The sequence below is a fragment of the Opisthocomus hoazin genome, chromosome 3, assembly GCF_030867145.1.
Source record: "Opisthocomus hoazin isolate bOpiHoa1 chromosome 3, bOpiHoa1.hap1, whole genome shotgun sequence".
In the NCBI taxonomy this organism is placed as follows: domain Eukaryota; kingdom Metazoa; phylum Chordata; class Aves; order Opisthocomiformes; family Opisthocomidae; genus Opisthocomus; species Opisthocomus hoazin.
Genome location: NC_134416.1, coordinates 28,100,421 through 28,171,396, shown reverse-complemented (window position 1 = coordinate 28,171,396; position 70,976 = coordinate 28,100,421). Strand labels below are relative to the sequence as shown.

The 70,976-nt window shown below is 42.7% G+C and overlaps 2 protein-coding genes across 6 annotated transcripts; both read left to right on the top strand.

Moving 5' to 3' along the window:
• Positions 1-13,608: 13,608 nt before the first annotated feature.
• NDUFAF6 (NADH:ubiquinone oxidoreductase complex assembly factor 6) lies at positions 13,609-34,953 on the top strand. Of its 4 annotated transcripts, none has more exons than XM_075415826.1 (9): positions 13,609-13,787; positions 17,103-17,202; positions 18,145-18,267; positions 22,870-22,926; positions 24,452-24,554; positions 27,787-27,920; positions 29,712-29,813; positions 33,047-33,103; positions 33,609-34,953. In XM_075415826.1, exons 1-9 carry the CDS (start codon positions 13,609-13,611, stop codon positions 33,735-33,737), a joined length of 984 nt encoding a protein of 327 aa, XP_075271941.1. In that variant the 3' UTR covers positions 33,738-34,953. The 4 variants fall into 4 exon arrangements, with proteins under 4 accessions (XP_075271941.1, XP_075271943.1, XP_009941833.1 ...); XM_075415828.1 differs by lacking the exon at positions 13,609-13,787 and adding an exon at positions 14,647-14,721; XM_009943531.2 differs by lacking the exon at positions 13,609-13,787 and having other exon boundaries at positions 17,106-17,206.
• Positions 34,954-45,071: 10,118 nt separating this feature from the next.
• PLEKHF2 (pleckstrin homology and FYVE domain containing 2) lies at positions 45,072-65,515 on the top strand. 2 transcript variants are annotated; one of them, XM_075415829.1, is made up of 2 exons: positions 45,072-45,167; positions 62,480-65,515. In XM_075415829.1, the coding sequence occupies exon 2, from the start codon at positions 62,494-62,496 to the stop codon at positions 63,241-63,243; it is 750 nt and encodes a 249-aa protein (XP_075271944.1). In that variant the 5' UTR covers positions 45,072-45,167; positions 62,480-62,493; the 3' UTR covers positions 63,244-65,515. The 2 variants fall into 2 exon arrangements, with proteins under 2 accessions (XP_075271944.1, XP_075271945.1); XM_075415830.1 differs by lacking the exon at positions 45,072-45,167 and adding an exon at positions 45,687-45,768.
• The last annotated feature ends 5,461 nt before the right edge of the window (positions 65,516-70,976 follow it).

Here is a 70,976-nt window from a genome sequence, read left to right as displayed (position 1 = left end):
AGTGAGAGGATAAGAAGGTTTGTCTGCAGCATATCTGTGTTTTAAATCATCTGGGAATGACAGACAGTGTGCAGAGAGCTTCCTCCTTAAATTGTCAGCTCGAAGCATGTTTTGTTGTGTGGCTAGCCATGCTTAAAAACCTTCCTCGAATTTTTGTGCACAACCGCAGAGTCAGCAGACACACACTGGCCACATCTCCGAGGCATTTTTAGTCTCACCAGCGATCCGTTTGTTTCCTTTTGGCTCTCCCACTGATTCATATGCTTCCTAAAATAGCAAGCACTATCTTTGTTTTGTTGTGACGAGTTACAAAAGAATCAGAAACATCAGTTTAAGATCAAGTAATATGAATCACATTGTATGCTTCGATGTGCTTGGATTTCAGCTATAAGACTCCATCCAATTGCAAATTACCATTATTTTTGAAAGATCTCTTGGTCTTTGCAGGTTACAAAGCCATGCACCATGATTCTGCATTGTGATTCTTTTCAGCCATGAATATTTCTCACAAATACTGAGCCCAGCATTTCTCGACGTAGCTTAGACTGGCCCCAGAAGATAAAAAAAAGGCCAAGTGCTTCTGAGAGAAGATCAAATAATGTCTATTGCAATGGAGCCTGAGGTGATCATGGTGGATAAAAAAGATGTGACCTTTCCTGCTCCCAGGTCTCAGGCACTGCATCGGTGACACAGCCAATCAATACTTCACAATGTCCTCAGCTCGCGTGTTCAAACTTCATTTTAGCATGGCATATATACAAATATCTATGTGTGTCTCTGTATTTCATAAATCATTTATACAGTGTATTACAGCATATATGTATGTATATGTAGCTTACACACGGAGGGATTGACTTAGGATCCTAAGCACCTATTGACAGGTTGCCTTTCTTGCTTAGGTCAGACAAAATGAACGCCAGCGCCCTGTGCCAGCTGAGCTCTGCGGAATGAATAAACAGCGTGGGAGGTCTTGCCCGTTGGGCTAAGCATTTCATAGAGGCCAGGTGCAAGAGGCATCGTTGCATACAGTGTCGCTGCAACCGAGAATCTGGTTTTACAGTCAACTGAAGCGCTCTTTTCAGATAGCATTTCTCAACTGGCTCTGCGCAATAACAAATTAATGAGGTCTTAGTCTCTGCAAGATTTGTGCTAATGAAGCCTCCAGGCAAGAGACAGCTCCTGCCACATGCCCTTCCAGTCCTGAAAAGTTAGTGTTCACAGCAAGGTATAGCTTCCCTGCATAACAATGTAACTCCCCAGGGGACAGCAAAGATTTCAGTAAAACTTGCCAGCAGGATCGTCTTGTCCTGCCGTTACAGCAAGAGACCTGTAGTTCCAGATTTAGTTGTTAACCTGTTGGGTGGCTTTGGGCAGACTATGTAACTCTGCCTAAGTTCCTCATACGTAGGATGTGGTCAGGCAGTCAGGCACTCCACCGGGATGATGCAAGAGGGTTGTTTGCACTTAACTCTTTTTACTACCTGCTGTCCAAGAATTTCTCAAATAGCTGCAAGTTGTTGGAAAGGTTCTTGAAAAGGTGAAGTAGAGCTGCTCCTGGGGTATTACTCCAGCTGACAGTTCAGCTGGTGTGAGGACAAAAACCTAGAGAAAGTAAATTTTTTCTCTCATGGTTCACTTCTTAAACATACACACTAAAATGGCACTTTCTTGGCTATGAGTGACAGTGTGACAGAATGTGACAACTTGACAGCGATGCCCTCAGTCTCCAAGCACCTGGTATCCCCCATGGCTCAACCCCAACAGCTAAAGTGCCAAGAGCCATTTGTCTCACCTGTGCCAGTGCTTCAAAACATGCTACCTGATGTATTTTCAAGCTACATCTTTCATCCCTCTGTGGTGAAAGTGCTTAAGCATTAGAAATGTTTTTTGTAAAAAATTCCTGGCAGGAGCAGGACCTTAGAGTGTCTTCCAGGGTTTTTGGAAAAACATCATGACTGGTTGTGACAGTGAGGAATGTGTTGTGAGAAAACAGTTCAAGAGCAGAGCTAAACAAAAGACACTTTAGTTGAAAGAACTCTTTTTCTCTGTGCCTGAATTTTAGACATATTATCACTCAAATGTCAGTGCTTGAATAATTACGGTGGTGTAATGAGATGTAATTGCCAGAGCTGCAAGGACAGTAAACATAACTGCGCTATTATCAGGACAAGCTGAGCTTCCAGTGGTGCAACAGGTCAAACAGCTATAATCATACCACCCTACCTGGCACAGGATAAGTGAAGCGGCCACTTGCAGGCTGGACATGAACATATTGTACCTGGGCTCTGGAACTGTAATTAGAGCAAAGCTGAAGGTTTATAGATCCCGGGCACAAAACAGCATGACATAGCTTAAGAAGTTTTGAAAGTATGTTGGAAGAAATATAAGTTTACTATTCAACAGAGCAATGTCACATTAATTAACTACATAGCTGGAATTGTTAGTGAAAAAAAAATACGATGCTCTTTAAGAATAGGAATCCAAGATTTTATGTCTGGTCAAGAATAACCCACTGCAAAAACACAGACTGAGAACAAATGAGTAGGGAGCAGCCCTACAGAATTATTCTGGAGGTTGCATACTCTTTCAAAAAAAGCAAACTACATACTGAGAGGTACAAACATAAATAAAGACTACAAAATCTGTGAAGTAATTCTCCGACTTTTCTCATTATTGGCAAAGCTCAGCTGCAGCTCAGCGAGCCTGGCTTGGGGCACCATGGTTGGGAGAGATAGAATGCTTATCAGGCTACAGAGGAGAGCAATGTGTATGATCTGAGCTCTAGAAAAACGCAACTGACAAGGGAATATTGGAAAAATAGGGGGTGCTGGCTCTAGCGAAGAGAAACTTGCCAGAAATACGAGAATAGTCTTCAAAAATAAAGATATTGCAGATTAATAAGACATTCTGTTGCAGCAGAAATAGACTTTGGTTAGACATCAGTAAAAACTTTCTAAAAATAAGGCTAGTGCTGCACTAAGCTAGATTCCCTGGGGACTGTAAATTTTGTTACAAAAAGATCAGATAAAACCTAAGTCAGGAATGACAGAGAAAAAATTCATCCATCTGTAGAGAGTGGGATGGTATAGATGACTTCTTGAGATCCCTTTTCATCTGTGTTTTCCATGATCATCCAAAAGATGAGTGTCTGTTTTCTTTCAGACTTGCTTGTTTATTCATGCTATTCACTTGCTGCTTCATCTTGGAAATGGAAATCCGATTATTCAGTACCAGCACTGACTTCAGGTTTTTCTTGTACGCCGTAGCAACACAACGTGACTGTTAAGTTGCAAAGACATCAAGACAAAGTTTAAAATGGTGTTAGTTACAATAACAACTTTGAAGCGACAATCACACTAGTCAAAACACTTGTCACTGGCTTCAAATCAAAAGATTTCATGAAAAAAAGTCTTAAGTCATGTGTCTCAGGTTATTCGTGTGGTCCCTTCAGCATTTCAAAGAGACCATGCTGTTTGCATGAAATGTGCAAGTTTACTGGGACAGGCAAGATGGAATCAGGAATAAATCCACTTGGATCCGCTCTGCAAAGCAGCTGCTCCTGCTCCAGTGTGCCGCAGGGGAAGCAGGAGACCTGTTACCATTTCACCATGCTGTCAGCAGCCATTGTCGCTTGCATACATATCCATATCCGCTGCCAACAACACGGGAGAACTTGGAGTCCCTCTAACACAAAAGAGGTGGCAGGTGGACTTAAAGCCTGCCCACAGCGCTCTCACTGGACAGCTAGGCCCTTCGGTAGGACAAACCTGACACCAGCTCAGCAATTCAGGGCTCCTCCTGCTTCCATGGATGCTTTTGATGTTTTTCTTCCCCCAGTGTTCCTAGGGCAGCAGGATCAAAGACTTGAACAGCTAATCCTCCTGCATATATCCTGGGAGACCTGGGCAACATTTGACTATGTTTCTGTCTCCATGCAATCTTGGTTATTACGGAGAGAATTTTAGCTCGCCTTCAAATTACTTCAACTCCATTACAGCGACCCTTGTTGCAACACGCTAAGGCACTTGGCTCCCGAGCAAGTGCCTTATAAAAAGGATAAAGTGCTTCTACCTATTATGAATAATATTATTTTGCTAAATATGGAGGATGCTTTGGCTGCCTTGTCCCCCGGTTGCTACAGCAACACACATCTGTAAGGAGTCATTCTTCTAATTGTGTCAATTAGGCTTATACAAGAGTACTTCAGGGATCCAACTGCCGTGGAAAGCATGGCTTGAGGCCTGGCTGAAGATGAACTTCATGCTCCAAACGCTAACGAAATCACTTTAAACTTCCTTCTGGTGTAATTGTGTTAGTCATGGCGAGCAGGAAGCAGTGCAGTGGCTTGCTGAGCTGGGCAGGTTTGTTTGCTTCTCTGATGGAAAGGAGCACAACAGGCAGCTTCTGAAATGCATCTCTGGAACAAAGGAAATGAAAAGTAAGCTTGAATTTTGTTTGCAATACATTGTTTTATGAGCAAGCAAAGGAAATTAGAATGCAAACCCAGCATGTTATGATGCCAGATTAACAATTAATACTTTACAGCTAAGTGGTGCCAGATTAATGACTAATACTTTACAGCTATACGTTGCTTTTCAAATAGAGCCAATCTGTGAAACACACAGAGACATACAAGTCAACCACAGTGCAAGTGCAGCAAATGTCCAATTGACACCTTTGACTGGAGCAATTTGAAAGCTGCAGGGCCATATGGATACTTTCCAGACAACAGCAGTGCCTCTCATGCAAGAAAACTATGCTTCTTTCCACACAATAAAATTAAATTAAGAAGTTTGTACTAGCTAGGTGCTTATTTTATTAGCTCTATCCTCCAAGGGTGTTTTTGCAACCCAGATCATTATGCATGAATAACAAACCCTTTCTGAAAACTTGGTCTACTTGAGATGGTTGTTGTTAAAATTTTAGCAGAAGACACTGACTTGCTGTTACATGACATTACACCACCACACTTGCCATGTTTTGCCAATGATGTGACTCACCATAGGAGTTTGCTAGAGACTGGCTATTGAAATGCCATCCAATTGCAATAATTGCTGGCTGAAACCTCCTGAAACAAATAAAATGGTATCTTTCAAGTGAGACAACTATGTCTAATTACAGCCTATGATGGTCATATAATAATATAACTGTCCAAACATAACAGCATGATTGTTCAAATATGTAACTCCATTCATCCAAAAGAAATTTAACAGTTTCAAAAGTCAGAATGCTAACTCTTCCCAGATTCTCATCCTGTGTTCCAACAGGATTACAGATCAGGCTGGAATATTACTTACTGCGTAGAATATGGAGTGGCAGTCTTTTCACACAATGTTTTCAGATTACAGGAAAGTGTGAAAATGGTACTTTGAATAAAAGCTCCTCCTCGCTTTATTTTTAATGCAGCTACTGGTGGGCCACAAAGTACCTCACAGTCGTATATGAGTAACTCACAGTTGTGTGTGTGTATGAGATGATTGATCTTGAAATGTTTTTATGTTAAAAGACGATAGTGGCCTACATAGGATACAAGGTGAGAAAAGGACCCTTTACACTCTACGGATGCCAAAACCTGACACCGGCCACATTTAATAACTTGCTAACTCTAGGCTAAAATAAGAATCACCATACTTGGAGTAACTCATTTTATCTTTGCATCAGGCTGCCTAGCACTGAAGTCTTTGGTTAGGAATTAGACCGTGGAGTTGAATGCTCAGTATGTGAAACTGCAGCACCGAAATGCGCTGGCTTCCCTTTGTCAAAGAGGGGGTGGGGAGGAGGCGACCAGAGAAGTTCCCCAGCTTAGCATTTCCAGTGCAAGCATTGACCTACGCTGACCTGCCTCTCAGAACTGAAGCTTTGCCATACTGATGCAGAAAGGATTACTTCCCCGTGGTTTTTAGTCGTCAATCTTCCAACCAAAAGCTCCTTTCTCCTTAAGGTTCTCAATAATTCTTCTGTTTCAGCAACCAGAGAATCACCATAAATCACCTTTCTACATCAGCACTTTTTCCCCTTCTGTGCTCTCTAAGGGTGTTTTGTCATTGATCTCATCTTCCCTGCAACTCTTTTCACTATTTTAGCTGCATTTAATTAGCATGACCATTTATAATGCTCAGAACTGAACTCTGGACTGCTTGTGGATTTGAAAACAGTTGGGTTTTAAAGGTGTTTTAGAAATGCTTTAAGATCCCGCATCACCAGAAAAACGTGGGGAAGTGAAAGCAGGGCACTAGCTAGGCATCCCATTTTTCTAGCAACTGCTATATTTGCTGGTTGGCTGATAAGGGGCACCTTTATGACAGAACGTTTCTACCTACCACCGCAGATCACAGTATCAAAATTCCTACGTATGTTTGTGGCCTGAAGTTCTCTGCAGAAGATCCTCCCAGTTCCTGCCCAAGTCTGTCCCCTCTCCTAGGCCCCCTAGGTCTGACAAATCACTTTGGCCAAGCAGAGTTGGGAGGGATTATCTTCGAGGAGTCAGAACGCCATCTGTAAACCAAAAAGGATGGTAACTTCTAAGCAATGTGAAGTTTCCCTACCTGTGATGGCTTTGCTTTGCAGGTTCCTCAAGTGCTCATGGCCAGAGGATGGAAAAAAAACCCTTGAAAATAAATGTGGCATTATTCCCTGGCTACATGGATATTTTACTATCTTTCGACTTCCCTGAAGTACTTCATAAGTTACTTCAGTTTGGTGTCCACAATCAAAATGGCAGCTTCCTTGTCTCCTCTGCAAGTGTCTTCAGTACTTTCCATTTCTACTACATTTTACGTACTCTTCCCAAGGATATTCAAGTGCCTTCTGTCGACCCAGTGAGGACTGGTGCTATCATTTACATTTTTCACAGTCACAGAATGACAGAATCAGTGGATTCTGTCAGAGTCTGGGAGATGCCTCTGGAGATCATCTAGTCTACCCCCCTGCTCAAAGCAGAGCCAACAAGAGCTATTCTCTACCTTATGCTTGGGCTTCCTTTTCATAGAATCATAGAATCATTAAGGTTGGAAGGGGAAAATGTGCAAATATGAATGCTCATGTGGACAGCTGAAAGAGTGGGATCCTGATGTGAGATGGAGCAGCCAATGTGACAGGGTGGAAGCACTCCATGTGACCTCTGAGAAACTGGGCTGAGTTTCAGAAGGGGACACGATCGCCTAAAGACTAGGCAGAAAGCAGTTTGACTGGACATTCAGGCCTTGCTTGCTGACCTGAGGAGCTGTAAGCACCCAAGATTTTGTCAGGAAAAATACTTAAGACATCGAAGATCCTGTTTCTGCACATGGCTGTAGGTGCCATTATCTTGGTAGAGCTGGCTGTCGTAGCATCTCTTCCACATCAGCATCCCTTACTCACCTCAGGGACCAACCCCAGGAAACCCTGCATCCTCTCAACAATCATTTAAAAATGAGTATAAATAGAACAAGTACTGCAGTGTCTCAGGAGCCTATGCAGGTGTCTCTACACTGTATTCTGCTGTCCTGTTCCCTATGGTCTACGCTGTATAAAATTGTCAAACCATTTAAGGATATTTCAGTTGGGTTGGCAGCCCTGCAGCCTTGCACAATAGGTTTCAAAAAGAAACTTTTTTTCAGAGAGAAGCTTGCAGGGTTTGGGGCACTCTCCTGTGAAGCATCTGACTGCAGGGCCTGCTCTCACTGGGACTGCCTGGCACCTGCCATGAGGGGCTGGGATGAAGGAATGAGAGAGAAGAGGCTAGCTGCATACCATGAGCAGGGAAGGAGGATGCCACTGGGAGGCAGAGAGCAAAAGTCAAGGTGGAACGAACCTGTGTCGGCATCCTTGCAGCTCTTTAACTTTTGGACATGTTGCTGCCAGCTGATGGTTACAGGTGAGCTTCCCAAAGCATTGTCTCATCCCTGGAGACTGGCAGACTGCCTGGCCTATAACACCCCAGGAGCGCCTGTTCTGCACAGAAAGTTTTCCCTGGGCCCTTTTACAAGCTTTTACAAGGGCCTCGGAGGCAGCAAGGGTGCCTGGGATGCTGTAGCACTGCCAGCAAATCTGTAATGTTTTGCTCAGCTGCCTGGCAGCACACTCAACCCTGCAAGAGTTTGGAGCCTGGTTAAAGTTCCTGGACAGGTCAGGGGTCAGGCTGAATTGACCGCAATGAAGAGGGATCCCCTCAGGCCACCAGTTATTTAAACACCAGAAGACAGCAGAAGTTCCTGGCTTGCGTCTGGTGGAATGTATCCAAGTGCCAAAACACACCGTCATCTTGGACTCTGCCGGGGTAACCAGTTATGAATTATCCTCATTGACTGACAAGGCTCGGGCAGATCAGGGTGCGCTATCCTTCCTAGTTCTTGCCAATATAGACCCCACGTGGCAGGCAGCAAAAGGAATGTGGGTCCTACTTCCGTCTCTTGTTTTGGTGAAATGGCATTGGGCAAGCTCCCTTACAGCTCAAGGTCTAGGACAGGGCACTCGCGATGACAAGTTCTACCTTGCTCTGACACACAAGAGCAGCAAGCACCAGCATGCCTGCGCAGGGAGCACAAGGCAGAGGATGAATGGTGGGAGAGGGAGCGGTCCCTACCCAGCCACAGTGAGAGCTGCTGGCCTCATCCCTCCCTTTCAGGCAGCAAAGGTGGAAACAGGCCTGTGGATGTTTCCCTGGTGGGACAGCTCTGATACTACCCTGTGTCCCCACTAATACGCAGTAATGATGTGGCTTGTGCACGAAAAAGGCCTTGAGATGTGAACACTAAAGATGCAAGTCAGTTAAAATGACTTGGGCCAGGGACCATGAAGTGTCAACCGTGCTCAGATGTAACCATCGCAGACAGTACCTGTGTTGCCACAGGAGCTTGGTGACAGGACTTCAGCAGCCAACCTGCCAGCCTTGTGCTTTAATTACTCAACAGTGCTCCCTCTTGCAAGTTCCTAAAAAAAGAAAACATAGGAAAATGTAGAGATCTCAGCAGAACACGATAAGGTTCTGGAACAAGTTGTTCTCCCCTACTGTTGCCTCTTTGCTGAAATGCCTGAGGGCTCTCTCACCTTGCTATATCTGCTGTCATTTCTTTCCAGACTTGCCAGGGACAAGTCCTAGTGATGAGGTTTCCCACTATTCCCCTTCCCGCCTTCTGAGTGCTAGTCTGGTTTGCAAAGGTCCAAGTAAAAAGATATAAACAAGAGCAGCATTCACAACAAACACCTCTGCCTCCAACAAGGCAGACACATCACTTAGTTCTATTCTGGCTCCGGTAAAAAAACATTGACTTGGTGGATTCCATTGAAATCCTTGTTATATTTGCAGTTGACTTCACCCGCACGCCAGAAATGAGTTTGCGCACCCCCACCTTCCTCTCTCTCATCTCACTCCCAACAACTTCACAAGAATTTCAAACAAGAAAAGGTTGGCAACTTGTCGAAAGAACACAAAGACCTTGTCCTGGCTAGCCAGAGAAACAGCGCTGGTACCTGTCAGTCAAGAACTTGCGGCTTTTCCATTTGCATGTTTCTTGCTAACGCTGTTCATCCAGGTAGCACAGATGGGGCGTATCGTTTGGCAAGCTTACCCCTAAGCTTTTTACAACAAAGATGATAACAGGTGCAAGATAAGGCTTACGTACAAAACCAGGAGTTCATTACAAACACATTTGCATCCAAAGCAGCAGCAGCAGGACTTGGTTCTACCTTATTTTAAAAGCATACACGTTGTGAATTCCATTCAAATACTCACCATATTTGCATCTGATACTGTATGTGTGTCACCCCAGGCAACAACAGTCAACTAAACTGTGTCTGCGTGGGCCTGCGCGTCTGTGCAAGGGCAGCCAGATAAGCCATCTCTTCTCACGGCAGCATGGAGGTTTTAGGATGGCTCTCGAAAAACCAGAGACAAAATTCTGCAGAGAGTGCATTGTCCCCACAGAAAGCAGGACTTTCAAAGGAACTGGTTACACTAATAGCAAAGGCTTCTTAATTCTGAAGGTCTTACTTTGATGTCAAAGTGGAAGCTGGGCAGTTAGGATGAGGTAAGCCCTTGAAAATTTGTCCCCAAGTTCTGCTTCTGCCTGTTTGTGTGTTCAGAGAATGTGGCACACCTGTAGAGAGGTTCCTGGTCAGAGAGGGTCAGTACCCTACAACCAGTAGAGAGACTAAGGTTAATTAGCATGATCTGAGTGCTGAAGCTATGCCCTTTTTCTGAACTACTCTCTGTAGAAGTCCTGTTTTACTCCACTGGCTAAAAAGATATAAGCAAGTATCCCAGCAAAAGATAGGTATCAAAAGGTATCATGCAATAAAAGCTGCATGACCTGAATACCCACTGTTTCACTCACAAATCTGCAGTCTGAATCAGGAGTGATTGAAAGTTGGTAATATCTGGCCTTGACTTGATGGTGTATGTAAAGTACCTTCACAGATTCGTCCGCTTCATGGAGTAAAACTGAATCTTACGTAAAACCACAGGAGGCTTGAGAATATCAGATGAGCAGCAATTGCTGCTGGGTGCAGTGGAGTATGCCCACGGCTGGCAAAGGTTTCAGTGGATAAGGAAAAAGAGCTTATTCCTTTCATTCTGAAGGACAGTCACTCCAGCTCTGTCCCACAGCACACAGCCAAGGAAGCACGCAGTCGTCCTCATCCTCCACAAATCACTGAGACCTTTGTTTCCCACTGCCATTAGCACAGCACCTTTTACAACCTTTATTTGTGCTTGAATCTGGGGAATGAAAGAGCACAACAGTAACAAGAAACAAATTAAAGTTTAGCAGCACATTCATCTACAGAAAAAACTCCAAAAAATAAAAAAATGCAACAGCAACAAAGATGAAACACCTTCACTGCAACATCCTTTTGGAACTTTCCATCTACTTTCTAATTAAAGACTTGTACATATAAACCACAGAAAAAGGGTAAACTGTGTTTTAAAGTGGCCCAGTGCTTGTTACCACATGCATTAATGTATTATTCTGTGGCCAGGAGTGCCATGACTGCAGTTAGACATGTTTTCTTAGTGTACTCCTTTAAACAAAGATTTTTGGTTGAATATTTTTAGAAGTCCAGGTAAAAATAACTGCATATGCTTGTTCGCTGTGGCATCGAACCGGACAGGAAACCCTATTGTTACCACACACAGATATTTCCTTAACTCTGATACTGGAATGAGTCCAGGATTAATCAGAAGAGGAAAATGAGAGAGAGGGAGAATACATCGTTGCCCATGTGAGCGTAGAGAACAGACCTGTCAGATCACTGTTCATATTTCTGCTCTCGTCGCTACAGATGCGGCATCTCGGCTGCAGTCTCCCACATCCCAGTGAACACCTCAGCCTCTGGCCATTGGATATTCTGAGGCGGGTCTTTCTCTCCCCCATTCTCCTGTGCTTGAAGACTTTTTTGGTGCAAGCACACAAATATAAGTAGACCTCTTAAACTTCAGCCTCTGTTTGGCCATCATGGGACAGCTGTAGGTCTCTTTCTCATTTCTATGTTGACAAATAATGTCTGGATGTTCTTTTAGCAAGAGCTGGCTATAACTGATCAGTATTTCCTGACACAAAAGCCTTTTTTTTCCAGAAATTCCAGGTTCTAGCAATAACTGCATTATCTCTGCCTAAACCAGCCATTGCTGTCGCTAGCATTGCAGCCCAAGGATTTCAGAGTTTTATCTGAGGAGTCAGCAGGACAAAATACTTCAGTAAGCATTACGCATCAGAGAGGCAGGCAATCATCTTCCGGCTTCTGAGAGAAATATTGAAACAGGTGATGAAATGTGCTCTTTAACACAACAAAATCATTAAAAAAAAAGTTTGTAGACTCCCCTCACTAAGCTTAAGTTTTTATCTACAGTGTTAAAAACTCATGGAAACATTAAGCCAAATCATCACTACCACTGCACTGGCAATACAAAAATCTAACTTACTAGAATCAATACAGACTTGAAGAAACATTTCAATAACTATACATGACGTGAAATATTTATTTAAAGGAAAAAAATATAAATTAACGAGAACAGTAAAGGTACAAAACTACAAGAAACAAATGTCAGCACACAGAGAAAGAGGTTGGGATTTTTGTTTTTAGATGACACCTGGTTTATTCTTTTTTTACTAAGGGTTTAAATCAGTTTAGCACCATTTCAGTTCATTCAGAGATTAACAGAAGTTAATATTTTATAAGATTTATTTATAATACTCTTGAGGTTTAGAGTATGTTTATGTAACCCTTCTGCCAGGAATTGGCAGCAGCTGAAAGAGCTGGATTCATTTATCTAGGGGTTCTCTCTGAAAACTTAAACAACAGCAGTTTCAGCCTCCACCCAAAGCTAAATCACCTCCTTTCGGTGCCCTGACAAACAGTAAATCCTGCTCAAGGCATAGCAATGGTTTAAAAAAAGGTCCAGACAAAGAGAACTTTAAAGATGAAGGAAAGGGAACAAGAAAGGCTCAGGGTAAACCCGCAAGAGCCACTAATCAATAAAATAAATAACGCTTAAGTGAGATCCCTAACCTCCCTCTCCTCCTCGTCTCTGTGACGCAAAACAAAGGCTTGCTCTCATTTCTGAACAGATGCCTGGTCACCTGAACGCCGCTGCCCGCTCAAAACTCTCCCCATATTTGCTGCATGTCTTCCCATTATGGCTAAGCTAGTGAGCATATGCGTTACTGTCCACACACCTGGAGATCCTACCCCATCTCCAGCCCACAGCCCCTCGCCCGTGCTAATGCCCCGCGCCGGTGCTGATGCTCGGCTGACCACACAGCGAACCGATTCCAGGCACCAAACGGGCAGAAAACGAACTGGGGGAAAACCAAAAGTGAGCAATGGATGGGCTTCTCCTTGAATTAACTCTCTGTAGTATAAAATGAAGGTCAAAGCTGGCACCAAGGAAGAGCACGGCAAGGCTGGGGGTAGAAAGAGAAGCCGGGCTGCTGTTGTTTCTAGCAATAACTAGCCAGTAGGCCGGGCTGGCCTAGCTTGAAGATGAAACTGCTCTTCAGCATGGCGGCGCTTCTGTGTGGGTTTGCTGGCTTATCTCCACGTAGGCCAAACTTTGAGGGAGCACGGCTGCTCCGCCCGTGACCACAGGACTGACAGGACCCTTCTGTCTCTGGATAAACTCCAGCCAGTCCCTCTCCTAGCAGAGAGGAGGAAACAGGGCCTCCGCTGCACAACTCAAACAGAGCATTTCGCTGAGGACCAAGCCCCGGGGCCGGCTCTGCTGCCCCGGCAGCACCGCGCTGCTCCGCTCCCTCACGCAGCGAGCCGGCCCCGAGGCTCTCCCCTGGCCCTGCCGCCGCTCCGGCAGCCTCCCACGCCACGCTGCCCGCAGCTGGGAGACCATCGCAACCCGGATGCCTCCGGCTCCGCGGGCTCCCGGCTTACAAAACCCCCGGGGAGTGGGGGAATGCACCTCGCACCACCGCCGGCAGCGCCCGCCTCGGGAGCCGGGAGAAGCTGAGGCACCGGGCGGCGCGGCGGGCGCCATTTGCAGGACAACAAAAGGCCGCACCGCTCCCACGGAGCCCCCGGGCCGAAGCTGCGCGTGGGCGGGTGCCATCTACCGGCGCTTTCTCCGTTACGCGGCCCGAGGGTGACTGGCGGGAGGGGCGGGGCGGGGCGGCGGGCAGCATGGCGGCCGCTGCCATGGCGCGGGGAGGGCTGCGGCGGGGGCCCTGCCGCCGCGTGCCGAGGGCGGCGGGCGGCCGCGGCGGGCTCCCGTGGCCGGGGCTTGGCGGCGGGCGGGCGGCGGCGGGCTGGGGCCGCCCGGCGCCCGGAGGAGAGGTGCAGTACTGCGCCGAGCTGGTGCGGTGAGTGCCCGGGCTGGGGGGGAAAGGCCTGCGGGCGCCGGGGCTTCCCTCTCCGCAGGGGCCGGCGGGTCTGTGCGAGGCCTCCCCGGGTGGCTGCCGAGCTCCCCGCCGCCTCCGGTGGGGCTGCTGCCGGACCTCGCCTGCTGGGAGCTCGGGGAGGGGAGCGACGGAAACGAGAGAGGTATCTAAGCATCGTGGATGGTTTTAAGCTGTAAACGGCGGTTTCTCTCCCACCGCTTCTGTCACGGGGGCTTTTCTGCCGAAATACTGACCGCTTCCATTTCGTTGGCTCGGCGCTTCGGAGAGAAGGGTCGCCGACGTGGGTGTTCCAAAATATCGGGTGTTTCCAGATCTGCTTGGCCCCTGGGAAACAGCCGAGCTTCCCGAGTGCTCCTTGGGAAATAAACGAAAGCAGAGGAAATCCGACAGCTGGACAGACAGCGCAGGCAGCTTCTCTGACCCGAGTGCAGGAGGGGGACGAAGTCTCGTTTTCAAAAGTATCCATTTTTAGTCAAATCCAGAGTGCTCCCAGAGGAGCGGGAGTGCAGCTCGGACACCTCTGGGCCGGGCAATGTTTCCCGCTTGGCTTCTGGGCCGTAAGCAGCATGCAAGGCCCGTTAGCTGCTTTCTAGTCTGCAAAAGTTCAGAGGCACAAAGTAAAAAGTTAGACAAATATCTCTGTAAAGACTTAACTAGTTTCTCTTTGGATACGGTTGTCCTGTGTACCTGGCAAAAGCAGGGAGAAGGCTTCCAAGTGTGTGTAGAAAGAGTGGAACAGGATCATCTCCAGACTGAAGCTTGTAAAAGATACAGCGGTGCACGTGGTCAGCAGTAATGTCTGAAGTGGGAAAAGCAATAGAAATGTGACCGTCTTAAATTTTGTGTGCAGCACCGAGCAGCAGACCTTTACAGATGCGTCAGAAGGCATAGCCAGGTTGCGTTTTCCTTGCTGAAACTTCAGATTACAGCTTTATTTTCCTGGCTGCTCTGCCCAGGATTTGTTTACCTGTTTCTCAGGAGATCAGAGGCTGTGTGTACAGTTAATATACAGATAACATTAACATATACAGGTAAAATGGTTTCGCTATCAAACAACTGTGAACGGAGTAGTTAGGTTCCAAGGTGCAGAAGTTGACATGGCTGAATTTAAACTTTCTTTTTGATTTTTTTTGTTAAACCATAAAAAAAACTACTTAAAAAAATACGTAAGCTGCGGTTCACAGTAGCTTGTACATTGCATGGAAATCATAAATTATAAAGAATAAGAGGAAGGAGTTACAATCCAGACAGAAATAAAACACTTGAGGCTATGCAAGCATCAGCAGCTCCCCGGTCCTGGATTTGAGTCTCCCACACATTAGGAAGAACAGCAACTCAGTTATGCTTTAATGATGTAGATTTGTGCAACTTTTTGCAATACGCAAGATGTTCTTTCTCTTGCGTTTTCCTTTTTATGGTAACTTAACAGCCACTTGTAAAAGAGTTATTTATTTGATTAAAAATATCCTTTTCTTGTAGGTATGTTTTTTGTCTCTTGCTGTTTATGATGCCTGCTCTGGAAAACAAGCTTGTGACTTGATGGTATTTTGGAGTTTTGTAACGTGGAAGAAATTCTTTTTAAGACTTTGAATTTTTCATTATACTGAAAGTACAGTAATGGTCATAACCAACTTTTCTTCCATCTGTGGGTTCATGTGTAAACTTATACTTATTTGAGAGGGAAACTATGAAAAACACTCAGTACCAGATTTAAGGTCATTCCCTCCTTTCTTCTAATACGTGAAGGGAGTTGGGGCGGAACATGGTCTATAACAATATCAATTTTATTTTACAGGCTGAGGCTTAATGGATTTACTTCTCTACTGTTATGTCCAAGGGCACACAGTTAGCATAAAATTCACGTTTCTTTCTGATTTTTTTCTTAGCTATATTTTGCTATGCTTAATTTTTAAGCTTAGCGTAATTGAAAAAAAACCTAACATGCCAACACCATTACTAGAGGGAAGACAAATTTCTCTGTTGTGCTGCTGTTTACTTTGTGTAATGTGTTTCTTTGTTTCCTTTCTGGAAGTAGAGGTGGTTCTGTGTTGTGTGAACCACCCAGGCAAAGTGCGTAACTGGAGCTGGGAAAATGTGGCTGTAAACCTTGCGGGTCTGCCCAAGGTGGGCAATACTGGCTATTACTACAGTCAGCCTTGAAGAAATTACTAGGTTTTGAGCTGATAATAATTCTCAGAAAGTGTCTTAATTGAGGGAGGTTTGATACATCTGTTCTGTAATACGAAGGTGACCTTTAAAGCCTGCTAAAATTCACAAATGTCACTTTTTGTTGTTGTTGATGCTTCTGGATTTGCATCGATCTCTAAAACAAGTTTCACAACTGTTGAGAAAACTCTAAGCATTTGCTAGTTATCAGCTGCTGTGTATACGCAGGAGTAAGAACCTCTGTTAAATCTCGCTTCCGTTTTGTTTGATGCTAAAAGTAGCAACCCTAATAACCCTTGGTTTTAGTTTGGCTTCGCTATTTTAAGCTCACATTCTATAGAAATATGAGTATATGTAAGAACAGCAGGCTTCATGAGAATAAGTAAATGTGTTTTGCTTGACACCTGCTTCTCCACTCTCAAGGCTAAACTTGGAGTTGTTGGTCTCCTTCTAGTGAAGAATCAGGTCACAGGTTTATCAGAAAGTAGACAAAAATGTTGTTCAAAACAACCAATTTAGCTTTTCAGAGGTGACCAAGTGTTTTTGTTAGCTACAGTTATGTATGATTTTGCAATTTATGATTCTGTGCGGTGTGATTGTTTTCAATTTAATGGCACACCCAAGTGGCCAAACAAAGGCATATCACTCTAGATTGGCAACAAGTTGCCTGCTGCGAAACTGCCAGGACCCAGAGTTTTTATGCTTTGAATATAGTTGCCAATAAACAAAAACTTAACTGGTTAAACAGCCGCTCTTCTGCCAAACTCCAAAGCACAGTCTTTTGAAGAAATATTGTTTCATGTTTGGAACAGAAGTCTGGAAGTCACACAATCTGGATTCTATTTGCAGTTCTGCCACAGCCTTGTTCCATGCCTTTAGCCAAGTATCTTGATACCTGGATTTGAGAGGTGCGCTGAGAGTTCAGACAGCATCCTCTTTCTCTTGGAGTTTGTCTTATTTTACAGTAAGCTTAAAAGCTGTTACTTTTTCAAAGTCAGGGTTTTTAACTATTACTTATTGCTACTGTTGTAGGAGTTCAGTGCTAAGCAATAGCGTACCCAGTTTACACAGAGCTATACATAATAAATGTATTTTTTCATCCTTTTATAGAAAGCGTGACTATGAAGGGTTTCTGTGTTCCCTGCTGTTGCCTGCGGAATCTCGAACCTCTGCTTTTGCCTTGAGAGCCTTCAATGTGGAACTGGCTCAGGCAGGTATTAAAATATGCTTTTTTGAGCTCTGGAAATGTAAAATAACAGTTTCAATATTCTAAATTACACTAGTAGGTGGTGTTTTGCTGAGATTAATTTTTTGTACTATAAGGGACAATGAGTAAATAGTGCAATACAAACCTGTAGTTTTGAATGGCCCTTGGAAAGCAGCCAGCCTCCCCCAGTTTATTTTATTTATGTATATAGTTTTTATGACTTTCATCTTTGTTGTGCATTTTAAAATTAAATTATAACAAACACGCTGTGGTCCTCGATACTGTTAGGTGATTGCAACTATGTCCTGGCTTCAAATGCAGCGACCAAATCATTAAAGTGCGGCTAAATCCTATCTGTGGAATGTCTGTCAAAAACTTGGATGATATAATCAGTCCCAGGTCTTTGTTGGCAGAAGCTGGGTGATGGAAAGGCTGCCGGGAGGGATGTTTGCAATTAGAGAGTTGTGGGAGGGGAGTGGCTGCAGCCTCTCCCCTTTGCTCGGTGGCCAGAAACTGCCCGTGCCACCAGGAAAGTTGGTAGCGCTTGCCAGAAAGGAGCGATACAGGAAATGTGCTGACCAAGCAAAATCCCAGATCAGGTTCTGCGGGCTGGGCTGCTGGCAGCCTGTGGCACTGCCCTCCCTTGCTGCTGTTGCCACTGCTGCTTTTCCTTCTGGGAAGAAAGCTAGGGTGAGGGTCGCCCAGGACTTAATCTCTGTGGGTTTCAAAGTCAGGTTGTGGTGAAGTGTGGTTTTTCTTATTGGTTTTTTTTTTCTTTTTTTTACTTTCTGTAGTGGTTGTATGTTTTATGAGGAATAAGCGTAAATTCAGAACTGAGAGCCTTCCCTGCTGAGTTTGGCTATGTCCTGTGTCTGTCTTCTCAGTGTAGATAGATGAAGTGCCGTAAAGACACTGTGGATTTCACCCTAGATGTATCCTTTCCAGATTAAAGACTCCATAACTCAGAAGACTACGGGTTTGATGCGAATGCAGTTCTGGAGGGAGGCTGTGGAAGATATATACTGTGATAATCCACCACATCAGCCAGTTGCTACAGAACTGTGGAGGGTAAAATATACCTTTATTGTCCTAAAATTAACTTAACTAAAATATGACTGTGTTTTGTGTGCTGTGTTGCATAGTTAACAACATTATCTTATATAAAACAGATAATGTAAGTTGTGTTTGTGTCTCTGTGTGACGTTTTAAATTGCCTACAACCAAAGACCAGAGTTGGAGAAGGAGGCGATTTAAGTAGGACCTACTTGGAGGGTCAGACTTCTGTGAACCATCTGCTTTCTTCTCTTCTGTTTAGGTGAAGGACAGAGTAAATTGTGGTAAGCCATAAGCTGATAGCAAGTGAAGTGCATAAGTATACTTTCCTGAGCAAGTGCTAGTCCTGCCTGAAGAGATGAAGCTGTGCTAAGCACAGAGGTTGAACTAGCAAACAGGGTATGAAAAACAGCCCAAGATCTTCCTACCTAGTTCCTGGATAATAGCAGGAATCTTAATATAGTCGCCTTCTCGCATCAAGAGTTGCTTGATGACTTCTATCTGTGTACTGTGTTTTGCACTGATCCTTTTGTGCGCATCGAGTAACAGGGAGTGTACTTGTGAACTTAACAGTTTATTTTTACCAAGATGCCCGAGTTCTACAGGCACTTGAACATCACACATAAAGTACACCTCTAGATCTGTTCCTCTGCTGGTCATGGCCAGAGAAACAGAGGCTTTCTTGCAAAATTTTTTCTGTTTCTAGTTAGGACTGTCATTGATATGTTGGGTGGGTGATTGAAGGTCTGAAGGCAGTGTAAATAGAGTTCCCCTTGATGCTGTTATAGAACCACAGAATAATTTAGTTGGAAGGGATCTCTGGTTGTTGTGTAGTACAACTTGCCACTCGAAGGTCTAACATCAAAGTTAAATTAGGTTGTCAGGGTCACATTGAGTTGAATTTTTAATTTCTTTGGGGATGGAAATTCCGTACAATTGCTAACTTGTCATCTTAGGGCCACAGGCCACAGCAAGTCTTAAAACCTTCCAAAAGAGCAGCTACTGTAAGGCCTCTATTATATAAGATCAGAACTTGTGTTTAAGGTAAAGGTCTCTGAGCTGCTGGGCAGGAAAAGCTGCAGTTTGTCTAGATCTCAGTAGCTGAATACAGTTAACGTGGATCCCGCAGGTAGTTAGGTTTGTGGACCTGCTGAAAAACAGGCAGTGAAATGTGGAGTCCTCATCCAAGTATTGATCGGCATCGTTCCTGTTAAAATCCTGGGAAAAGCAGGATACTCACTGTAATGCTGGGTTAGAACAATGGAGTTCCTGCAGGATTAGAGCGTTTCACTTGTTACCATCTTGGCTTCACATCCACTCTGCTACACCTTTGAAACCAGAAAAATGAGTCGTTTACAAATTCTCTTTCAATGATTTTTGGCAGTGCTGAAACTGGCCTCTCCCTGACTCTTCCTCCTTCAAATGTGAAACAAAGCATCTGTCAGCATTTGTTCCTGTCTATCAACACTCATGTTTAGATTAAAATTGGGATTTAAACAAGAAACAGTTTGTTTAACTAAGAGAAAACATAGGTAAAGCCAATAAGTAAAACACTACACCTGTTGCAGTCGCTTTTAGGAGGACCAGAGCTATTCATAGGTGTCTCCAGCTCAGATAAAGTGTGTGCCTTAGCCACAGCAAAGCGTTCCTACAGTTAGAATGAAGTCTGGCGAATGTTGTGAGCATTTTTTTATGGGGTTACAGGAGTTGAAGATGCACCTAGGGTGATATTTTAATGCTGGCAAACGTTGTGAGCTTTTTTACAGGGTTACAGGGGTTGAAGATGCACCTAGGGTGATATTTTAATACAGACATTAAAATGCAGAATTGGTCATTTTGCATGTCAATCTGTCTGTGCCTTTGCTTTTGATTTCCTGCTTTCTGTCTCTCTTCCAGCATATGGCAAACTTCCCAGGAACAAGAATGTTTTCTCACAAATTGCTTTTGTTTCCTTTCCAAGGAGGAACTTGCTTTAGTGTAGCTTAACTTATTTTTTTTTCAGAAGGTATCCCCTCATTTAGTTCTCTGGTGGAGTGTGTTAGGTACAAGTTAGTTTTGGGTATGATTGTAACTATTCTTTCAGCCACTTTTAATTTCAGGCTACTTGTGTGTGTGTCAATGTGTATTTAATGTTTGTTAGCAGAAGAGTAACTTATAAAAAGCACAAAATGTTGTTGTGGTTTAACCCCAGCTGGACTGACCACCACACAGCTGCTCGCTCACTCCTCCACTGGTGGGATGGGGGAGAGAATTGGAAGGGTAAAAAACTGGTGGGTTCAGATAGAAACAGTTTAATAACTAAAAAGAAATAATAACAATAAAAAATTGTAAGGAAAAGAGGGGAAAAATAAAACCCAAGAAAGACAAGCGAGGTGAGTGAAAAGAATTGCTCACCACCAACCGACCAATGTCCAACCAGTCCCTGAGCAGCAGGCCCCCCCTGCCAACTTCCCCCTTAGTGTTATTGCTGAGCATGACATCGTGTGGCATGGAATATCCCTTTGGTCAGCTGGGGTCAGTGTCCCGGCTGTGTCCCCTCCCAACTTTCTGTGCACCGCCACCCTGCTTGCTGGTGGGGCAGTGTGAGGAGCAGAAAAGGCCTTGATGCTGTGTAAGTGCTGCTCTGCAGTAACTAAAACATCGGTGTGTTATCAACACTGTTTTCAGCACAAAGCCAAAACATAGGCCCATGCAAGCTGCTGTGAAGGAATTTGACTCTGTCCCAGTACAACATTCAGATGTGAATCATTCAGATACTGAGATATCAATTGCAACCCCTTCCAACAGCTGAGACTGCCAGTCATACTCCTTTCTCACAAAACAGAAAGTCGATTTTGAAGTGGAGGAAGGAACTGGCCTATCTCAGTGGTGAGATTTCACCTTAGCTATGATTTCTTGAAAGGAAGACCAATATAAGACAATCCAAACAGAACTGATCGTGAAATAGTATGTCGAAAAATAATTCGGAACATATTTCTAGGAGCTCTGAGAGCTCCGAACACTGCAGAGCGTGGGAGCGAACTAACAGTCCAGCCTGACCTGGTGACCTTTGTCCTCAGGATGTAATTTTATTTCTACATTTCAGCAAATACTCCAAGAATGTCCTATTTGAAGAGCACAGCTTCACTAATGTTCAAGAATGTCATTGCAATTCTTAAAAAGAAGGATTTGGAAAGACGCTTGAACTCACAAGTATTGCAGAGCTGTTAATAGAATTAGCATGTCTTTTGCACAGCATATTTTGTGCATACTCTTTTCTTGCTGTGGAATTTGCATGAGGACAATTCTGATTTTGCAGAAAAAACACTAATTTATCATGTTAAATGTGTTCCTGAAGGTTTCTATATCAAAGAATACTCACATTTGGATTCCAAGAGTTTTATGCACTAGTATAGCATACAAAGAACCTTTAATAGTATTTCTAGAATTATTAATTGCTCAAGTCTTGGTGACTTTAATATAAACTTATACAGTAACTGTATGATACCTGTTCTTGCTTATCTGTTCATTTTGAACATATAAAAAGTGAGGCTTCATTCTCCATTCATTTCTGTGGAAGAAGACAATTTTCAAAACTTCTGAAAAGTGAGGACCTGTGTGTTTGAATGAAGGTAGTTCAAAATAGATACAAAGTACAAATTGGGTAATTTAGCAGAACTCGGTTTGGTGCTTTAAGTCCTGACCTGTGAATATTTCAAGGATTTAGTTTACAAAATGATACTCAAGATGAACAAGTGAGAAGCAAAACTGGTATTTGTAGTTGTAACTTAAAATTTGCCTTTTCATGTACCAAGTACTTCCTCAAGCAGATTTTGTTGAATCAACGAGAAGTTCTAGTCTTGTCAAGCCTTGAAAAAATATTTACAAATATAATGGATGAAAAGAAGTTGAAAGTGAGTTATAAAGGCTGAGATCGTGAGAAGTGTGCTCCATAAGTTTTGTTTATAAATACTTACATGTGTGATCATAGCCTTCCTGACAGTGTGGTCTGCAAAATTCGGTGCATGTAAGAGGGTTGAAGATAGGTTGATAGAATGAAGTGGTACTGGAAGGAAGTCAAATACAAGCTAAAAGCCAAAAGAAGTGTGCATGAATATGAGATGCTGTGGGATACTTTTTTAAACAAAACCATGATACTCATTATATAATTTTGTTAGGATGCTGTCTTTACATTACGTGTTGGTATGTTGTAGTAACGTTTTCTTGAAAATTTGCAGGAGAAGTCTTTTTATTGTTTGGCTCTGGCAGAAGCTCTGTTCTCTTTGGAGAGTGAACATAGTTATCTACACATATTTTGTGGGAACGTGTGACTCCATGCAAGAATAAATTGCTTTCAAAAATATTTTTAAAGAAATGCTTTTACTTAACTGGCTTAATGTCCAAGATTTAATTTTTTTGTGTGCAACAACTTGTAACAAATGCCAGTTGAGAATTTTTGTATTTGAAGAAGCTAATCATATGGTTCTATGATTCTCCACTGACATGCCACTGATTTAACCCAAGTGAATACAATCCTTGTAAGAAAGGGATTATCTAAAATGTATTTCAGCCTTCAGAATGCAGTGCTACCATCACTTTGTGTACATTAACATGGATGCTTTATTTGATAATTTTCAGGCTGTCAGGAGGCATAACTTGACTAAAATGTGGTTCATGAAGATCATTGATGAAAGAGTAAGTATTTACCATTCAAGGTCCAATTCTGGTTTTAGTTGTATGTGGGTTTTTCCCCTTAATTTTATGTATTTCTGTGTAAAACAAAAGCTTAAGTAATTCATCTTTTCCAGACAGTAGTGGTATTTCTCTTTAACATTGGTACTGTTATATTTCATTTAATTCTCACTTGATGCCCCTACTCATAATATCTGCTCTTTCTGGCTAAAACAGCTAATAGCATCCTTTGTTTTGTTTTGCTTTAAAATATATGTAGTGTGTGAGTCAATGTCTTGTTCTCTGCTCTGATAAGCAGTGTATACGTGCTTGTGTTTTCTGTTGCTGGTCTCTATTCCTGATTTGAAGTGGTTACCCCTAGAGGTAGTTCACTAGCAGTTGGTCTCCATATGGAACTGTTAAGAACAGTGGAAAAATGTATTTTAGTAGAAATGGAGGTGAAGATGTGCAAGAAGGGAAACCCATGTGTGGTCTCTTTTTGTACCATTCCAATCCTGCCTCGAGAGAAAGGACATCTTGCATATTGCAAAAAGTTGCACAAATCTACATCACTGGCATCATCTTACTCCTCCTCACTTCTTTTCTTATTGTGCCAATTTTGTTCCTAAATAGCCTTCTCTTGTGATGAGTCACGGATATAAAATCTCAAAAATTAAATGACCTGTCTGAACCTTTCTGCCACACTTTGCTGCTTCTCCTTATTGTGGCTGTGGGGTTTTTTCTAAGCAGTGTTGTAAATTGGAGCATTCAAATCACATGAATTTTAAAATAAGCACCCTTTTTTTTTTTTTTTGAGAAATGAGGAAGAATTTCACTGGTACAGTGATGCTACTGCCAACTCTGACACAAGGGCAGGAATTAGTAACTGAGGGCAGGAATTTCTTAAGCTAGCTTTGCTGCTAAAGTTAGTGTCTCCTGAAGTTATACCCTGAGAAAGTTGATGGTCAGTTACTTGTGGAATGTCATTGCTATGAAAGGCTTCAGAGCTTTTAATCTTAAGACTGATTTTTAATCTTAAGACTGGTATGTTTTAACCACAAAGCCACTAGGACAGGAGGAATTCTGGAGGATGTTATGTTTTGGGGGTATTTGCATATGACTTTGAAATTCATGTGTATATTTGATGGATTGATTTTTGTGCATTTTTTTAAAAATACATCCCTATTTATCTAAATTTCCTTGTGGTTCAGATGCAAATTAAGTAATAAAATTTGCAACCCTATAGTGTAAGAATGCCATTTGATGTTTAGTTTTGTCCACATCTTTTTTTATGAAGAATTCTGATTTCTTATTATTGTAAAAGGTTGTATTTGCTCCAGTAACCAGACTTGGCCGCAATTGCATGTGGTTATTTGGTTAGGTTAGACTTGCTGTAAGCTTTAATGACTACTTCTATCTGAGTCTATACTCTCTTTATATTTCTCAATTTTTTTTAAATAGTTGATTAGGCTGACCTGAGTGTAGTAATAAACTTGCACAAATAGCAGTTATATTTATAGTTTAATGAAGTTCTGTGTTCATATTACAGGAGAAGAATTTGGATGATAGAGTGTACCGTAACATCCAGGAGCTTGAAGCATATGCTGAGAACACTCAGAGTGCTCTCTTGTACCTCACCTTGGAAATGTTGGGTAGGCATTTTCCCCTTTCTTGATTTTGTTGACAACTCAGTAGTGCAGGTACAATATTTATTGATGTTTCAGAAAGCCCACGCTTTTTCCAATGGAGTTTAATTCAGTAGAAGTTGTCTTGGGTATTACTTCAGATATTTTTTTAATGCTCAACCCTAAATCTGGAATCCGACTGCACCTGTCCTAGAACTACGTACTTTCCTTAGAAGCTGCTTAGTGGAAAGCTCATGGAAGTGCAGCTTTCTGCTGCTCTATTCTTTGTTGCTTGACACTGTTCTCTCTTTTCTTGCTCCTGTTACAGAGTGTGGTAAATTCAGCTCTTCACTGTATTTTATGATTGTCCCACTTCTTAGAACACAAAGTGCTGTAGTGATTCTGCAGCTGTTGTGCTATATTGCAGTGATGTGCACTGGCTATCTTGAAGCAGCTGACTTCCCAACCTATAAACTTCACTTGGTGATGTTTTAAATTTGGGTCCGAATCCTCTCCTCTTCCTAAAAGTAGGTTAACTGTCAATAACTGAATAGCTGGACAAAACGCAACAAATATGCTATGATCCTTGTGACTAAGAGCTACTATCTGTGTCATGTCTAATATAAGTGTCACAGATTGGGAAGGAACTGTTGATTTTCAGTGAAGACAAGGGTGACTTTCTTTTATGTGTCTGTTGCATTATGTAAGTATTCCCTCTATCAGCTCAGATGTAAAAGTATGATTATTGAATGAACTATTATTATTTAATGGCATTTGGTGCTGTAAGGCAATATTTTCCTTTTGTTTATCAGACTAGTCTGAAGGAAAGCCAATGCTGAGTTTAAAAGAATTCTAAAAGTAGAAAGAGAGATATGATGAGCACATTCTTCCTAGGAAGAAATGAGGAACCTGTCTCTGAAAATCTGATGTTTGCTTCGTCAGTGAAATGTTGCAAGTGTCTTTCTCAACTTCTTATTGAAGATATATAGAAATATCAGTGTCTTCCATTCTGAGAAATGTCTTTGATCTTGAAGAAGTTCAGTTGTGCTTGGGTCACTCCTAATACAAGTCAGATGACCCTCCTCTTGAAAATCTGTTATGGAGGCTCTGGATTTCCTAGGTGCCCTGTTGTCATATTTAACTTCTCTTATATATACCAGTGTAACAAAATATCTAAGCGGAAGTCACCTTCACTGCATATTAAACAGTTAAATTCTGTGGGTTTTTTCCACAAATGAATCAACTAATTGAACGCAGCCTTTTTCTTAATGTTTCCCGTCAGCATTTTTTTCTAGACTAGGGGGACCTGGTTTCATTACAGGCCACATTTGCTAAATTTCTTGCGCTTTCTAGCTTCTTTATTCCTGACCTGTCTCCAGTTTGTGTGTATCTCTCCTAGTAGTAGTGCTGCTTTATTCTTACTGATTACTGGTTACTTCTTTTGTCAAGCTCATTTTGACTGGTAGTCTTGTTATCCAAAGTCCTGGTACTTCCTAGCAGCTTCTGTCATTTCAAAATACTAATATTTTGCTCTCTGATCCATTGCCTAGGTAGTCAGGAGTCTAAAACTACCAATAGCTTTGTTAAACTTTGTCAGAACATCACTTTTGGGCTATATTCCCAGGTTGAGCATGAATCACTGCTCACTCTTACTCTTTGAGCTTATTTTTTTTAATTCCTAGTTATATGCAAAACCTGAGCTGCCCAGTCAGTATCAGAAAGTTATATCCATTGATTCCTCCAAGCCATGCTCTGCTTTCTGCTGCCATTGCCAGAATAAGTCCATGTAGTCTTCTGATAGCCACTGTTTCGCAAAGGCTGCTGAGACCCATGCAAGCAGGCAGGCTTGGGCAGCGAATCTGTTACACCCGTGTTGTGGTTTAACTCCAGCCAGCCACTAAGCACCATGCAGCCACTCGCTCGCCACCCACCCCTGCCATGGGGTGGGGAGGAGAATGGGAAAAAAGTAAAAACTTATGGGTTGAGATGAAGACAGTTTAATAGGAAGGCAAAAGAAGAGATAATAATAATAATAGTAAATATATATAAAAAACAAGTGATGCACAATGCAATTGCTCACCACTCAATGAATGATACCCAGCCTGTTCCCGAGCAGCGATTGCTGCCCCCGGGCCAACTTTCCCAGTTATATACTGGGCATGATGTCACATGGTGTGGAATATAACCTTTGGCCAGTTTGGGTCAGCTGTCCCGGCTGTGTCCCCACCCAACTTCCCGTGCACCTGGCAGCATGAGAAGCTGAAATGTGCTTGACTGCCTAACACCAACTAAAAACATCAGTATGCTATCAATGTTATTTTCATCCCAAATCCAAAACATAGCACTACACCAACTACCAGAAAGAAAACTAACTTTCCCAGCTGAAACCAGGACAGCCCAGTATCGTTTTCAGATGTCACTTAGGCTCATTAGTCTGTAATTCCTGTATCCTCATTTCTTTCTTTGTAGGATGCTACTTCTGTTAGAGCTCTTGTGAACTTTAGTTTCAGTTTTTCTATAAATTTTCCTTTTATCCCAGGTCAGTCCTGTGAAAACATTGCGGCTTTGTGATCAGTCTGAGCCAATCTTGTATGGTCGTGCCGTGAAAAACGATGGTGCTGCTCTGCCCCGCTCATCTCCCTCTTTCAGTTCTCACAGTTGTGTGACCATGCAGTAACTAAAGTCAGTTTTCCATTGCCTTGTTGATCTGATTCCATTTGCCATGCTGTTGCCTCATTGCCCAGGACAGCACAAGGGAGGTGGCAGAAATACGGGTTCGGGGGGCGAAGCGTAGGACCCTTCTCTTTGGCTTCAGTACAATGCTGAATCAGCTACAGTTAATCATGAAACCGTGCTGTAAGCATGAATGCTTGTCAGGAATCTCACACCTGAATGATTTTTCTGGCAGAAAAAGTAGTTCTTGGAATACTGTTGCTCTGGGAGAGGACATGCCAATGAAAATGAGTTTGTGTACTGATGTATTTTATCTGAATAGGTGCCACACTGCTAGGTATACCCTTTGCAGAAACTGCAACAAGCTAAGAGGCATCTTGCTGCTAAACATGGATATTGATGAATCTGCCTGCTGCATTCCACCTCCGAGATGAGATCTCAAGGCAATTCATGAACACAGACTGTTCTATCATGGACCAACACACTTAGCTTTCCTTAAATATGTCTGTGATACGCATTGGGGAAGACTGTATGCCTCAGAAGGCCTGACAGTATGTCTCTAAACATACTATTTCTGCAATTTTAGGTGTGAGGGACATCCATGCCGACCATGCAGCCAGTCACATTGGGAAAGCACAAGGCATAGTTACCTGTTTGAGAGCAACTCCATATCACAGTACAAGACAAAAGGTGTTTCTTCCCATGGACATTTGTATGTTGGTAAGAGAAGCAAGTTGTCTGGAATTGAGCAGTATGGTGTTTCTGACTGTGTCTCTCAGCGCTAGATATGAGATCATAATTTATTAGGACAGAACAGAACACCTTTTTTCTTTATTTTAACTCTTGCTGCTGTGGCCTAGTGATATGCAGTTGTCATGGTTTTGTATCTTTTGGGAGGTGAGAGGTGTGACCTTCATGAAACACTAGGGTTTCTGTGTGGTTCTTTTTTTACTTTTTTTTATTAAATGTAGTAATATTTTAGCTTTCAGGAATTTTTCCATTAATGTTTAGAAATACACATATGGAATGGGGCCTAGGTGTTTTGGTTTGTGTTTTTTGTGTTTTTCCTTTTTTCTTTTCCTGTCCCTATAAAGGAAGCTCTGTGAGAAATTTTACTTCTCAACAACCTTCTTGGGTTTCTCTTCATTACCTTTTTGTAAATGTGCTGCTGGTTTTGTTTTCTTGTTTTTTTGGGGTTGTTTGTTTTTTTGTTACATGTTTGGTAGCTACAAGCATACATTCCATACTTTGCTGTTTGAGATGGTGTCGTCCTCCAATTTAAACTGTACACCGAATTTGCACTGGAATTTAGCAGATCTTGCAATTTGGGTAAAATGGGAGTAAAGCTCAAATTTTTTTGTTAATGTTCTCTGGCTAGGTCTGTAGGCATCGCAGCTGTTATTCCTTCATCTCCTTCATCTCCAGTCTTTTTTTTTTTTAAATGATAATCCTGTTCTTTTTATACTTAACCAAAATTTATGTAATTATGGTGATGCTTAAGGCAGTTCTGTTACTATTTTCTGAATATCATTTCAATACAATTGAAAGTTTTTATTTGAAGTTTAGTAATTTAAGTAGTTGCAAAAAACATGGATACTAATATAGGTCAGGGTTATAAGACTGCAGAAAGGAGCTGCACCCTGCTTTCCGCCCCTCTGGGACTTGATGGTATGGGAGGCCTGCCAAATTTTTAACTTTTCAAACATAGCCTGAAAATTCACAGTCATTCCTTGCCATGGAAGGTGTTTTACAGTGAAACTGTAAAAACAGCTTGCATCCCTTCTGTGCAGACTGAGCATCTTGTAAGCATTTCAGCTGCTGGCAAGTATCACAGAGTTCTGCTGGAGTCTCTCCTGTGAAGCCTGCCTGCCTACCTTTATACAGCTTTCACGAGTCTAAGTGTTGCTGAGAAGAATGGGCAAGTTGTGCTATTCTGGATATACTATATTATGTATTACATTGGTTACTATAGTCAAAGAGTAAGTTTAGGGGGGCGAGGGTTGATGTTTTTTTGGTTTGGTTTTAGTTTGGGCTTTTTTTTGGTTGGGTGGTTTGTTGGTTTTTTTTTGCAAGTCTGGTAGTGCACACCAATCACAAGATAATGACTTACTTCATAAGCCAGCATGGCTTCTGTGTTAGCTGTTACTGGCTTTCTTCTGCTAAATACCAATTCTTGGATTATGATTTTAAAAATTTAGCATCTAAATTCCCAAAACGTTAAAATCTGACTTCGTTATCTGACTGACCACAAAGTCCTTAGGGAAAAAATTCATGCAGAGAGAGTCTGTACAAGCTGTTCTCTTTGTTCTCTTGATTTTTTTTTTTTTTCCCAAGTGACTGACAAAAAAAAATGGAGAAATAAAAAAAGGAGGGGGGCAGTGGTAAAACATTTAGGCAGTTTCAGTCCTGTGTCATTAGTTTGGTTGCTGGGACAGGTGTTTGAGAAGCTATAATGGAAACTTGATATCTACTGAGGGTTTTTCTCTTTTTGATTTTCCTTCCTATGTCTAGCATGGAGTTTCACAAGAGGATTTCATAAGAGGCAAACAAGAGAAAAATGTGAGAGATGTAATTTATGACATTGCCAGCCAGGCCCATATTCATCTAGAACATGTGAGATTCCTTCCCTTTTATTTATTTAAATAAGCATAATTGATGCTAATCTTCACAAAGCATTATACGTATGTGTTGTTAGAAGACTTACAGCTGCATACTTAATTTCAAATATTTTAACCTTAAATACTTTGAGGGTTTAAATTAAAAAAAAATAACACCACACAACACCTTTAAATATTACTACTATTTCTGTATGACTGTTGTATTTATCTGTATGTACAGAAGGCAGTTTACTCACAGCCATGTCCAATTGCATGTGTATAAATACTGCCTAAAAGCCTTATTACTGGGACAGAAACTTCAAGCAGATTTTTATAAATGCAACTGTATGCCAGGATGGGATCAGCACCACAGAAAGCACTTCTGCATATGGTATTTCACAGTGCAGTGGAACGGGTGCCAGGAAAGCAGAGCATGGTGCCTTTGACTGCTGGTTAGTGTGTGTGGGAGGGGGGATTCATTCCCTGACATGACCAGCCATGCCCAAAGCTATGTGGGGAAAGGTGCTTTCTGTTTATTTCTTTTCTGGCTCACAGCCAAGTGATTTAAAGACTTCATGTGCTTGGAACAGTGGATAATGAATCCTGAACAACTGCAGAATCCTACTCTGTTTTGTTTTTATGCTCTTATTTTAGCTACACTTGGAATTGCTTGTTGGTACATAATACAAAAGCAAAAGAAAGTTTCCTCAGCAATGCTGTGTCTGCTTTTATCTGGAAAACAAAACTTGCAAGAAGCACTGTAAGGAGTTTCTCATGTGTACAAGTACTTGTACACATACACTTTGAGTATTGCACCCAATACTTCCAGTTAAGGTAGTCTGGAAAGATACCACTTCAAACTGAATAAATGCCAGATTTATCTCTGCATTTACACTGTTGATATAATCCTCAGTTACAGTGTTACCTGTGGTCACAGTATTTTATGCAGTAGAGATAGGAGAGCACTTGTTCATTTTTCTGAAGGTAAAATGAGGCATCCCTGGTTTGTTCAGTCACTGGTTAGTTAGTTGATTAATGTTTGTATTTTTTATTTTTTCATTTTCCCAACATGCCAACCAGCTTCTAAAGAGAACAGGCAGAACCTTACCCTCCCCTCCCATTTCTTCCCACTCCATTCCTAGAGCCCTGCCCATGTTATGCACTGGGAGGGTCTTACGGAAAATATGCAATGTGATCATGTAACTCGAGACTATACAGAAAAGTATAAACACAAGGAAACCAGATTAGAGCAGCAATGGCATTTTATTCAATCAAATGTTGATCTTGGCACCCTCCCCCACTCTTTATTTTTTTTTTTTAATGAGTGGGTTGTATCATCTTAATTAAAATAAAAAAAAAATCCTCTCTGAATATTTACTTCCAGCTTCCATCACCATCAGTGAAGAATAATTGACAGTGCAGGATCTCTGGAGTGTTCAGATCACTTGAACTGGCAATAACTGGCAGCAATAACAGGGCATTAGCCTCCTTGATAATCAGATGGCCTTTGTTAATGCAAGGATAAAGATACTTTCTCCCCTAATGGATGAAATAGGCTTTTGCTGGCAACATTTGCTGGGTATTTCAAGACTTTACATGAATGTAATGGGCTGGTGACTTTAAATGCATCTGTTCTTCTGTACAGAAACACCATCTTGTTTTGCCCGAGGGTCTTTTCAGCCACTTACCCTCTGTCTTAGTTGGAATTACAGGGTAGGGTAAAGTTTAAACCTGCAGAGAGATTTCAACAATCTCAGCATTTGTTACACAAACCACGTTTTGGAGGATGAGGGTAACAGTTACCAGCCCCATTTCATAGTCGGAAGAAACATAATCCTCAAATGCTAAATTAAGTCTCAGCGATTTTATATGGAGCACATTGTAGTAATGTGGCACTTAGTCTTTGGAGAAAAGTTTCTGAAGCGTGGTCAGCTCTTCTTGATACTGTGACCAGCAGAGGGCAAAATAAGGTAGTGAAGATTGTGGTTTTCTTTAGGAATTGTGTGTTTTATTAGAATAAAAGCATAGAATAGAAGTGCTCTGTCAGTCCCACAGTGATCCCTTTGAAAGCATGTGATATATTTACATGTTCCCCCTCTTTCTCTTAAGTGCCCCCTCCCTCATTCCTCTTTTTAAAAGAGGGCCTTCTTTTGGCTTTTTGTGTTTATCTCAATTATGCTAGCTCATTATGGACTCAATTTACCGAGGAAGATAACATGCTTCTGAATGACATGCAACGCATTCTGGGTTAAGAAGGTCAAGAAAGATTACTTTCTTTTTTCAATCCACAATTAATGATAGTAAGGCAGAGCATTACATCACGAAAGTCCATTTTCCTTTTTCATATGTATATATACACACACAATGTTATTACACTTCAAAGTTTTAAAATAATTTGCCTTCTTGAAAAGATTCAGTATTTTTCGCTCATGAAGTTTCAGCCTGATTTTCTCTGTTGTCTGGAAAGATCCATGGAAAACTGGATCATACATTCTCATCAGTATTCATACAGGGTGGATTGGTTGGTTCGTGTGTTTTGACCTGTAAGAAAAGGCATAAAAGGAGGGATTCTGTATTTATAAATAACCATTACAGGAAGATTTGCTTCAGCCCTGTTAGAGGTCCCTGAGTTGTACATGGTTTTAAACTGTAGATTTGATTCAGCTGTGGTTTAGACTCTGCTTGTACGTAGCTGAGGACCTGAGGCACTGAGATCCTTCTGAAGTCCCATAAATGCAAATGGATCAGAACTGGACTTATGGGACTGATGGCAACACTGGATCAAAAAGATGCACTCAGAGAAATGTGTTTCGGGTCTTCCATCATTTCTGTCTCTTGGGATGCAAAGAATTACTTGGTGGGGGAAAAAGTCTTGAAACTTATTTATTAAATCAGATGCAACTTGGAACTTTGTCGGAACAAGGGATGCTAATTTACATTGGTTTATTGTATGTAAAGTTTAAGGTTGTCACAACATGTTAAGAATTTTAGCAGGCCTCTCCTAGTATTACGTACTTTCTGTGTAATTACTTTTGTATACAGTGAGGGATGGTGCTGGTTTGCACATAATGGAAAATTACAGTTTCAGGGTGTCAAAATAAAAAGGGACGAAGCTTGTAATGCAGTCTGTTAGCTCTAACCATTGTGTATAGTACTTGAGATTTAATCTGAAAAGTTAAATTCTTCTGATAAGTACGTTTGATTTTTTGTTTTGTTTTCTGTCTCCCACCTTACCCCATTTACTTTCAGGCTAGATCTTTCAGTAAGAAAGTTCCTGTGAAGGCATATCCTGCTTTTTTCTGTACGGTGGGTGTGATATCATGCACTCTTTCAGTGATGGACTCATTTCTGTGCTAATATGTTTGTGAATAGCAGAGTATCAAATTAAGCATGGTTAACTAATGCTTCATGTGTCTGTTTGGGAGGATTTAATACCTAAAAATTCTGAATATCATAATGTGTGTTTGACTGTGGAACCTCATAGTTTTGATCAACACTTGTAATCCTTCTTTAACTATGTCATTTCACCCAAGATGTCTGTATATTCATAGACTGTCGTTCTGGTGCAAGGGCACAAAATCTTGTCGATTTTTATAATCTTTCTTTGGTCTAGTAAAAGATAATGCTTCTCTTCACAAAACGTGCCTTTTTTTAATCCTTTGAACGTGATGGTTACGCTACCACGTAATAAGACAGGCAAACTGTCAAGCCTTCTTGTAGTTCCTCATTCGGTTTCATGTATTGCTTTTTAAACTTAATGCCCGATTATTTGCATGCACCATATGGACTAAGCTTTTTTCTTCTTTTCTAGGTTGCTTTAGATGATTATTTATATAATATACGAAAAGTGGACTTCAATATATTTCATCCAAGCTTACAAAAGAAGAGTACATTGTTACCATTGCATTTATATATTAGATCTTGGAAAAAAACGTATTAAATTTTTTTTTAATAGGAGTTCAGAGTGCTGAGATTTTTCTCTAATGTCTTAACTTGATAGAATTGTTAAGTGTCTAACTTCACACTTCTGCAAACTGTAGTGCATGGGAAGCAGCAGATGCGCATGAACTGTAGCTGTCAGCTTGCTGGCAGTAGTTAAGTTTCTTCTTGGAATATTAGGCTGATATCTCTGCTCCGCAAGTCTGCCAAGTCATATGTCCTTGTCTGAGAGTACTTTTCTTGTCTTTCCTGTAATAACAATATGATAGAAAGCTTCTTGGATGAATTCTGTGCTAATGGATACTTCTGACAGTTCTGACATTTTGCTGGAAAAAAGAGGAAAATATCTGCTTTGTTTGTGCCCCAAAGCAGTTACAGTGAATGCCTTATAAAATCAGCTAAGCAATTCTATTTAGTGCAAGAAGCAGACCTTTTGCAAGTACTAACCATGCTTCATAGCTGGGAGAATGAAGATGTATATTTGAATGGAAAAAAACTGACAGGAAAAGCTTTAGCTGTTTTAATTATGTAGTGTTTACACAGAATTTCAGAATGGTGAAATAGAGCTGTAGTACAGAAACTGTTTAACTGTTGAGATCAAGCCTTGAAGTGACTATACGTAGTGGGAGGATAGCTTTACAACATACAAAGAGAACCCATATACAGTTTTTTATCTCCAATTTGCCCCAAGGCACTTTCAGCCTGCTCTTAGCTCGGCCAGACCTTCCTCCTGGCCCCTGGTCTCACTCTTCTTGCTCACAGCTGTCATTGCAAGGTGGGTTTGGCTGCCCCTTTGTTCTTATTCACTGCATCTCGGGACACCCTCCTGCAAGGCTTCCCTGAATTCCTGTTCTTCAGTACTGTGAAGAAATGTATTCCTGAATGTTCCAGGTAATTTTAGCCCTTCCTCTCTGTAAAGATACTGCTCTGTTTTTTTGGTGGGAAATTACTGGGAGCTTTGTACTCAGCATCTCTTTGGATCAAGGTAAATGTTTCTGTTTGATTTGTTGTTTCGTAAAATAATACTTCCTAGCATCCGACTTGATTCAGTTGCACAAATCCGGTAGATTATTCTGCCGTCATCCGTGTTCTGTTAAATAGCTGCTTTTCCCAGAGATTTTTTTTTTTAATCGGGGTTAATCTCCCCAGATGTTTGGTTGTATAACAGCATCCTGTATTTTAATGTACAATGCTACATAATGAATTTCTGAGAACAAGATTCGTGGCTTTATTAATCGCAGAAACTGTCAGCGTGGTAGAAATCTTAGGAACTCAAAATGAAAGCCAAACTCTTTTCAGTGCTGCCCAGTGACAGGACAAGGGGCAATGGGCACAAACTGAAGCACAGGAAGTTCTGTCTGAACATGAGGAAGAACTTCTTCCCTCTGAGGGTGACGGAGCACTGGAACAGGCTGCCCAGGGAGGTTGTGGAGTCTCCTTCTCTGGCAATATTCAAGACCCGCCTGGACGCGGTCCTGTGCAGCCTGCTGTAGGTGACCCTGCTTCGGCAGGGGGGTTGGACTAGATGACCCACAGAGGTCCCTTCCAACCCCTACCATTCTGTGATTCTGTGATTTTAATTTGCATGTTTGAAGTCAGTTTGTGATACACGTCTTGGTTAATTCTGTAGTTTTCTACTCCTGAGTAACACATTTCTCTTTGAATTTGTTCAGCTCAGCCTCTTGGTTCTTGTATTACTAGAGGTGTAATCAAGGTTGATAGGGACCTAGAAAAATCCATGTATACTGGATCGGCAGTATACTGGCTATTTTCCAAAAGTGAAATCTCAACAGGCTCTGTCCACTTCTCGAGTCAGCTGCTGTATCTTATCATTGGTGTTCTTGAATGTGGCAGGGAGATCTGGTGAAAAGAAAAGATTTCCTTTCTATGCAGGCACTGCAGCTCTTCCTGCCAAATGAAGAGCAAAGGCTCAGGCTCTGTTGCTGCTACCAGGCCAGCTGCGCATTCACTCTGTTTATTTTGTATTCTGGAGAAAGAGTCACAAATGTCTCTTTCTGCAGTTGCCCCTGGTTTTGCTCTGAGCATGCTGAGTCAGGACAATAGAGGCAGCCCCCTCTGTCCTCTCAGAAGGGATCCTTCTCCTGTAAAGTTTAGTTCTGGCAGGAGCGCAGCGCAGTAAGGAGGAAGAGAAGGGAAGCCACGCAGTATCACCAGTGCATCAAGTCGCTACCGAGATATCTTGCTTCCTGGCCATAAGGCCGGCGCTGTGCTTCGGTGTTGAAGTGGAACGAATCTTGACAATGTGCTTACAAAGGCAGCAATGGAAGGGCTGATTTGTTCTAGTTTAGAAAAGAAGCCATGTGATGCAGTGAGTGGTTAGCATGGGGAGAGGAACTCATCGGTGAATTAGTAAACAGGATATGGAATAAACAAATTCAGGTTATGACTTCAGTCACAGTAGAGTTTTGAGTGACCTCAGAAGGTAAAGCAGCACTTGGAATTGCAAATGACAGCAGGCTGCTTGAATAAGCAATCTGTGTCTCCTTCTGTGTCATCCAGGGAACAGCTTGCTCTTTTGGGTGGTCACGCCTCATTGTGCCCTTAGGGACCATGTTGTGAATGGAGGCATTAAATACCTGTCAAATAAGGTAGTTTGTTTGCTTTCACTAGTATTATCTCTTTTTATTTCTTGATAGTGATTGGTGCCATGTAAGAAGTTCCATTGATCAGTTCTGATAATTCATAATTCCACATCCTACAAAAAATCATCCTATTTCTGCTTTTTTGTTTTTTTATCTGACAAAATATTTTCTCGTGTTGGTGCTAACCTAGTGGTCATTTTTATCAGAAAAGCAACTAGCACAACGAACAAGTCTGTTCCTAGCTGCTAATTACACTTCAGAAAATAATTTCCATGCCTAGTTGCATTACGCCTATTTAGCCTGGTCCGCATAAAGCGGCAGTGTAGGGGGTTTCCTCCTCAGTGACCTTACCAGTTTGGTGTATCTTTATGGTCTTGCTTTCTTTTGGGTTAAGCACAGGATTGTATCTGCATATTTCTCATCAGAGCAGTTCACTGAAGTCTGTTCCAGAGTCTCCTTCCACTTAGACTTTCAGGTTTAGGCTAGCAAAACATAAGAGCTGTATTACTGCTGTAACAGCTCCTGTTTTGTCCATGGTTAGTCACAGCAGTAAGGTCAAAAGCACTGGCCAAATTGCAACCCATCAGACATCACTTGCCCTGTGATCTTGCAGTTTAATTGGTTTCCCACTTGACCATATAACAGACTTAGTAAATGCAAACTGAAGAGAAGGTTAATTTTCAAGGAAGAATGCAAAAATCTCAGTCATCGCGTTTGAGAAATACATCCACCAGATTGTCCTCGCTTCCATCAGAACGTAGCATCTGAAAGTCTGCATCTTATTTTGGACCTCTCTAGTGTCAAAATGTTCAACAGTACCAGAAAATGCTTTCCAACCGTAAACATAGGAACTGCTTTACTGCAGAAGGGGAGGGCCGTGCACTCTTCTCTTACATTTGTGTCTGTGTTTTTCAAAGGAAGACACCAGAGGAACCATTTAGGTCACTATGACCAGTCTGCCAAAATAGTGAGGATCGTTGTTTTTGTTACTGCTCTGATGCCAGGTTAAGAACTACAAAGGTTTAGTTATAAAGGGGTTCAGAAGAGGGTACATCATTGTGCTGAATGTTCTCAGAACCTATTTCCATTGCCTTTGCAAATGGCAGCTGTGTGTTCTCAGAACTTGTCCTTCTGCCTCAGAACATCTCCATCTTTTTTGCAGCTTTCATGAATCTCTATCTACAGAACATTTTTTTAGATGTGGCTGTTTCCAACCACTTTGAATCCATTGAAGTCAATCCAGTAAAAATTGGCATAAATAACATCCATAGATACATAAAACAGGATAAAGTATACAAGCAATCCATTATGCCTCATGCTATACATTGGTTGGTATTTGCTTTTACAGGCAGGCAACCATTTGCGGATAATCATTCACTGATTGATGTTCTCAGCTGAAGCGAGTGGTGTTTAGCTCCTACTCCAGTGGGGGCAAGTTACATATTCCGTGGGTTACTCTATGGACATTTTAGATTCCGTGTTCTGGAATGGGCCTCTCTGCCTTTCTGACTGCAGATACAGGATAGATGTTCATGTCTGTTTTGTGGACAAAAAAGCTGGGAGTCTTTAAAGGAGGATGCTGGTTTTCTTTCTTCTTACTAGAGGGGTGCCTTCTGAAGCCTGTAGCTGTGCAGTAGTGGTGGAGGGAGGGTTTTTTGGCAAGTCAGCTGTGGAAGGCAACCTGTACGTGGTAGCTACTCCTGTATGAGCTGCCGTAAGGTCTAGGAGCAGCTACCCATGCCCTTCTGCCTGAAGCTGAGGATTATTTTGCCCTGTGCATCTTACGCTGACCATACTCCCTTCTCACTCAGACTGTTCATACTTTGTATTTTATTAGTCTCAAGCCTCCAAAAGAATAATAATAATAATAAAAATTAAAACTCTATCAGTCGCTATGTAGAAGGTTGGGATTTGCCTAAGAACAGAAATCTTTTTTTTTTTTCTTCCCTGTTGTACATAACGCACAAAATCCACAGCTTATTTCAAGTTGCAGGTAGGCAGTGTGTGACGAGACAGGGTATTTTTGTTAGTTCAGCTCTAATTGATTTGTCCTTTCATTGTATTAGCTCGGTTGTAGTTCATCAATCTAAACATTTTTTTCTTTAAGCACCTAATGAATAGGTGTGCCCACTTAACCTTCATGTTCCCAGACATCTTGCCCTGGTAAGCTGAATGATCTCCTTGTAGCAAATAGCCACAAATGCGTGTCTTCTGTTTGCTTTTCCCTATGGGCAGTATCATAGCAGGGACAAACCAGGTCAATTGGGCGTACAGATCTGTTATGCAAACATCTTGATGATTTCACTCAGTACAGCATCATAAAAATAGGGCTGAAAGGGACCCTGGGAAGTAATTAAAGTACCAGTCCATCTATTAGCAGAATCAACTATAGCTGTGGCATCCAGTTACTTATTTTATGGATAAGACGTTATGCATAAATAGATTATGTTATGCATGAAGTAACAGGATTTCTTTTTTTATTGTCAGAGATTTGGAATTTATAATTTATGATAGTTTAGGAAGATGGCAGAAAGCACTCAAAATAACATTTGTTTTCAGTATTTCAGGATTTACAGCTATTCCTCAGGATTATTTTAAAACAACATAAAGGATGTTTTAAATCACACTGGGTTGTCAGTGGAGCAAGGATGGCAATACATCCACGGGTGACTCTCAGTCATAAAGCGGCTGCCATCACGTTTGCTGCCTGCTACTACTCGTCCTTTAAATCTGTGCCAACAGGAGAGGCACTGTAAGAGGGAGGGGAAATTTTGTGCACTGATCGCTCTCGTGTGGTTTTCTACATTGGATTCAAAGCCAGAATGTTGGGGCTAGGATGGGGAGGTTGTTCAGAATTCTCTCAGTCTGTAGTTTAAAAGAAACCCCTAGCTTCAAATGCTTAAAAATTCAGAGTGCGTGTCTAGTTTTGCCACAGTGTATCTAGATGCTGTTCCTTGACACACTATTGCGTATAATCAGTTAAGACTGAAGCGTGAAAGCTTGGATTTTGTAATTTCACACTTTCTTTATTTACCCCAGGCAGAGCAAAACATTGTGGTCTAGGACATCCATGCCTATTAAGATTGCCATGCTTAAATAAGCATAAAATTAAATGAAGGGGAAAGAAAAATAGTTAAGATGTAACTCTTGGGCTTCTTCAGTGTCAGAAAAAACATGTTCCTTCAACGAAGTCTTTCCATGTGGCATTCTGCTTTAGAAGTCTGGTCCCTGTTCTAACCAAAAAGCCCAAGCAAAGGTTGGCTGCTGTTTTCATCCTGTACAAATCTAGAGATTCCCAGATTCAGTCAGACTTCCCCAGATATTTTCACTCTAACAAAAAAAAAAAACAAACCCAACCCAATGACACAGCTTCTTCTGACCTTCCCCCTCCCCCCCCCAACCTCCATAGGAACACTGGGCCAACAGTGGACATGTGTAAGGGCTTCGAAATGGATGCAGTTTCTGGAAATGAGAGGTATGAACTGTAGTTGCAGAAGCTGCATGAAATCTGTCTGCCTGCAAGTACTGCTTTTTATGTAGCATAAGTGAAGGACACAAGCAGCTAACGTGAGGCAGAGGAGAAATTCACCCCATACATCTAAAATCGCAATGTGGATAACTCTGCTGCCCAGCAGCCGCCACTGATCTTTACAGACCCCTATCTTTCAACTTCTTGAGGTGCCTCCAGCTGTGTCTCTGGGCAGGCTCAGAGCAGTCCCAGCATGGGTGGTTTGATGTTTCTCTTGCACAGACTCTGGATAGATGGTGTCCTTCTACCACGGCCTCCTGAGCCTCTCGGCATGCAGGAGGATGCCTTACCCACCAGGAGATAGCTTCAGGTTAGCTGTCAGAAAGGTAGACAGGCTGTGTGACTCAGCTTTTTCCACTAGAGTTTATTCCATGATGCAGCAGAGTATTCACGGTGCCTTTGGGAAGAGATGAGAGGGACTGTGGCCATACAGGCATAGTGGTCGTGTTTGTCACCTCCGAGAGGAGAGCGCTGGCTCTGGTGTCTGCTTCTGAGGCTGGGAACTAGGCATTTATGTGCCTTTAAGATGTGGACCTGGGCCTCAGTCCGTTGTGAAGCTTCACTGCAAACCGTTCCTGGAGGGTGGAGGTCTGGAAGTCCTCCCCTGCCAGCCCACAGCCAGACACGGTTACCATCGCTTAAAAATCCTCAGAGATTCAAATGCAGCATAACATCTGTTTGTCATCTTCTAGCGTCAGGAGGTGTAAGCGCACCCTAAAGAGTTGTCCATCCACGTTTTCTTAATTGAGCTCTTGCTCATTTCTGCCGCAGCTGAAGACAGGAGTTCATCCTCTTAAACCAGAGCTCTGACCAGGGCAGTTTAAGGATGGACTTCTAAATTTCAGCAAATGGTTTATTCAGAAACAAACACATGGGACTGAACTCCTTCAGTGTTATGTAGAATGCTCCAGAAAGTCAGATTAATATGGTTTGTATACTTAGCAAATCCTATACTCTAAACTTTTAGTAAGGTGATACACTTTAGACTGCAAAAATGCTATGCCTTTATGGCACCTGGAAAGACCAAAAGTGTAAAACTTAGGAGCTATTGAAGCTTTCCCCTTACAAAAATCTATCTTCGCAAACTAATTTCTAATAAGGAGTAGAGAATCATCTTTTGCTTTCAACAGTGCAAGTTTAGAATTCAGCATTATGGATTATTTAATGAAAGCTAAAGTTAAAAATGACAGGAATATTTGCAGGGAAAGAACGAGACACATTGATCCCTCAGAAACAAAGAGGTATTTCTGGTTCAGCTTCTGAGCCCTTTCTTCTCTGGCTGTTGGCTAGCAGCTTGGCTGTGGAAACTGAGGAAAAAGAATGCTATTTGGAAGAGAACTGAGTTTCTGCAATGAAAATGGGATGAACACCAAATGAGTGAAAGGTTGTTCTATGTTTACATGAATGTCTATTATAAACATTATTTTTAGGGACAGGCCTCGCTGCTTGTGGCTGCTTCTTTGCCAAATCCTTTCCTACCTTAGGTATACAATGAGTGCTGCCTCTTGGTTATGATGAGTTCTCATCATACGAAAACTCAGATCACAAATGATAGATTTTGTTAGTTTTCCCTTGGCTGATCGGAAGTTGCCCTCAAGTTCCAAAGAGATTTTGAATACACAGATGGTGAGCAGAAATCCTTACTGTGTCAAAACCAGTGATCCCATTCTGTCAGTGTCAGAGAAGCGATCCATCAGAAAATGAGCTTGGCTTCAGCTTTTCTGGCTCTGTTATTTGTTAAGATGCAGTGTTAAATGGTTATTGCCGAGTCTCATCTGTACAGTACGTACAGCAGAGAGGAAGCAAAACGCACTGCGTCGAAGTCTATCTTGATGTCACTTCAAAATTAACCTATCAATTTGCAATTTAGCTTTTAAGGGAGGTTAAAATGCTAAACTCTGGTAATAGTTGCACATGGACGGACCTCAACCAAAAACTGCGGCAAAAGCTACAGATGACCATCTGGATTCAAGTTCACAGCTGGAGGATAAATTTAAAGAACACACTTAAGCAATTTTAACCCAGATTGGTCGGGAACCAATTTGCGGTCTTGAATTTGGGTCCCGAGGTTTAGTTTCTATTGTACGTGTACTGGTACTGGCTCTCATCATAATACGTTGGTGCAAGCTCTTCGTTATGCAACAGTAGATGTAATTTTAATGCAACTCTCGAAACCTTTGCAACAAATTTTTGTGGAAGATATCTAACAGCCAGAAATTCATGTTACTAACATAAGCTTGACAAAATATTTTAAAATGATATAAAATTACAGATGGTCCTGTTTTACAGGACAGGTTGTTTGTAATACATGAGAGACAAATGTTGTGCTTTTGCACAGAAAAAAAAAAAAGTCCATACATTTACATGTTTTTACTTTAAAAAGGAAATGCTTAAAGCCAATTATTCTGTTCTTTTGACTGCCTCTCCTCACTAATGTTACATGGAAAATAAGAACCATAATACATGAATTTTACAAGTGTTAAATGCAATTCCATAAAAACATTGTGAGAATCTTTAGTTGTCTCTCGGCTATCCCCATTGCAACTGGACTGTGTGCTACTAACAATTTTATTTTTCCTGTGCTGAGAGTAAAATTCTAACGCCACATTGACCCAGCTGAAGGTAAAATGCTTGTTGACCTGAGTTCTGCTTAGAGACCCAAATGTTCAGAAATGATTGACAGCAAGTTTCTGCGGTTCATCTTTGGCCTCTACTCAGCTGCTTAGTTGGCTGTGGTGGGTTTGCCAAGAGCTAACTGCTCAAAGGTTAGCAGGCAGGTGTAACAATTTTCTGAATACAAACTATGCTCTTAGGTGTGCCGGATCCTGTGGAATGAATATGAACAGATGGTGGCAAAATTTTAGTAATGTATGTTTATAGATAATGCTTAATTTAATTTGTTTTGAATTAAATGAATCATTCAATCATTGAATAATGAATTTTCATTGAATACATAAATTGACACATGATGTTATGAAGGTGAAAAAATAAATTAGATAAGTTTAGGGATTCATTATCAGCTGGTGTCTATTAAGGAGCATATTAACTGCACCCTCTATCACGTGAAGCCCACATTCCTCCCTCCCTCCCCAAAAGAAGACTTATTAGAAGCTCTGTTAATGAGATAAGTACATAATTGCTTTATTTTTACTTTGTTTTCTTAAGCCTCCACTAGTGGTCACTGTTGGGGACAGGGCACAAAGTTAAACGGATGTCAAACACCATTGCTGTGGAGTTTAAAGAACAGAGTGGTCTCCTGAGCATTATGGAGCTTTTATTTGTTGGGTTTTTTTTTTCCTCTCTATTTTTGTCTGCAACAAAATGAACAGATCCCAAAAAGGAGTGAGGAAGTGATAAGAGTGATAAAGAAAACACATATTTTGCAGAAATGCTCTAAAGAAATAAAATTGTTGTTGACAGGCAACATATATGAGCCTACATCAGGGCTTAAAAAGTTACCACAATATTAATTAGAGAGAGAAAAAGCATTAATAAAAAATGTTTTTCATGCACGCTTGGTTTTCTAGCTATTGCTTGCTTTCTGTGTAGAATCCAAGCGGCTTGCCTTGCGTTTTCTGTCTTGGTGGGAGGTTTGGTCTCCTTCACCAGGCACTTTCTCCTTAGCACCGTTCGTTGGCTCTTTATCAGGGTCCGTTGGAAGGAAGTTCACTCACGGAGCTGGAGCATCTCTGAACATATCTTAGTGATCTTTTACAGCTGTCCATGTCACTTGTCACACCCCCGTGCAGAAGCTTTTGAATGTGCCCCACATCCAGTCTCAACAATGAGAGAGCACTGTTGCTTCATTTCTGTACTTTAGTAAACCCTTAGGGCAGCGTTTGGGTGGGTTTGAGGGGAGAAGCAGATGGCCAGGCCGTCGTGCTATAGGGTGGGAGGACACACGTGCTCAGTGCTCCACATCCTGCTCCCTTCCCTGGGTCCCTCTCCCACAGTGGGACACACCCAGCTTGGTGATGCGGCTCTCACCCATCCGTGCCCCTGTCTGAGCTGGGGTAAAAAATTCAGATGAAATTTGGAAACTTCAGTGGGTTTGTTATTACCACTGGAGAGCCCCACTGCCTAGCTACTCTTTTTTTTCCCCAGAAAGCTAGACACATTATTGCCCAATAATGTGAAATTTGGAAAATGAAACCCTGCTGTATTGCATGCAAGTTAAACTTTCTTTAAAAAAAACCCCTCGGGCCGTTTTCCAGAGCGCAGACTTTGGCATTGTAGCAGTGCGTGGTGCTACCGCTGAAATGGGGGGGGCTGTGCCCCCTCCCCACCCACTCCACGGCTCCCTAAAACACCCCGGCCACCTTCCCGCTCTGGTACCACCCATCAACGTTTGGCTTGTGAGAAAGATGGGGATAAATTTCCTAGCAGGGCCTGTTGCGATAGGACAAGGGGTAATGCTTTTAAAGAGGGCAGATTTAGACTCGGCATGAGGAAGACATATTTTGCAGTGAGGGTGGTGAAACACTGGAGCAGATTGCCCAGCGAGGTGGTCGATGCCCCATCCCTGGAAACATTCAAGGCCAGGTTGGACGAGGAAGCTGGTCTAGTTGAAGATGTCCCTGGTCACTGCAGTGTGGTTGGACTAGATGGCCTCTAAAGGTCCCTTCCAAGCGAAGGTATTCTGTGAAATCTTGGAAGGACCAGATTAGGTGTTGATCATTAGGCTAGACGTGGAAAACACTGCTCTGGATGGCTTGCTGGGTAGATGCTAAACATACAGAGGAGGGCAGGGGCTCCTTGTGCTTACGACTCTGGCCGTGTTCCTGGTGGGAGTCGTACCAGCAGACCTGCCATGGTTTGTCCAAGCTGACCAGCAGCCGTTCATACTAAAACATGTTAATAACTCCCTTCCGCACGCTATAAAACGCTTCCGTAGAGAGAGGTCGTGGAAAATGCGACCATCCTTATTTACTTCTGGGAGAGCCTGCCTAGAGCCACGGACATAAAACACGGACGTGGGATGAGGCACAAAGAACAGAAATATGGGGGGTTTAAAAAACACAAAAGATGAGGTAATCTGAGAATCCCTCTTCCACGAGGTGCTACTGGCGGGTTGAGAAGCGCCGTGCCCTGCTCCCCGGCTCTCCCAGCCCTGCCGCCTCAGCCCTTCCCGCCGCCCGGCTCCTCCCAAGATGGCGGCGGCCCCGCCCCGCGCGGGCGGTGTCCCGCAGCCCGTCCCCCGGCGGCGGGGTGTATGACCGCGGCCGCGCGGGGAGAGGGTCGGCGGGGCTGGCGGCGGCCGGGCGCTGGGCGGCAGCTGGAGCGGGGCGCGCCGGGCTGGGTGAGCTGCGCGGTGCCCTGGGTGCGGGCGTTCGGTTGCCGGGGCCGGTCGGGGAGGGAGAGGGGAAACTTTCCTGACGGAGCTCTTCTCCGCCGGGGCTCCGGCCGCCTTCCCGCGGCCATGTTGGGAGCCGGGGGCTGCCTGACGGGCAAGGAGCTCCCCCGGCGGGAGGCGGGGGCCCGCGGGGCTGTCCCGCCGCGGGGCCGGGGCGCTGCGGGCCGTCCGCCGGGAGAGAGGCGAGGGCCTGGGGAGGCAAGGGGCGGCGGCGGGCGCCGGCTCGTCCCGAGGGAGTTGCGGGGCCTCGGCAACCAGTTCGCCTTGGGGGGGGGAGGAAACCAGCGGCGGCCCCACGGCGTTGCATAAGTGACCGAAACTCCCCGACCCGTGACTGGCGCCGAGGCGCGGGCGGCGGGACGGGACGGGGCGGGACGGGACGGGACGGAGGGCCCCGCGGGACAGGCCCCCCCCCCTCTTCCGCCGCCGCGGCCCCCGCCCTCAGGCTTCGCCCTGCCCGCGGTCTTCGGCTCCTCGTCGCTCTCGGAACGCCTCGCCGGGAAAGTCTCGGCGCTGCGGTGAAAAATAGAAGCAGCGGAACCAGGAGGTGCCGGGTTTTTTCTTTTTTCCTGTGAAATTCTCCCGTTTTTGGAGAGGAACTTGGCTGCTCCGCTGAGGACTGATGCGGCGCGCAGAACCCGCGGTCCGGGGAAGCGTTTCGGGAGAAGGCAGCCGCGGGGTTTTCCTCTCGCCTCACGTGAAGCGCTCCGTAGGCGGGCACCTCCGTGTTCGTACGCGGCCACACCGCTCCTCACGGCGAGGGAGCCTGCCGCGCTTCGTCCCGTCCCCGCCGTGCCGAGGGGGTTCGGCCCGGGTCGGTGCCGATGTGACAGACGCTGCCTCCGAGGCCAGTGCCGCAGGCAGAGTGAGTCTGAACTCAAATGCAGTTTTGGAGGCGAGGTTGCCGATTCCTCTTTCTCTCCCGAAATAAAGAGGAGAACTTAAATGCTCAGCCCTCAAGTTGTAAGGCTTGTGTACTGAGTGGTTTTTAGGGGTGGCTGTTTGAAAGAAGGGGAGTCTTTAGAGATGGCGATGTAACCGGTGCTGGGATGCTGCAGGTGATTTGCCTCACATGTGCTGATCGACATGTGGGAAGGAATCGGTTCTTTAGCTTGGAAGGCAAGGTTTTCTTGCTTTTAACCTATGTAATCTACCGTTGACTAATCAAGTGACAAATAAGAATCCTTATGTAGTTAAACATCGTGTATATCAGATCGTTTATTGAATAACATTTTCCCAGGTGTATTAAGGCTGTGTGACTTCTGTTGAAAACAGCAGTGACAGCAAAGTGTTGTGTACCTGCGTCCCAGTTCCTTGCTTCTGAACGCGTGTTGGCCATGAGCCTTTCGGAGTGTCTGTGAGTTTTGTCCTGCGTGGAAACCCACACAGAGGAAGTCCCTTAAATGCGAAATGAAGACTGGCGAGTAGAAATTTGGAGCTGGGGAAGCTGGATCAGTTTCCTCTGTCATATCATCTAAAAAAAGCCCAAAGTAATGTCTTCTCACCTACAAGCAAGATTTCATTAGATGCAGTGATGAAATCATTGTTTAGCAAGAGCTGCATTCCGTTTCCCTTAAATTATGGGCTGAGGCGTAACTCTAGTAGTACACATGTCCCTGGATGAACAGAAGATCTGCCTGTAACATCCCAAAGCCCATTGTTTTGCAAAAATTATGATCGTTATAGTCAAACAACATTGTGACTTCTAGGCTTTGCCGTTGCAGTTAGTGGACGTGGGAAGGTTTCATCGCTCCCGAGTCAGCACAGCAGAGAGCGATGGAACTGCAGTTTCAGGTGAGGCATGATGTGATGGAGCTTGGCACCTCTCGTTCACCTTGCCAGGAGCCGAGTGAGGGCAATAAAGCTGCGGTGCTGTCTGCAGGCAAGGTACAAACGCTGGCTTTGTTACACTTGCAGCATTTTTGGTGAGTTGTCTTCACCAAAGAGGGCTAGAGGTGTTAAAGCTTAGGGTCAAAGCATGGCACGTGGATGAGGGAGAGTTGAGGTTTTTAATACTTGCAGATGTGATTCTGAAGTGTCTGTTAGGTACAATGTTAGAAGTGGTGGTCAGGCAAACAAACAGCATGCAAGCTTTTGCTCTTAAAGATCATTTGTTAGCAGGCGATGTCAAGTAAGGAAACCTCAGCATTAATGTTGGATAAGTTTCCGAGATGTTGGTAGGTAAGCAAGTTAGTTAACTTCTTGATTTTTGTATTAAGAAGTTAAACCTTGTTCTGTACTGCTTGAAGTTCGAAAGGTATGTTAGTGACTTACTCCAAGCTCTGTTAATAGTCAAGCTTACTTTTCCATTTACATTTTGTGATTTTTTTTTTTTTCAAGGATAGATGATGCTTGCATATGCATATTTTACTACTTTCAAGAATTAATTGAGTTATTTGATGGAAGTGTGATAACTGGGATTGTTCTGAAAGAGAATAAATAAGGTGCAAAAATAGGCATTTGAAATAGAACCGCGTATTTAAAACTTTCTCCCTGTGCAGCAAATGCAAAGTTGGCTGTTGTAGAACTTTTGTTTTCATGATTTAGCAGAGGACTTGTCTTTACAGTTGAGAGGAGTGAAAAGCTACTCTGTAGAAAGGTGTGGCTGAACATGTCTACCATACTAAAGATTGTTTTAACGTTATCATAAGCTGTAAGATGACAGCTGTGTTAGCAAGTATAGTCCTGCAAGTTCTGAGCCACGTGAGTAGTCCTGTTGAAATAAATGACTCTGCTCGCATGAGAAGTGGCTTGACTGAGAGTTGTAGAGTTGTAGACAAAGATTGTCCTTTTATGAAAATAAATATTGTTGTGCATAAATGTTATTGAACAAAAGAGTACTTCATGCTTTTCAGCCTGATACTTTAGTACTACATAGTCAAAAATGCACTCATAGGTTTACTTTGGTTTTCTAAAGTTACATAAATAGGTAAAAGTGCTACTGCCTTGGATGTAATGATGCTTTTTTTTCCTTTTTAACCTACTGGCGATGATAAATAACTTACAGATGTTAAAAGTTATCTGGAAGAGTGGCTTTGTTTTCTTTGCATTGTTATATTTTATGATAAAACAGCATTAAGCATATTGTGTATGTAATACAGAAAATGCAAAAATCCTGCTGTAAGTGTAAAAGAAGAGAAAACAGTTGAAAGTTAAGGATTTCAAATACAGGAATGTTTTCACTACACACATTCTTCCCCTGCCCCATTCCCGAATGTAATAAGACAATGTGCAAGCAGTTAGTTACTGTGTGGAGATGCAATCTCTTGAGAAGTTGTACTGATTCAGACAGATGCAGGGGGATTGCTGTATAGTGTTGCATCTGATCTTTCTGTCAGTAGCTTTAGCATTCACCAGATACCTCTTGTACATCAAACGTCATCTAGAGGTAACTGTTTCGCTTTGAAGTAATTGGTGTACTTGGTATGCCTTCTGCAAAAGGAAGAGTTACATCATGTTCTCTGATATTTGCATTTCTAAAGTGTACACATAATTTGTTAATGCAAATGAATATTAAACAGTGTACTGTACCCGCCACCGTTGGGGTTGTCAGCATCTTTCTCGGAACAGTGAGCTGTGCAGGTTAGCTTCAGTGCAAACCTTTGTGCAGTTTCAAAGTTTCCTCTAGATTGTGTCATCTTTGCTGCAGCGGTAAGAGCCTAAGAGCAAAGGAAAATGGCCTTTTGGATGAGAATCACGTGGACCACAAGCCCCTGTGGTATTCTGGATGCCGTTTATTGCACTCGGAGGACTGGGTTGTGCTGAGTGCTCTAACATCTCTACTCCAAGTGCTTTCTGTATCATTTTAAAATGCATCAAACGTGTCTGACAAGTAGTAAAAGGGAAAAAGGCCAGTGAGTGCATTTCCCAAGAAGGTCACCTGCAGTAAGCTGCTGTGATGACAGAGTTCTTTCAGGAAATGACTCTTTTTTTTTTTTTTTTTCTTTTCTTTTCCCTCCTTCTGCTTTAAACTTCTCCTGACTTAGCTGTCAATACTTGGCAATGTAAAACTTTGGAGACTGATTTTCAGTGTACTTCGGTTCTGAGAGCTGTTTGTGACAGTGATTTTTTTTTTTTTTTTCCTTCCCTTTCTGTTTCTCTCCCCTCTCTCCCTTCCCTCCTGATTCTGATCTAGTCTAGCAGCACGGAGGCAAGTGAACTGTGCTTTTAAAACATAGGTTATGGCTGAAAAGCTAGTTGCATTGAAGACTGACAAATTCTAATTACGGTGTCATTGTTAAAGCTTTCCTTTTGACTTTTGTCGATAGCTGTCAGATGTCGATTTTCTAGACCTTCACTGTCCACCCATATGTCACCGGTTAGCAGCATTCGGTATTAAAAAAAAAAAAAAGGCTTATGTCCCTTTCTCAAGAAAGAGCAATTCCACGTTTGGCTTTTGTATTTTAAATGTTGCTGGTTAAATAAATTTTAAATATTGCTGAGGGATGACAGTGACAGGTCCATGATTGCAGCACTTCAGTGTCGTCAGGCTTCCCGAAAATGGCAACACGTTGTTTGATTCCAAGCCCCAAGCTGTGTTGCGGCTGCCTGCGAGCCCCTGGTTTCTGCTGGGCGGGTGGTTTGCAGCCTGATGACAGTCCTGCTGTGCAAGTGGTTGCTGGGGCTTGAGCCATTTTTTTTGTACCAATTTGAGCGACTTCTTTCAGGAGGTTTATATGGTAGGAAGAAGATTCCCTGCAGCTTACCATACTTGCCCTTAGTCTGTTCTTCCAGTGAACCAGTGCTAGAAATTATTTGGCTTTTTTTTTAAGGAGTTAAGTATTTTAAGGAACTAAGTATGTCTGAATATTCTGGTTTGCCTACTATAATACTGAAAGTGTGCTGCAGCAGTGTTTTGCCTGACCCTGTTACATAGTGGCCAGCTGCCTGGCATCCTGAAAGTATTTCTGCGGTATAATATAGTATTAGGATTGTCCCCTGAAGTGGAGATTTCTTAACTTAGGTCAAGAGCAGTAGGAAGTTGAGGTGATTGCCCCTGGTCAGAGAAAGAGTTTGAGTGTTGTTACTTCGCTTGTGTCTTGCTTAGTTTTGTGGAAGCGGACTTTGGAATTACTGAGCGGATAAAAGAAACCTCTTTGTCGTGCAACTTCTTTTCCTATACGGGATACCTGAATTTAAAGGACATATGCATGTGAAAATAATGAATATTGATATAATAAAAAAAATAGTGATGATGCAATTATGCTGCTCTGCTTGTAAATTGTGGGAGTGTGTGGGAAAACTTGCTGCATTTTAAAACACGGCTGGCTAAAAGCAAAAGTCCTGTGTTGCAGTAATTTGTAGGAAGTTGATGGCTCTTGCCTAGCTTTGACTGCGTGGCAACTCTATAGCTTGGTCATGCTACAATCAATTACCTATAGTGTAGCCCTTGTTAGTAAAATTCAGTAACTAATCTCATAATGATAATAAAAGTAAACTAAAGAAAAATTCAAACAATTTTTTTTTACGCTGGCTGTTTTAATTACCTGTGCATAGTAAAGAGACATAAGCTAGTGAACAGTCAGGTGTGTCGTAGGTATGCATTCATGAAAAGGGGAAAACCAAAATTCTGTTAACTTGAGGAAGCTCGTTTGAACATGTCGGTGTACTGGTAGCTCTCAAGTGCTAAAGCATGCATGTGCTCTGAAATCTAGGAGGTGCTGTTTTTAGTGTATACTTATGTATAAGAGGTACACATTGGAAATCCTTCTGTAAATGTTCTCTACTTGTAAGTTAAAGATGCTGCAAGAAGTGTGCTGGCAGATACTGTTTATTTCAGTCACTGGAGACCAAATCCCGTTTTTCACGTTGACCGAGAGGTAGTCTAGCTAGCCATTAGCAAGTTGCCTCCATGTGTGCTCTAAATACAATAACCCATAACAACAAACAGCACAACCGGTCTGGTTTCGGAGAACTGCTTGCAAGGTGGATTTGGCAACTCTTCCTGTAGAACTGTATCTGGATCTGTTTTTTCTATACTGGTGATACTGTCCCCTGTGCAACAGAATTTAGATACATGCTGTCAAGCATAGTTATGTAAAAGGTATGTTGATGCTGTGGATTCTCTTCATTGTGCTGGCCTAGCAGAACTTAAAGCAGGATCTAGCTTGCTCTGAAATTGGTAAGATCCCTTTGACTGATATTTCATGTCCCTCACCCAGTGTCCACTGAAGTATGGTAGTATTTGCGGATGTCAAGTTGTTTTCTAGCCCAGATGGGTGCCCCGGTGCTGCCGCAGTGGGCTGCCATCGGTCAAGCCGTTCCTTCGCAGCAGCGTATGGGATGGGAAGGGCACACCTGGCGCCTGGCCCGGCAGCCTGGAAGGGAGGGGTAAGTCGCTGCTGCCAAACTGGAAAATAGCATTTGCTGGGAGAGACTCTTCAAACAGCTAAACAATTGGAGTAGGGAAACATTAAATTGTAAACAGAAAAATGTATTCCAGTGTTTGGTATCGCAGCCTGGTCGAGTGGTCCTTTAGGCACTGGGCCAGCATACAGGGCTTGTGTCTGCTGGAGCTTCTGGAGCTGGAGCAGGATCCCAGGCTCCTGTCCTCTGCCCTTGGCTCTTCTGGCACGTTTCTGAGGTGCTGGTCTGTTGTCTGCTGTTCTTCTGATGGCTTTTAGCTATTCATGGCTGTGCAGAACTTTGGAAGGAACTTCAACTCTTTTGGGCTCAAGATCTGCAGAAGCTGGTTTTGAAAGCCTATTCTGGCATATGTTCCCGGTATTTGATTAAGATGAAAGATGCAATTTGCTAGCAGCAGAGGCTAAGCTAACCACTGCTAGTACTCCTAAATACATGCACATGCAAAGTTGAAATGCTAGAGTGTTTTCCCATGATGGCAAAGACTAGATCTGAATATTGGGCTTTTTTCAGTTAATTGTTTATTGGTTAATTTAAAAGGGCATATGTGTTTTTATATATATAAAACTGTATATTTATAAACTATATATGTGTGGTGTGTATATATTATATATATATATGAACATACGAAACCTCAGCTGTTTTACTTACACCCATTTCAGTATGCTGACAGCTGCAAGTATTTGATATGCCCATAGCTGCCTGGATCTTGCATTCTGTGTTTTGACAGGTGAGTTTGATGTTAAATTGGAAACACTGCTCATGGAGGGTTAGGCCTGCCTATTCACCTCTGCAGCTTTTAGCATTGTGTGGCTGTGTTCTGTGGGGTTTTTTGACCTTTAAAAAATTCCTTTAATTCTAGCCGTTAGCTGTTTTCCACACGCATGTGCTGGCTACCTCCTCCTTTGCATCTTGAAAGACCTGAAGATTTTTCCCATGTGAATGGCAGCGGTTTGGTTGGCAGTACTGTGTTTCACAAGTGCTGTTCAGAGCCATGTAAGTCTGTATTGGTGCTTGGGGAGCACTCAGCTCGTTGGCAGACGGGTAAGGATACGGAGATGAACCGTGTTTAGAAAGTTGCTCCCTTTGTTGCTCCAACCCTTGACTACCAGGTGGGGGGGTGGAAAACTGTATTTCTTTCCAGCAGCAGCTCGCTCTCTCTCATGCTAGGAGACAACAACAGTATTGGCTACTGTGGTTTATTATAAATAGAAGCCTGACAGTGGTAATAAGCAGCTGATTTAATTAAAAAGCTGGATCTCTTACAAGAATGTTGCTTCTGGGCTTCTGCAGTGAGGTCCCTTCTCACCTAACAGGCATTCAGGGACTGTTTCCAATGAAGTTGAGGGAGGGTGTGTGTGTGGGGGGAAGTACAACCCTTCCACTTGGTGTAGCAGTGGATTGAGGCTCTCCTGCTCGTGTACTTCCCTGTTTGGGCTTCCATCTTTCGTATTTTCTGTTACTGCCACGCAGGAGAAGGTAGTGGGATTAGCTTTGGGACTCAACAGTTCAGATATCTGTGTCTCTTTAATGGGTGCCATATGTTACTTGCTCGGAGCAGGGGTGCTGGTGTTGCGGCACGTGGCATTGGGGCTAAGGTGGTTCCTCTTGCCCTTCGCGCAGGGCAGGCTGCAAGCTGGCCGAGCTCGTCTGGTTTCCTCAGGTCTCCTCTGTGATTATTTAGCATTACAACTCATTCGGGATGTGGGAGCTAGTCTTGCTGTTTACAAGCAGGTGAGATTGGTGTTCTCTTTCCGGCTGAGGCTTATTGTGTTAAACACCAAACCTCGTGAGAAGCTGATGTGCAGAACTTGGATGGTTTTGCGTACAGCAGCCTGGGCAGTATGCTAACTGTTCAGCAGAGTAGCTTGGATAGCAAAACAGCATTGTTCTGCTCTTGCTGTGCTAATACATATGCTGCTTGGCAGAACCAGTAGTCTTTTGCTAAAAATAGCTTCCTGTACCCAAACGAACTTCTGAGTGGGCTGGGGAATATAAGGTCGTACGTCTTGAAAGATCTACCTAGAACTGATCTCTATCCCCAAAATGGAATTGGCCTTTCTAGGCATTATCATCTCGCTTGGATAATGGCTGTTGCAAATTTGAAGAGTAATGTACTTGGTGTGCAGGTTTGATAATAAAGTGGGGTTTTTTTTTGTTGTTGTTCATTTAGAATCATTTATGTGCTGTGGGCAATTCTTATACAACTGGTCAATTAAAGGGAAACAGCAATTCGTCCTTGGAGGTTGGAAATTAAGAGTATACTAAAATTAACTGTAATGTACAGAATTACTAAACTGTAAGATTTTGGCAGTTAAAATAGGGATTTCTAAGTTATACCTTCCAGAAGAATTTTAGTGGGACTAGGGTTTTGGCAGTCATTTGCAGCAGTTTAAAAACAAAAACCAAACAGATCTGGCTGGGTGGTTATAGTAATTATAGGTTTATGATGACATCTGACTAGACAAATGCATGGATTTGCTTTCATGATGTGTTTGGACATGACTAAATGCTGGACCAAGAATGCTCTAAAGATTTCTAAAAATATTGGCAAGGCAGAGTGTTTGCAGGTCTCACAATATGGAGTAACGCGGTCAGTGTTAACGTATTTCCAGCATGGTTTCTGTGAGTCTGTGGCCGATGCCAGGACACTAGCCAACAGGTTGAGACAAAAGAAAGGTGAAGACTGCTGGTTTGCACTGGATATACCGGTAAGGGAGTGAGGTAGCTCATCTGTGTTTCCCCACGCTGCAGCCATTGCTTCACAGGCTTGTGCAATGCAGGAAGCCACGTCTTCACAGTGGGCAAGAAAAAATAAAAAATCACATTCCTGTATAAAACATTACACTGAGAATCGTAGAAATGAGACCTGGGAGAGATCCACAGTGTCATCTATTCCATTTCGCTGCCAGCGTAGTATTGATTGATGCTTACACAATGTTTTCTCTGTAGTGTTTGGATGGAAATGTCATAAGTATCTTTGCTTTCTTAGAGTAATCCAAAGCAGCCTTGGTATTGCCACCATCCTTTTTCAGTGTTTTACTTTCCTGCTTTCCTGACTTCATTAAATGCCAGTGATTAATAAGGTTGTGAAAAATGGTGCAAAGAGGCAACAGCACGCATTGCCTTAAGGAAAGAGTTTGTGGTTTGTGGGTTTTTTTTGTCTGTAAATCAAGTCAAAGTGTCCTGCTATGGGTACCTTTCTGAATGCTGCAGCCATTAACCAGCTTAGTCAAAAGAGATTCTGGATAAAGACTACGTTGAACAAGTTCAGCAGGATCTTATTGCCTCCTGTCTTGCTGTCATCTCTACCTTGATGTAGTCTCTTGGTCTTTCTTACTTCTTTGCAGTATAGTGATGTAACTTTTTGTCGTTTTTGATACCTGTATCTTTCAGGTTATCCTTTATGTCCTTACCAGCTGGTTACAGTAGCGATAGCAAAACAGTTTGTTAAATGCAACAGTTCCAGGAATACTTTTATGAAATGAATTATTATGGAACTGCTTGTTAGAAGGCTGTATTTCTCTTTGTGACAGTTGTTGTCGTATGTTTTAAATAGCATCCAGGACAGCTAGCTCCAGCGCAGTACAGACATTTAGTTGTTACTGTCGTATCAGCTTTTAGCAGTGATAAAGAACTTTAGAAAGCATTTGTTGTGCTCGTATCTCCTCTCAACATAATATTGTTATGGGGTGGAATGTCTTTTAATTTCACTTAGCTTTATGGTCAAATTGGTCTTTTTACTGTTTTATGAAAACAATTGGTGAATAATGGAAAGACATGATTAATATAAAAAAAACCCAGCAGCTAATTGTTATAGATGTATTTAAGTAGCTGTAAAATAAAGCATGAAACATTAATGAATTCATAAATGGGTTAATGAATACTTAAAAATTCATTTTCCTTGTTATTTTATTCTACATAGAAATAAAGTTTAATTAAATACATCTTTCTGGTATTTCTATATCATCTTTAATCCAGTTCTGGTTATTACCTTTGTGGTCCTTGACAGGTAGTGCTGACTTGCACATGAATGCTTGGATTCTGATGACAGCTAATCAGATCTAAGTGCATAGAAAGCTTAATTTTGCCAGCAAAGATGACGCAGTGAAACATCCAGGACAAATGATGGTATCATCCTTCTCTATATGTATTGAAGGAGGCTGCGTAGGAGGTGGAACTAGCGAGGCCCAAGTAAGATTTTAAATTTATGCTGATTTATCTTCTGACCTGTCTGCTGTGCATGTGTTTAGTTCAGCAGTTTTCCACGCTAAAACTATTTGCAAAGCATTAGACATTGGTAAGTTTCTTTAACCAGGTTTCACTTGACAAATTTATGCTGTGTTTTACTTGGCAGTGATGCAAAAACTCAAGTGTTGTTCTTAAGAGCAATACATCTAATATTAATAGAGATTAGACTACTGTATTGCAGTACTGAGATGCCTTCATACCTGAAAGTTTGTCCACAAAAACTAGTGATATTACCATTTCAGACAGAGCTTTAAATCAGAGCGATGTAGGAGAGTTCTGGGTAACTTAATTGTTTGTGTTTATTCAACTGTAAGTCAAATTAGCATGTCTTCCTTGTGTAGGCAATGTGCAAGAGGAAGGCTGAATGTTATACACTATATTATCACATCAGACTGAATTATTTGAAACCTATTACACAGTTATGTATCTTTTTTTTTTTTTAGTAAGAAATGACTGATTCTGTGTTTTGAAGGAGGGTGTGATATTTTTCCTCTGTACTTCCAAAAGATGAGTCATCTTACAAAACCAGTCATTTAATGCACTTTAGATATCTGGTCTGCAGATGGTCTTGTCTGTCTTAGGTTTACAACTTACTTATTTCTGTCTTGTAGAAGTTTTATTGATCTTCTGTACTTTCATTTATGTTTAACTTGTGTGATTAAGTATAATAAACCAAGATTCAGTTCTACTTGAAATCTCTATTTTATTCCTAGCCTTCATGTTGTGGAGTCAGACATGATAAAACCTTTAACTTCTGCCTTTTATTAAACAGAAACCTTTATTGTGAAACTTATGTGTTACCCTTAGGCAAGAAGGAAAATGGGTTGGTTTGAGTGTGTGCGGTGAAACGTAGCTACTGATGTTGTCTGTATGTGCAAATGCAGGTGTGAGAACGAGCTCTGTATGATGAATGGATAGTTATTTAGAAGTTTGAGTGGTAAAGTATAATGTGCTTTTATTTAGATCTACTATTTCTACCTGCTATTTCTTTATTCCTTTTGTATTTCTCCCTTTCTGAGTCTTTTCTCTCCTGTTCTCTACTTTTGTTTCACTGCAGCAATATCTAGATCTCATTTAATCCATTCTAATAGTGTGATCAGATACTATGTTTAGTAACTTTTTAAGATTGGATTAGTGTTACTGAGTCTTGCTTGGAAACATCCAGGAACTGCTGCTGCTTTGGGACTGGATGGGCCTCGGTGTGGTTAGTTTTGAGCTCTTGTACTTTTTCCAGCAGCTTAAATACACTTTTTTTTTTTTCTTTAAAGCTGTCATGTTAACTGTGAAAGTATGTAGTAATGGGTGAGCTGCCTGCATCCTGATAACCTTGGCTCTGAGAAATCTGGACTGCCTGGTTTGTATTAATGCAGTGTGTTAAACGTAAGCCTAATTGCTAGTTGTAAAGATGGTGATAGATGAATTGGCAATTATGGCAAGGCCAGTACCATTTTCCTTCCTCGAAGGAGTGTTGAAGAAAAATAATGCTAAAAATTGGATGCTTGTTAGAAGGGACTGTGTATTGGACAAGACTTGTTCTTGCCCAGGCCAGAAAGTAATGGAGCACTACTGGTTTTGCTGTATTGCTGAAGAAACTTGGGAATTGAGGTTGTGTGCCTGTCCTGCAGTCTAAAGGGAGTGCTGGTTATGATGACAGCACGCGCTGAGCTGGGGTGAGGAAATATTTTTGTGCTGAGCTGTATCCAGTCTGCATCACTACGCCATAATAGCTTTTTTTCATTTCATTTCTCCCTTCTAGCGTCTTTATGTTATTTGTGGTTCTGCTCTGTGGCAGCTGCTACAGCAGCAATGTAGTAGAAGGCGGCGTTTCTGGCAGTGTTGAATTAGGTGTAGCTGCGTCAGTCAGGGTTGCTTTTTCTTTTTTTAGTTGGCTCCTTATGTCTGTCTTCAACTACAGGTATTCTTCTGTGCAGTTTCATCTGGCCTCTATCAAGAGCAGAGCTAGCATATAAAATAAACATTCTCCTATTTTAAATAAGACCTGTAGAAGCATTGGGTCCTGAGAGATTGTCGGTTTGGTCACCAGGATACAGTGGCAGAAAGAAACAATTGCGTGGGAAGTGACTTGTCAGTGCACAGCAACCCTAACAGAATTATTTGCATTCTACAGTAGTCTGGAATGTTAATAACTGTAGTAAATACATGATTTCCTCAACATGGGTTGTGTTTTAGGTAAGTGGGTAGCTTGTTAGCTCTTCAAAGCTTTCAGTAACGTCTGTGTATGCTCACTGTTAAGATGACTGTTCTCACCAGCAGGACAGAAGTGTAGAACTGGAGTGAAATAGGGGGGCGAGAAGATCTTGATATCTTAATAACAGATTTGTTATTTCTGTAGAAGCTTCTTGTGAGTAAAAGTAGAAATTGCTTAGTGTCAAAGAGAGTTCTGCGTATGGTAGAGGAGTTGGGACTTCCTGTATCATGAAATATTTTGTCACCTTTAAATATCATAATACACTACTACGGAGACGAAGCCTTTGGCCAGTATCGCCATTGTGAAGTGGGCTTACTGAGAGCATGTGTATGAGGAGGAGGACAAACTGAAGGTATGGAAGCATTTTAGGAATTGAGATTTATTTATTCGGAGAGGCTGCTAAACCATGCTCATGGTGCAGCTCTCTGTAGCTAGTTTTTTTTACAGGGTGATCTATTTTTGCAAAGTTTTGACTAGCAGCTAGTACTACACTGCAGTCTGGACACAGAAAATGAATCTGATATGATGGATTCATGGTCCTTACAGACAAATTGAGTCCTTGCATAAGGGCCTGGGGACCTTTAGGAGTTTGTATGCAAAAAGTGTGAAACTGGAGTCAAGCATGATAGAAATCTGAACAGCTAGGTTTGAAGTTTTTTGACTTCATGGCATCCATAAACCGGGACTATGTATAAGATACTCCCACTTTCCCTTTAAGTGAAGCTGTCAAGCCTGTCATTTTGAAGCCTGTGGTTCTGACTTACTCCTCACTTGCTTTGGGAAGATGTGGGGCATGTTTTCAGCAGTTTACCATCACTTGAACTGCTTTGTTTGATCAGGTCTTGACATCCTGCATCTTGAGAATGGTGATCCAGTATCTACTTCTTACAGTGGCCAACAGTAAAAACTTCAGAAGAAAGTTTTAGCTGGCAAAGAGGAGGCTACTGCCACCCAGTTCCAGGGTATGATCTGTTACCTTTTACAATATAGCTGAATATATCTGAATAAACTTTAAGAAAAGACAGGTTTAATTTTAAAAGACTGGTAATTGGTAGCCTGGCATAGCTTTTTGGACTGTGACATCGTGGAGTTAAAATTTCCTATGTGTGTCCAGACAACCTTTTAATTTAACACCTCCTTGGTCTGTTTGCTCATGAGAAGAAGAGATGCACCCCTTCTAACTTTAGGTCTTGTGACTTAGGGATGGCTTCTCTTTTGTGTTCTTGGTCTATTTTTTACATGTTCTGTTATTATTTGTAATCATGATATTTTTTAAGGTAGTTTATCCGTTTCTGAATTTCCTTCCATTATGAGAATAGGCTAGTGAAGGTGAATCGGCATTAGCATGCATAGGATTTCAGATGAATTTTTAATTTTTAGTTCCCTAAAAACTTATGAGAAAAATGTCAGAGTGCTTGTATTAAAAAAGTCTGATCTATTTGTGTGGGAAAATGCAATTCGTGCCCTGGAAAGGTAGGATAATCCATCAACAGTCTGTGGCTTTTACTACCTTAAATGAGGCTGGTAAGTGGGAATTTGTTGAACGTTATAGACAGAAGTTTCAAATCTAGAAGAGATGTGATTATCTTGTCTGTCTTAATAGTCCTTAACTTGTCCAAGATTCTTGCTTTAAGTCCAGTAAGTGATTATTTTCACAACAAGCTGAAAGTAGTCTTCAGCACAAGTTCTGGAGTCATGTGTCTTGGTTTCAAGCCATGATGATTATTAAACAGCCTGGTTAGAGTTGTTTTCTCTTAGGTTGTCCTAGAGAACAATTAATTAAAACCTTTAGCCTTTTCTCCCAGTGACTTGTATTTTGAAAGCGTTCATGTTGACCTTGAACCACATTTGCTGTTTATTGGCAGGGAGGGCAGAGAGCACGGAGTTGGAGTTGTGGAGCAGTGAGTGCTTCCTACAGGTTGCTGTAACTTCACACCAAGAGCTTGCTTCACTGAAATTCAGTGGTAGGATTGTGGGGTTCTGGGATGGATTTCCCCTTTGTGGACTAGCGAAAGCATTTAATTTGCTGTAATTTGCAGATAATTTGTCTAAAAGTGTAAGTTTAGAAGTAGTGCATATTGATTTGTACCTGCAGAAAAGTGTAGTCTTCTGGCCTGTCCCCTTTGCACTCTGCTGACTGATTTCCTTCCTCGCTTCACAGGGAACATGGGATTACTAAATAACTTTGAACTGACTTTGTGCCTGACTCCTTGCTTTCTAAGTCCAAAGCAGCTTTTTGTTCAGCTTTGGCACTTGCAAAGGCTGGTTATTGCTGGTTATGTTGTTAAATGGGAATGGTTATTTAGGCTTTGGCAGTCAGGCATGTGAATTTGGCTTTTGAGCCAAAAATGAAATTAACCTCGAGGGAGGGAATTCTGCCCCTCTGCTCCACTCTGGTGAGAGCCAACCGGGAGTCCTGCATCCAGCTCTGGAGCCCTCAGCACAGGAGAGACATGGAGCTGTTGGAGCAGGTCCAGAGGAGGCCACAAAAATGATCAGAGGGATGGGACACCTCTCCTGTGAGGGAAGGCTGAGAGAGTTGGAGCTGTTCGGCCTGGAGAAGAGGAGGCTCCAAGGGAGACCTTAGAGCAGCTGCCCAGTAACTGAAGGGGCCTACAAGAAAGCTGGAGAGGGACTTTTTACAAGGGTGCGTCATGATAGGACAGCTTCAAGCTGAAAGAGGGTGGATGTAGATTAGACGTAAGAAAGAAATTCTTTACTATGGGGGTGGTGAGATGCTGGAGCAGGTTTCCCAGAGAAGTTGTGGATGTCCCCCTCAAGGCCAGGTTGGATGGGGCTTTGAGCGACCTGGTCTAGTGGAACCCCATGGCAGGGGGTTGGAACTAGATGATCTGTAAGGTCCCTTCCAACCCAAACCATTCTATGAGTCTGAGCCTTGTTTCAGCCCCATTTTATCTCGGTTATATACCGATGCTATACTGGTGGCAGGCAGCGTAGATCTGAAAGAAAAGGTAGGTGAATGTAGAGGACTCTCCAAACTGGGATCATGTTGGGAAGCACAAGTAACAGGGATCGGAGTGTTTGCTACTGTGCTGTTCTTCAGGCCTGTTCAGAGCAGTGGTTTCTACCAAAGGGTGTCACGAGCATCAGCCCCTGCGGTAGCTGGAAGGGAAGGCACAGGAGAACTGTGTTCTGCATGCGGAGAGACAGGTCTGTCCTTAGTTCTCACCTCTGCTGGCTGTCTCGTGCTCGGTCAAGCACACGGTTCAGGTTCATGATTGTACTCGGGAGGAGCTTGGGGGTGCAGATCTGGATCAGACTGGTGGGAGTTTGCTTTGCCTGACTTCTGCCCAGGAGGCTCTAGGGTAAAAGACAGGCTAAAGAGTGGTTTGCTGAGGTATGAATCGTTAGAGTAACTTCCTAATTTCAGTTCCTCGTTGGATGCCTTAGGAATCTTAACCTTATATGAGAAAATCTTACTTGCTACTTGGGGAAGGATGAGGAGTGGTTTTAATCTGTGATTGGAACGTGTGTACTCTGTAGTTTGTCAGCGATTCCTGAAATATGAAGCCTTCCTGCCTAAACTTTCGGCTGGTGCAGGTCACTGAGTCTTCCTCAAGAGTGGCTGCAAGCTGTGTGACTTGTCCTCTGTGCTGGTCTGCCTGTGTACGTCGCCTGATCGTGATGGATGCAGATGTGTTTTGAGTGGGCAAGGAGGGAAGGGATGTGGGGCCCCTGCAGAAGGAAGGCGGCTGCAGGCAGGTGATGGGCCACCAGCCGTGACTCGCTCCCTGCTCCTGGCTGAAGAGTTTGCTGTGAAAGCAGGTTGTGGGGGGTGCAAGTTGTGGCCTGTATAAAATGTTTCTAGTAGGTAGAGTCGTGGTTTTGGCCCATGATTTAAAGTTGACGTACTGAAAAAAAAACCCCCAGTACTGAGCTTGGGTATGGTGGTTTCCTATGTGAACATCAACTATGTAATTTTTGTTTGTCCTGTTAACACTAACATGGGTCTCCAAGCCCTCCAAGCAGTTAAGCTGATGTTTCTGTCAGTATTAGCATTTGGAATGACGGATGATACTTTCTTTTGCCATCCAGAGAGTAGGTGCAGGAGGATATACAGAGAAACACAAGCATTAAACCAGGATGCAGTAACCTTACTACAGGGGAAGCCTCCAAGTCTGTTGCCAGCCGCTCTCAAGAGCAGTGCTGTGGGTGCTGTCTGTGTGATAAAGATAGCTGTCAGCTGGATGGAACATTTTTACTTTCTGAAAAAAAAAAAAAAAACACCAAAAACTAATCGGTTGCTAAAAATTCTTAGGTGTTAATAGTTATTTAAATGTAGCCCAAGTTGGTTTCTCTGAGCCAGCAGGTTCTGTTAGTTATTTTAAGAAGTGCGGGGTCGGTACCTTCCTTGGGGAAGGCTGCTGTTGAATCAGCCTTGTTCTAACAAAAAATTTTTTTTTTCTAATTTTAGGATACTTGTGAAAGATGGTGGATCGCTTGGCAAACAGCGAGGCAAATACTAGAAGAATAAGTATAGTGGAAAACTGCTTTGGAGCAGCTGGTCAACCTTTGACTATTCCTGGCCGTGTTCTGATTGGAGAGGGAGTGCTAACGAAGCTGTGTAGGAAGAAGCCCAAAGCGAGGCAGTTCTTCTTGTTCAATGACATTCTCGTTTACGGTAACATTGTCATCCAGAAGAAGAAATACAATAAACAGCACATAATCCCACTGGAAAACGTCACTATTGATTCCATACAGGATGAGGGAGACTTGCGGAACGGGTGGCTTATCAAGACACCAACAAAGTCTTTTGCGGTTTACGCTGCCACCGCTACAGAGAAGTCCGAGTGGATGAACCACATAAATAAGTGCGTTTCCGATTTGCTTTCCAAAAGCGGGAAGACTCCTAGCAATGAACATGCAGCTGTCTGGGTACCGGACTCGGAAGCCACTGTGTGCATGCGCTGTCAGAAAGCAAAATTTACGCCTGTCAACCGTCGTCATCACTGTCGCAAGTGCGGCTTTGTGGTGTGCGGGCCTTGCTCTGAAAAGAGGTTTCTTCTCCCGAGCCAGTCTTCCAAGCCCGTGCGAATTTGCGACTTCTGCTATGATCTTCTTTCTACTGGGGAGATGACTGCTTGTCAGTCCACTAGATCGGACTCCTACAGCCAGTCACCTAAATCGTCTTTAAATGATGTATCTGATGATGATGATGATGAGGACAGTAGTGATTAAGGACCAAACGTTTTTCCATGTGTTGCAATTTTTGTTTCAAACCATATGGAGCTGCTTTTGGGGAAATCTGTAGTGAGGTTCCTCAGAAAAATCCTGTTCTAGCCATAAAATATGCCTGAATATTTTCAATCGCGATGTGCCTCAATCTATGAATTCTCTAGACAATAGTTTTTTCACTCCTCTGCAGGGATAGACTGTTGCAAATGTTATCAGAATATTTTCCAACTTCTTATACTTGAGTTGTGTCTGGGTTAGACTTTTGTGGAAGTTTGGAGAGTAAAACATACTTTCTTAATTTAACAACCCATACTTCCTAATTTTTCATGTTGATAGGTTGCTATGTGGGGTTTTTTTGGATATGGGGAGGAAAACTGTAAGCATGCATGAAACAGTGGTGTTTAGGTTAATCCCTTAGACCATCTTCTTAACCATGGTATATAGCAAGTTGAAATGTGACGTAACTTACAAACTTAAATGTCACGATGGAAATTGTCTTGTTTTGCTGTTATTTATGACTTCCTATGCCAAGCAGTGCCTTGTACCAATTGTGCTGATTCAGGAAGAAACAAACCTATTCTTGTGGTCTGTATTTGCCTGATGCTGGTATCTGAGAGATTGTTGGTGCTATTGAAAATAACTGCTGTGTTCAAAGTGGAGCTTTGACAAGGTCGTAACTGCACCCCGCGGTGGGTGGCAGAGACCCAAATCACACGTTCTCACCTGTGCAGGCAGACCCAAGGACTTGGCAGGTTCCTGCAGGTCTCGGTGGGGTTGTCCTTCCAGGTGTTGCATTGAGGGTCAGGATCTTGAGATGAGAAGCTTAGGGTGGCTCTTCACAGGGATTTATACATTTTCTTTTCAGTTTCAAATTTGGCAACTGCATACTGAAATTTTAGTTGGGTAGTACAGCATTTGGATGTGATACAGCCTGTATATTTTTGGATGTAATTCCCAAAAATGACACTAAATTGTTTATTAGAACATTGGTGAGAGGGTTGTTTTTGAAGCCTGCAACTGTCCTTATAAAATTTGCTTTTCTTTTTACACAGCTGACCTCAGGATAAGTGTGAGATGCAAGTTATTTCGTTCTGAATGTATACAAAGGACCAAGAAAGATCTATTTAAGAACTATAATGAAATTGTCAGTGCAGAAAATGTCTCTACCATAGTATTCATTTTTATTTTTAAAAAGTTCTTGAGTACAGAAAAGTCGTGTTCCTGTATAAATGTAAAAGTTAGACTTGCAAAGACATGCTAAACCCCCAAATGCAATGTTTCTATATTTTTATAATGGTAGCGTCAATTTTGAAGCAGAAAACCCTCTTTGAAATAGTTGTATGAATATAGTAGCAACTGACTTTATACAATAAAATGTTAAACTTTTTTGTATCTCTTTAGGTGACAATTTCTGCACTGTTTGCCTTGGTTGGCAATAATTGGTTTAAATATTTATTGAATAAACAATCAATGCTGCATATTGCACTAGTCTCTGTATGCTGTAAGTGTCACTCATAAATTTTTTTATAAAAATTAGCAGAGCACTTCAAAGCTGTAGCCCTCCCTGAGATTTCTGGTAGCTAAAGATGCACTTATCGTCTTTAGGGAGGCATTCTACATTAATAGTCTGCAATAAATTGCTTCAGGTGAAAATTGCGTTAATATTTTTAGCTTGGGCAATTTCTAAAAATAAGGGTTTTTTTAAAAGCAGTGAAGAGTGTTTGATCTACTTTGAAATAAACATAAAAAGGGGAAAATGCGTTCTGGTGGAGACTAGGGACCAGGAAGATTCTGTAAAATTGCCAGATAAGCAATAAGCAATTGTATATACTCAAAGACTAGCTCAAATAAGTAGTTATATATACTTGTTTCTTGAAAGATGAGGGAATGGTGACCTGCAGCAGGGGAAAATGGGCTATTCTGAGAAGGCACTTTCAGTTAATAGTGCTTACTTTTTTGTACCTCTCTTACTCTGTATTTCAGGAATGGAGACTTGTCAGCTTCAGTTTTTCTACAGAATCAAAGTACAAACCTCCCTTGTACATACCTTCCTATGAATTAACAATAATTTTCTTCCTGATGTAGTTGTTTCCTCTTTCTCAAGCTGTCAAACATTAACTTGTCTTGTTAAAGACTCCCATCTCCTTGTGTACTTTTACCTGCGTTTCTATATGTTGTTCTTATTTTTAGCACTTTTTAGGGGGTGGGAAGAGGGTTGCCAAGAGTTAGAACACTTCCTATTTTTTGCAGAATGTTCTTCTACGTACTTCAGATATCTTTTTATCTGTGAATGAAACCTGCACTGTGCCGCATTGATCCCTGAAGCTGTAACCAAACCAATGCATGCGTGTGGGATTTTTTATCTAAAATTGATGTATATGGTCCAGGCTTTTTGAGAAAGCATTAAAAAAAAAAATTTTATGGTAATACTCCTATCCCTCAGTGGTATTTGTTTAAAACTCTACAAAATGGACTTAATATCGACTTCTCTTGTACTTTGATATTCCTGAAAAGGCTCATTTCTTACTTTGTAATCTTGTTCTGTCAAATTATTTTATTTACAAATATATGGTGTAGCTTCAAGCCTATGTGTTTAATTTTCTTTAACTGTGGGCCTTTGCTGGTGACAGAAGATAGGGTGGTTGTTTTGTATCTTGACAGTGAATAAACTTGCTGCTAAAATACTTGTCAGGAGGGATTAATAAACTGGGAGTAAATAAGCATACAGGATGAGATTTAAGACTGAATTCGGAATAAGTGTAGTTATGGATTTAGAGGCAACTTAAGCCTTTGGGCCCTGTCGAACCACCACTGGGGATAGAACTTCTTGTGGCATCAAACTGGAGAGTAACTTAGTACTTTTGCTGGAGCTTCTGCACTCTTAAGATCTTAAAATAGCGATTAAATACTGGCAGTCGCTGTATATTTTATGTACTCTTTTGTTTGTGGTAGACTTAACCCGCTGTTTTTTATAAGCTTTCTAAATCCAATGGATGGAAAGCAGCAACAGTGGCTCCGCAGTCAGTTTCTGCTCTGTAGAAGATGCTGTATTGAAGAAATAAGTACTCGTTCACATTTTACACACTCTTTACTGGTACTTCATAGTTTATTTGCTGGAAACATTAAAGGAAAGGGACAAGTCTCTTCTGAAGGTTTTAATTGAAGCCTACTAATTTTAGCCTCTGCACCTAAACTGCCGTTGTTATCTTAAGATAATTTAGACTCTTCCTTTCAGGTTTGATGCTGCTGAGCTTCCTGTAACTAATGAATAATCTGTGAGGGTCAAGCGCTGTTACTCAGTTTGAAGTAAAGTTTAGCAAAATAGGCAAGTGTGTTAATGAGTCTTGAGTTTGCAGCGGGGTTTTTATGGTCTCTAACAGGCAGATTATGAAAATGACATGCAGAAACCTTGTATTTACTTGGGGCTTTCCCCCTGGGGGATATGCTTTAGCTAGTCTCTTAATGCAAATGAAACTGTGGTTATTGTAGTTGCTGGTTAATGTGTAAGTAGAGGCAGATTATGATATGTATTACTGTGAGTTTTGTATTTTCCTGCAGTTTCACTGAACTGATAGAAGAGTACAGCAGATACAGCTGGAGAAGAGTCAAAGTACTGGTTTCCACCACCCCCCGTAGCAAATTATTGTAGTAAATATTAGAAAGTCTCTTGGCTGTTTACTGCCTTTCATTTGATGAAATCTGAGCTACTTGTTTGTGCCTGCAGCCGGTCTCTTGCCAGCGCTGGCTCCCGTGACTCAGCGGGCAGCCGCCGCTCTCGCCGCGAAGAATCTCTGCTCTGTTCTCCTGCCGTGATCGAGTTTGGAGCTGCTGGGGAGTTCAGCACAGCGGCGATGGGTCTGCTCTACGGTGACAGACAGCTCTGCTGTACCACAAGTATCTGAAAATACTGCGAAGCTCAAGCAGGAATAAAAAATCTGAACATCAGTCTTCAGAGTAGAGAGTCATAGCTTTCTAAATTACTTTCTAATTATCTGTGAAATACTGCCTGTGCCCAAGGTAAAAATCAAAGCACTTCAACTGTGCTTGTTTGTTAGTTTTTTATCATAAATGTGTCCAATGCAAATTGATTGAATTCACAGTGAAATAATATGCTAAGGAGCAGGAGGCATTTCGGGGTCACTTAGACTAAACGACAGATGTACTGCCTCAGTGGAATAATCTTTGCATTGGGATGAAGTTTTAGATTTATAAAACTTGCAGTTACTTGTAGCTAGTATTTTAAGCAACTCTGTCTCAGCTTAATTTCTGCAAGCATAAAAAGCTACCAAATAACAGCAGCAGCAAAACCTAAGGTGATGCAAAGAGACCCGATTCCACCCTCACTGTTCTGCGTCATTCTCAGTTACGCAGAGTGTAACTGGATTAAATGGTAAGAGCATACCTAAAAGAAACCACCTTTAAAAATCCTTTTACACAAAATGCTGCCCCCAGCCTGTGTAATGTTCAGGCAGAATGCAAGAGCTCATTTTATTCAGATGTTTTGAGGCATAACGATAATGAGTCCAAGGGTTTAAATCTTTCAGCAGTCAGATCTTCAAGAGCATCTGTTGACCTTTCTTAGGTAGTCTTTTCTGCTGATGAAAATAGATGTGGTCAGCTCTCTTACAGGTGCGAGTGGCTTGCTAGCAATTGGTTTTAGCTTCTGGCTAGACTCACTGTTTAGATTTTTCTCTCCAGAAGGTGTTTCCTGTATGAAAATTTCATCGTAATCTGCGTTGTATTAAGAGTTAGGGCTTTGCTGGTTGCTTTTTATTGAGCCTGGTGCTGCTGTTGAGCACTTCTGACCTGTGAGCTTGTACTGGTTTGCATAACGTCAGCCGTGTCTGAGACAGCCATCCATCAGCGAAGGAAGGGGACCTGCTTGGTTGCCTGAAACAGCAGTTGGTTCCTTTTGGTACCTGTTTGCCCCAGTCCAGGTCTGCGCTGTCTCTTCAGAATGACAGCTCCCAAATGAGCTGGAACGCCTGATCCTGTATATAAAAATGTATACGTAGAGAAGTTTCCTTCCTTCCCACCTGTCTTGCTTCATACTTGCCTTATCAGGGTACTACCCTGGAAGATAAGATGAATAACCAAGGGCTGAGCGTGCCTCTCCTGTCTGATGGGGGTGATGTGAAAGTTACTGCAGTGTTACGATGGGCTGTGGGACATGGACGTGTGTGCCGGGAATAAGGTAGACAACTGAGATAATTGCAACACTGAGAAAACGAATGCACTAGTAAATGAACATTGGAAGGAAAGACCTGGCCTTTCAGTCTATGATGAGCATGCAAAGTGCTGTGGAGCTTTCTGCCAGGTGTAGTACGAAAGGCAACTGGCTTAAATGAGAATGAGCCTGTAGTCTTCTCTGAGGCTTTTCTTCTGAAGCTAAAGTTACCATTTAAAAGACGAAGAAGAAGAAAAAAAAAAAAGACAGCATGTAATAGGTCTGTAATAGTATTACTCACTGTGTGCATCTGACCTGACCTTCATTGTATAGAACTTGGCATTTTGAGCAGAGGAGTCTTAAAGGTTGGAAAGCCAAGCTTGGCTTTTAAGCAAGAGGGTTGTGTAATGTTTTTATTGCACTGAAACAGTAGTGTATGAGAGGAGGAACGCATGAAAAAGCCCATTTTGAATACAATTCTCTTTCGGCTTCTAGTGATGGATGTAGCTCCTCTCATACGAGATCTCTGGAAGCAGAGGAGGGTTACCCTCTCTTGGGGTACTTGCTTCCTGGTCTTCGTAGGGCACGTAATGAGAAGGGTGTGTTACCTCCCTTAATGGAAGCTAAATGTGGTAAGTCCAAGAAAAACTCTTCTTTTTGTGAATAAACCCATTTTACTTGTTGCAGGAAGTATTTAACACAATTCACTGGGACCTGTTTAGCTGCTCGGCTGTACCTCTGCAAACCTGACCTGAGCAGGCTGGTAGCTCGGAGCCGGAGGGGGGGCACGAGGAGGACCACCCGGGGGCACAGACGGGTGTGGGTGAAGCTTGCCGTTGGTTAGCAGAGCGAGTAGCAAGGCTGCAATGTGCTCGCAGCGGCAAGCGCCAGCATGTCCTGTGCGTGTCACCTGGCTTTGATCGGGTAGGTGGGGCTCGGCAGTGAATACCTGGCGCGGAGGCCGCTGCCTGAGAAGCTTTATCTGCAGTTTCTGTCTCGGATCCAGCGCTCTTTGGCGGTAGCTGTGTTAAGAGGCCGTTTTGGTTGTGTCAGAAGAGCGTCAGAGGTGCATGTCGTTCTCCTCACGCTTGTGCAAGCGCCAGTGCCTGGCACACAGGTGACTGGTGCCCGAGGCCAGCTTCTGTCCCTGATGCTGTTCGTTGCAGCATGCAGTGGCAACCGAAGCAGGGTGCAAAGGGAGCCTGTTGGTCCACAGAACATATATAACACGTTGCCTGCAGTGGCAAGGGACCGGTAGTGCCACACAAGGTCCCTTCTGCTCCTCTGTCCTGTGGGCTGTCAGACCAGCGATGCGAGGCCAGGACTGGCCTGACTCCTTGGCTGTAGAAAAGTCTGCGAGCTGTTCTCTCGGTCTCACTGTACTTGTGTAAACTGGGAGAGGAAGGAAGCCTGCCATGTGGAGTCACAGGGTGGCTGAGGCTGGCGGGATCTCAGGAAGTCCTCTGGTCCAACCCCCTGCTCAAGCAGGGCCACCTAGAGCTGGTTGCCCAGGACCATGTCCAGGCGCCTTTTGAATATTTCTAAGGATGGAGACTCTACAACATCCCTGGACAACCTGTGCCCGTGCTTGGTCGCTTTCACAGTGAAGAACTCCTGATGTTTGGAGGGAACCTCCTGTGTCTCAGTGTGTGCCCATTGCCTCTGGTGCTGTCACTGGGTGTCACTGAAATGAGACTGGCTCCGTCCTGCTTGTGCCCTCCCTTCAGGTATGTACACACATTGATGAGGGCCCTGTTGAGCCTGCTCTTCTCCAGGCTAAACGTTCCCAGCTCCGTCAGCCTTTCTTTGTAGGAGAGATGCTCCAGTCCCTTAATCATCCTTGTGTCCCTTCGTTGGATTCTCTCCAGTATGTCCATGTCTCACTTGCACTGGGGAGCCCAGAATTGGACCCAGCACTCCAGGTGTGGCCTCACCAGTGCTGAGCAGCAGGGCAGGATCACCTCCCTTGACCTGCTGGCAGTGTTTTCCCTGATGCTGCTGGGGATACCGTTAGTCTTCTTTGCTGCAAGGGCACATCTCTGCTTCATCTAAGTTGGATCAGAAAGTGCTGCTTTACACCTGTAAACTTCTGGTAACCTGATGCTTTATTTCAGTTTTGTTGGTCCCCCCCTGTGTTGTCATGTCCGTTCGTGTGTGTGTGTGTGTGTCCCGTCTCCCGCCCCTCCCCCCGTGGTTTTGGAAAGATGAAGGAAGAAATTGTAAAAAGTTGTTGGTGTTTTCTTTATTTGTACCCAGGTTTTTCCACATAAGGATGTTTCCCTCCCCATTGTTGCCATCCTTTTGCTCCGCCATGCATTCTCACCCATACCATGTTTCTAGGTGGGAGAACTCTTATCCAACCTCTTAAATACTTTCATTTTCTGTTTTCTAGCAGAAGGGCTGCCATCAGTTCGATTTGGCCTTGCCAGCATAGTGCGATGATTGGGTTTGCTCCAGCCTGGCGTTCACGCCCCAAACCTCTTGGCGTGGCCTGCCGCCTTTGGGGCGGTTGCGTTGCAGATGACACATGACCCACAGCGCATCATGCCCCACCTGTGGGTCCACCTGT

What these genes read in the sequence shown, in the direction of transcription:
- NDUFAF6 (XM_075415826.1), top strand. Translation starts at nt 13,609, where the DNA reads ATGGCGGCCGCTGCCATGGCGCGGGGAGGGCTGCGGCGGGGGCCCTGC. An exon ending in CCATGGACATTTGTATGTTG is followed by an intron (nt 27,921 to 29,711) that starts GTAAGAGAAGCA and finishes TCCTATGTCTAG; the next exon opens with CATGGAGTTTCACAAGAGGA. An exon ending in ATCCTGCTTTTTTCTGTACG is followed by an intron (nt 33,104 to 33,608) that starts GTGGGTGTGATA and finishes CTTCTTTTCTAG; the next exon opens with GTTGCTTTAGATGATTATTT.
- PLEKHF2 (XM_075415829.1), top strand. Translation starts at nt 62,494, where the DNA reads ATGGTGGATCGCTTGGCAAACAGCGAGGCAAATACTAGAAGAATAAGT.